The sequence below is a fragment of the Anolis sagrei genome, chromosome 1 (assembly GCF_037176765.1).
Source record: "Anolis sagrei isolate rAnoSag1 chromosome 1, rAnoSag1.mat, whole genome shotgun sequence".
Lineage (NCBI taxonomy): Eukaryota > Metazoa > Chordata > Lepidosauria > Squamata > Dactyloidae > Anolis > Anolis sagrei.
The window spans coordinates 320,730,383-320,802,471 of record NC_090021.1 but is presented as its reverse complement, the minus strand read 5'-3'; the positions used below and the strand labels follow the sequence as shown (position 1 = coordinate 320,802,471).

At 40.0% G+C, this 72,089-nt stretch overlaps 1 long non-coding RNA gene across 1 annotated transcript; it reads left to right on the top strand.

Moving 5' to 3' along the window:
• The first annotated feature begins 22,759 nt into the window (after window positions 1-22,759).
• Window positions 22,760-51,837, top strand: LOC137095963 (uncharacterized). Its single transcript, XR_010909108.1, has 5 exons — window positions 22,760-22,802; window positions 36,891-36,975; window positions 43,502-43,590; window positions 45,378-45,473; window positions 51,251-51,837. It is a non-coding gene; the product is annotated as an uncharacterized lncRNA (long non-coding RNA).
• The last annotated feature ends 20,252 nt before the right edge of the window (window positions 51,838-72,089 follow it).

Genomic DNA, 72,089 nt, shown 5'->3' with positions numbered 1-72,089 from the left:
TTATTTACACATATAAATGCAGAAGGTCACCGGTAGGGCCTTAACTAATAAATACATTTTAATAAAATTGTGTCAATATATTTTAGGGATCAAGTGCAAGAGTTTTTAAGCTGCCTTGCAGCATTGGGATTTAGCTTTTATGTGGTGTGAAATGCATTGCAATTTGAGAATGGCTATGCAAAAAAATTGTGTGTGTTTGGCTTTGATTGCTTGGTTAAAACTGCATCTGAAAGAACCCTTTTGCTACAGTGACGACATAGTTCCAAATTGCTTTTCTCTGGGTCCTTTTTTTGCTCTAGCCTTTGAAACACACATTTAACATGGGACTTCCCACTGGGACAGCTTCAACCACTACAAGATTTGCCATTGCGTGTAGAGGGGAAAAAAGGCTTTGAGCTCAGGGGCCATATATGCATTCCTTCACCACCATTGTCTTAACACTGGGAAAAGTGAAAGAGATAACATACAGCATTTAGAACATTCTGGCCAAAACATATATTGTTGTACACCTCTTTACACAACTTTAGGGAAAGAGAAATATATAGAAACACCAAAAGCTAACAATGTAAGTATGAATACCAAAGTGGTAGGTGTTCCCATAGAGGATAAGTGATGTGTGCATACATTAAAGAAAATTTGGGATGTCCTTTCCAATGTACCAGTTTTTCTATGTCATACATTGGACAGCAAACGGCTTAATAATGGCACTATTGTCACGAAACCCCTTTGACTCTCCTTCAGGAGAGTTAAAGTGAGGTATAAATTAACATAATAATAATAATAATAATAATAATAATAATAATACAATGCTAGAATAATATTCTGGCATTGTATATTTCTGCCGCTTCTTTGAGTGTTCATTTGTATTTTGATTCTGTAGCCCACTTATCAATGGATGTCCAGAATCAGCAGCATCCACTGCATCCTGGGTGTCGACTGAGCCAGTATAGACTTCGTTTTGGTTTGTTTCTCCATAATGCTAATGGGTTAGGTGCTCTTAGTTCCACTCCTCAGCTGAGACCTCTCTGACTTGGTTGAACCTGCTGGTAGTTACACTACCGCCAGACAGCTCAGCATCCTCTGAGCAGTTAAGCCCCCACCACAACAAGGTGGCACCCATTGGGGGAACTTATGTCACAAGTACCACCTACATTTTCCACTACCTGCAAAGGTAGTGGAAAATGAACACGCAAAAATACTGTGGGACTTTCGAATCCAGACTGACAAAGTTTTGGAACACAATACACCAGACATCACGATTGTGGAAAAGTTTGGATTATTGATGTCGCCATACCAAGTGACAGCCGCATTGGGGAAAAACAACAGAAAAAACTTAGCCATTATCAAGACCTCAAAATCGAACTGCAAAGGCTCTGGCATAAGCCATGCCAAAAGATTTCAGCTGGCATTTGGAAACAATAAACATTGACAAAATCACGATCTGTCAACTGCAAAAGGCCACCTTACTTGGATCTGTGCGCATCATTGAAAAATACATCTCACAGTCCTAGACGCTTGGGAAGTGTTCGACTTGTGATTTTGTGATACGAAATCCAGCATATAGATCTCATTTGCTATGACATACTGTGTTTTTGTGTCAACACAATAATAATAATAATAATAATAATAATAATAATAATAATAATAGGCATTCTGCTGTTGTGAAAACACCATAACTCCTTCATGACAGTTTGAAGCCAGAGAGAGGCACCTAGGAGGAGAGGAAATGACACCTGAAAGAATCTTATGGGAAAATGGTTGATAAGGACAGCTTGGGATTTTTGGGAAGAAAGGAGGATGAGAACTTGAACTAACCTGTGGTGAACTTGGGGGGGGGGGGGGAGCAAGGATTCAAGGGGAAAGAAAACCCAGTGTTTTCATGTGCGAGCTTCATTAGTGACCTTTGCTGAGCTATAGTAACTTAGGCAATAAAGATTTATTTCCAAGCTTTCTTATGAGTGAGTCTAGAATTGCTGGTGGCGTTTTACAGTATATTACACCATTGGGGATTAAACTGTTTCATTCATTTATTTTCAAAGGATTAGCTCACCTTCTTTTGGGGTTTCCTACTACTTCAGTCAGTTTTTGTGTGTGTCAGGAGTGACTTGAGAAACTGCAAGTCAGTTCTGGTGTGAGAGAATTGACCGTTTGCAAGGATGTTGCCCCAGATGTTTTGATGTTTCATCATCCTTGTGGGAGGCTTCTCTCATTTTCCCGCAATGGGGAGCTGGAGCTCATACAGGCAGCTCATCCGCGCTCTCCCCTGGATTCGAACTTGCAACCTGCCAGTCTTCAGTCCTGCTGGTGAAAGGGTTTAACCCTTTTCCTCAACCTCTTATATGTATATATTGCATCTTTTTCTTCACTGTTACAGATATTTAAATTCTCCTACATTATCATGTCTTTCAGTACACCATTACCTTTAATGTTGGTGGCAGCACCACAATGTTATTTTAAATGACCTATTTTTTCACAGGAGGAGGTCTTTTTTATTGGCATCTTCACTATATTCTGCTGTTTTGATTCTTTGTCCCGTTATCTTCCTTCTCACCTTCCCATGTCTTTTTTCCATCAGCACTAGGAAACAATTGGAGTTCAGGTAGCTCTAACTCAATGATGGGAACCTAAGTGCATATATTTTTAGAAATAAGTACCTGTGATGTTGAGAATAATAAGTTGTAAACATTAAAGGCAACACTGTCAGTAGGGTCTTCTCCAAGAAGGGTAGGATCCATCAATGGTCTGTCATGGTTAACACAATTGAATTAGTATTTGCTCAGCTTTATTCAATGTCATTGCTTAGCTCCTTATCCATCAATATTACATTCAAATGACCTCTTCCTTTGTTCTTTGGCCAAGTCAACAGAATAATAATTTTCTGAATTTTCATCCTGGAACATGCCAACCATAGCATTTTTTTTCTGAAGAAATATTATAATCTCACTTCCACAGATACATATCTGTAGTAACAATTCCAATTAAATGTCATAAATGAATAATTACTTCCCAAAGTAAAGATTTGAATTTAATAGGATACGTATTGTTAAGTATTAATTAATTAATTGTTAATTAAAGATTATTAAAATAATATGGTAGGAAGGATGAAATTTAATATCCATGTAGCAGATGTGTAGATAAAACTAAGTGATACATATTTTGTGTCTACTTGTCAAACCTCAATAAACACTGGTATTAATTTAATGAACTGCCCCACTTAAACTTACACACTGAAGAAGCTAAGGTTTAAAGCTTTATTCATTTTCAGGCATTCAGAAGGCCTGATTGTGTATCTGAAATAAAGCTGTGCATTTAGCACTAGTGTGCAATGAAGCACGTGTATACTCCTAGCCGAAAAAGTGCAAGGAGAGGGTCAACTGAGCCTCCTGGGAAAGGGAATTCCACAGTCTGGGAGCATTATCAATATCACAATCTAATCAAAAAATAATGGCAGTAGTGTTGGGATATTGGCATGCTATCTTATTAGCAATTTTTGCGAAATGAAGATTAACTGCTTCCTTTAGCTTGTCTAAATGTTCTATCCCTTCTTTACTGGGCCTCCATACGTCAGAAGCCCCTTCTAGAACAACTGTGTGGTACTTTCAGCTTTGCAAGTATTGACTTTAGGCTGGAGGAAATTACGACAAATTGTTCTCAGGGTTTTTCTCTATTGTAGGTGATCCCACTTCTTCATCCCACCTGCAAGGATTGTGCAAAATTGATAAAGCAAAAGTTAAGATGACCTGCCATAATCGAATGGGAGATCTGGAGAAAAAAAAATTCATTGGAACTGAAAAGGATTTTGTATTTACTGTAGAGTCTTGCTTATCCAACCTTCACTCATCCAATGTTCTGTATTATCCAACGCAGTCTGCCTCCCACCCAGACTGACAATGTTGTTACTGTAAGTTCATTTTATGCAATTCTATCTTTATTTATAGTCAATTTTGTAGTAGTCAATGTTTTTGTGGTCAATGTTTTCAATACATTGCAATGTTTTGATGCTAAATTCATAAATACAGTAATTACAACATAATTTTACAGGGTATTGAACTGCTTTTTCTATTGACTTGTTGTAAAACATGATGTTTTGGTGCTTAATTTGTAAAATCATAACGCAATTTGACGTTTAACAGGCTTCTCCTTAATTCCTCCTTATTATCCAACATTTTTGCTAATCCAACATTCTGCCAGCCCGTTTATATTGGATAAGCGAGATTCTACTGTATATATTTTGTGACTAGGATGTTGTATCTATATATTTGTAGATGGCTCATTTATCCAACATTTCAGTGAGTTTGTAATTTATTTAATGTTTTATTTACAAATATGCAAGTAGAGGCAAACAGTAACTAGGAAATTCTTCACCTGTTGTGTACCACTTTGTGAAAGAAGAAAGCTAGGAAGTGAGCTGGAAAAATTACATTTATGATAGGATCAAAAGTGTAGCTATGGCGGCAGGGAGTGGAGTGAAATGAGAACATAGCCAGCTCAAATAAAGTCAGTCTATCCAATGAAATTTTCCTTCAGTCCCTAATTTTTTAGCATTGCAGTAATTTGAATGTAGTTTAGGCACCCAAAGAAGCAGAGCAAATTTACCAAGGGAATGTTTAAAAGCAATGCTGCCTCATGTACAGAGGAAGAATTGTTGGAGGCCACAGACAATGCAGTTGCTGTTGCCCATTTTTGGTCAAAAGATATTTAGCCACTTGTGCTCCTTCTATTTTGATCAGTTTTATACTAATTTATGCAATGCTTTTGATACGAAATAATTGAAAACGAAGGGAATACAAATGCAACAAATATAAAGGTTTGTTGTGTGAATGTCTCACTTTCAGTAATGTTAGAAATTTGGGAAATTAAGAAAAAATAATTTTGGGAACAGAATCCATATTGGTTGGAAATGCTGCAATTTTCGCTCCTCACTGTAGCTACATCTATAAACAGAACCCTATATGAGTTGTTAGGAAACAATTACTTTCTTAGGAAAGCCAGAACGATCTCAGATCTAGATGGACCAATATAGATAGGAATAATACTGAGATTAATCTTTGAAAGAATTGTGTTGTGTATGTCTGCTCCTGCAAAAATAATGTACAGTATCCCATACAAAGTTTTTAGTTGTCAGAAGCGTGGGTACTTACACCGTATGGAAAGAATGCCAATGTCATCTTTTGTAACAGACACACTTGCCTTTGTGGGCAGAGAGAACTTTATAAGTCAATTTTTATGGTCTAAACATGGGGCTGGCCAAAACATTCTTCTGTCTGAGCTGATGGATAAGTTAACACTTCCTCCCCATACAAAATACAGAGGCCAACTGGACTAACAGCTGAATCTTACACATTTGGTCTGGCAAAGCACTGTGGAAGACTTATTGGAAGAGTTATTATGAAACCCTTTGTCTCATGCATTGTACATGAACAGGTTTGCTTTATGTATTCATTTCAGGGCAATGTAAAAAAAGTTGGATGATTCTAACATTTCATGTTTAGTTTTTTGTCTTGGCTTCTGCCTTAGTTGAATTTGTTTCAAAGCAGTAGTTGTTTTTGCTCAAGGGGAGAGAGCTGGTTTGATGCTTAAGCCAGGGAATTTCCTAGTTTTCAATGTCTTCTAATTGAATGATAAATAATATTTCATGAGCTGAATATCTATGTGAATTGTCCAGAACTCCTTGATAAATTTCTTCCAAAGGCATTGCTAGTAATGCTTTAGAAAAGAGTTCCATGGTATGGCACTAAAAAGACTGCTAGATAATTCAATTTTTTAAAGAATATATGAACATTTGGTAGATTGAAAGTTTAGAGTTCTGGTGAATAATGCTGGCAGTGGGGGCATTTTTTCACTCCTTGGAAGATTGCATCAAGCATGGGCAACCTAGATATGATCTGAGGTCATATCCAGTTTTGATTTCAATGGATTTTCTGCCACTTTTGGTGTTGTGGGAGTGACACAAAGCAAACATGAACATTTTAAATGGGGCGGGGGAGTTGAGTGTAGGGCTTTGGGGAGTTGGGGAGGTAGCATGAAGTTGTAAAAAGGATTGGGGCTCCACTTTTCTCATCCTGCTAATTTTTAAGGTATAAAGACCATGGTTGTGTACATGCTTTGCAAAAATTAAAAAAAAATCTAGATTTTCTGTTGGCTCCAAGTAAGAAAGACTGGGAAAGACATCTCTCAGAAACCCCAGAAAAAACTCTTGACAGTCATTGTGAGTTTTGTCACATCTGGACAATCCAAAGCACTGAGATCTGAGATCCAAATCTTGCAATCAAGTTTTGCCAGACCTCAGAGCCTGGCCCTGGATCTCCAGAAGGAGGCAAGGGGGCAAATCCTTCAGTTTTGATGGACTCAGCTTCAGGTGAGAGGAAGATGCATTTCTTCAGCACAGCTTGTACAGAAGCAGCTTGCCAACATTTCAAAAGTTTGATTGATTTGCTGTCACAATTTGCAAAGATCATCCAGAGGGTCTGTGTATTTATTTCCTTCTTCCATCCCAATTGTTGTGCTTGTTTGGAATCTTTTTTCTCCATAGGCCCCTCTTCACCGCATTTCCTGATTGGTGCTAATGGTTCACAGTTTAGGGAATGCTATAATTGTATTGTCAAAGGCTTTCGTGGCCGGAATCACTGGGTTGTTGTAGATTTTTTTCAGTTTTTTAGGGGTTTTTTTTTGGGCTATATGGCCGTGTTCTGGAGCCAGTCTCTCCTGACATTTCACCTGCATCTATGACAAGCATCCTCAGAGGTAGTGACCTCACTACCTCTGAGGATGCTTGCCATAGATGCAGGCGAAACATCAGGAGAGAATGCCTTTTGTCAGGACCAAGACCAAGACCAAGACCAAAGTCTTGAGTAGCTGGATTTGGCAGCAGCATTTGAGGCTTGGCAGATTGGGCACATTCTATTCTGTTATATCCCCCATGTTCTTTAACATCTATATGAAACCACTGGGAGAGATCATCCGGAGTCGTCATCATCATTATCCTGGCCCCTATTTGTCAGGCCACCATGGGGGAACTTTATGGGTGTTTTATCTCTAGAGTACAGGTTTCTCCCCCGCTTGTGGTTTCAGATTTTTAACTCATTCTTCTTATTGGTATCAGACAAGTGAGAAAGGAGCCCTTGGTGGTTGTTCTCTGCTATTTATGTCACCTGGTGATCAAGACATACAGTTTTTATTTAATTTATACCCTGCCTTTCTCCCAGGATGAAATCTAAGGTGGTTTACAGAAATTTAAAACATGATTCAAATTACAATCTTGTTTTACAAAAGTTAAAAAGAGCTAAATAATAGCATTAACAATTGTGATTAAAATATTTAAAATATAGTTAATAATAATAATAATAATAATAATAATAATAATACACTTTATCTTCTGCTTTATCTCCCCGGAGGAACTGAGACTGGATTACAGTACACACATAAATCAAACATTCAATGCCTTTTAACACAAACAATGAGATACCTTACACGGATAAGGTAAAGGCCTTCCCCCCTTTTCCCATCTCCGGCGTCTGGAGACGATGCTCAACTTCCTGCCATGAGGAGATGCTCTTGTTCCATTTATCATGCTGAAGAAGCTTTGCTGTCTGTAGATATCTCTGATCTTTTTGCTGGCATATGGGGCATGCCTTTATCGTCCTACCGAAGAGGTACCTATTGATCTACTCACATTGCATGCTTTCGAACTGCTAGGTTGATAGAAGCTAGGACTGACAATTGGGAGCTCACCCCAACTCATGGCTTCACACTGTTGACCATCTGGTCAGCAACCTTTTCTGCAGCTAGCAGCTTTAACCACTGTCCTACCATGCCATTTAACACATAATTACTAATACTGTACAAGGTAAAAAAATTAATTGCAGCACACTGCTTCACATACACAGTACTGCTATTACATTTAAAATTAAAGGCATGCCTGAATTTTTTTAAAAACGTTTTTATCTGCTAGCAAAGGAGAGCATGAAGATGGCTGGCATGAAGATAGCCTGAGAGCAGACATATAGAAAACCTACAAGTGGGACCTAGAAAAAGCCCTTCCCTGTAGAGCTGAAATTTCGACCTGGCTTGTAGTTTTTCATGTGATATTTCAGATAATTTGGACCTAAGTTATGTTCTCTCCCTTACTCTCATGCTATTTTGGCCATGGCGAGAAGGGATAAATATTGTCATTGCCATGGGAACAATCTCTTCTTCCTGTTAAGCTTCTTTTCTTTCTTGATCCACTTGAGGATTGCTAGGGCTCTTTCAATGCATTGGCCTTTCACTTCCACCTGAGCATGTCTATGGCTACCATAGCTCACAAAAGCCAAGAGGGCTTTCTATAGAAAGATGAACCATGTATACTCTTAACTTCACTTAAAATTATATTCCTGAGTATATTGAGGTGTGTGAATTGTGCACTTTTCACTGGAAGCTAAGGAAACTTCATATCCCTTGCTTTTGGAAATCATTGCACAATTTCATCACCGGTTGTTTGGACTAGAAGAGTGTGGAGAAAGGATGTATCAACTGTTCTTTTTCATTTAATGGGTGTAGAAAATTGAATGAATATGACCACCACACAGAGAATGTAAAGCCCTTAGATCAGATTGTATGTAAACTTTGTGTGCTTAATGTATTTTGATTTTTAGAATGCAGCAGTAATATGTTTTCTTTTATTCTAGACAAATTATTTTAACTTTTTTGTTTATTTGTTTGCTTGTACATTTGTAGGTTTTTCTAAATAAAAATTAATGGGGGGGGGGGCGAGGAATGGAAATAATTGCATAATTGTGTTCTTTAGCTGATTGAATGGGGGAAATGAAATCTGAGAACCTGAAAATGAAAAACCCACCCTCCATCCCCCAGAAAGGAGTATCTTATCTTAATTTGTAGACTTTCACTGTTTTTCTAGGCACAGCAGCATTCAATTGGCTTTTGCCATGTTAAAATGTCACAGGAGAGACACCAATCAAAATATTTGAGAGCATTCAACAGGACATTGCAAATGGTCAAATATGACATGTTTACTGAATGTATAGGAAAGAAGATTTTACATGTTTATTACCTCAAAACATTCCTGTTGAGTGGATGAATTAGATTTAGGCTCACTGATTAGATTTAGGCTCACTGCGCCCCCTAACCTCCGCAAGGGTGGAGGACCCATTAAGATGGTCCGCCCCAGGAGGCTAATGGATCCGAATGGATTCCTGACGGCTCTTGGGGAGTTTCCCGCCACCGCAGTAGGTGATCATGTCGAGGCCTTGGTCGCTCTCTGGAATGGGGAGATGACCAGGGCTATTGACAAGATCGCTCCGGAACGTCCCCTCTCAAGTAACCGAGCTAAACCAGCCCCTTGGTTTACTGAGGAGCTGGCAGCGATGAAGCGAAGGAAGAGGGTTCTAGAGAGCGTGTGGCGCTCGGACCCAAGCGAGTCAAACCGAACACGGTTTGTGTCCTTTTTAAGGGCATATGCCGCGGCAATAAAAGCCGCAAAGAAAACTTTCTTTGCGGCCACTATTGCGTCTGCAAAAAACCGTCCGGCGGGGTTGTTCCGGGTTGTCAGAGGTCTTCTAACTCCCCCTATCTCAGGTGGGAGCCCTGACAATTCGGCAGCGCGCTGTGAAGCATTTGCTCGGTTCTTTACAGACAAAGTCGCTTTGATCCGCTCTGGGCTGGACGCCACATTAGATGCAGTCTCCGTGGATGTGACACAAGCACCTGCTTGTCCGATTTTGTTGGATTCTTTTCAGTTTGTGAAACCCGAGGATGTGGACAAGATACTTGGAGGAATGAGACCCACCACGTCCATCCTAGACCCCTGCCCATCCTGGCTTCTGAAGGAGGCCAGAGGGGGATTGGCCGAGTGGGTAACGGTGGTGGTTAATGCCTCCCTTCGGGAAGGCAAGATTCCAGCGAGCCTAAAACAGGCTGTTATAAAGCCGCTGTTGAAGAAACCATCACTTGACCCCACTAAATTGGACAACTTTCGGCCTGTTTCCAATCTTCCCTTCTTGGGCAAAGTCATGGAAAGCGTGGTGGCCTCACAACTCCAGGTATTCTTGAGAGACACGGATTATCTGGATCCGGCACAGTCTGGTTTCAGACCGGGACATGGTACCGAGACGGTCTTGGTCGCCTTAGTGGATGATCTGCGCCGGGAGCTAGACAGGGGGAGTGTGTCCCTGTTGGTGCTCCTGGACCTCTCAGCGGCCTTCGATACCGTCGACCACGGTATTCTTCTGGGGCGCCTTGCAGAGATGGGTCTTGGGGGCACTGCTCTGCGGTGGCTCCGGTCATTTCTGGAGGGTCGTACTCAGAAGGTGTTGCTGGGGGACTCCTGTTCAACGCCACAGCCGTTGACCTGTGGCGTTCCTCAGGGTTCCATCTTGTCCCCCTTGCTGTTTAACATCTACATGAAGCCGCTGGGTGAGATCATCCGGAGTTTCGGGGTGCGGTGTCACCTGTACGCAGATGACGTCCAACTCTGTCACTCCTTCCCACCTGCTACTAAGGAGGCCGTCGAAGTCCTGAACCGGTGCCTGGCCGCTATAATGGTCTGGATGAGGGCGAACAAACTGAAACTAAATCCAGACAAGACAGAGGTACTCCTGGTCAGTCGCAAGGCCGAACAGGGTATAGGGTTACAGCCTGTGCTGGACGGGGTCGCACTCCCCTTGAAGGCGCAGGTTCGCAGCTTGGGTGTGACCCTGGACTCACCGCTGAGCCTGGAGCCTCAGGTTTCAACGGTGACCAGGGGAGCATTTGCACAGCTTAGGCTCGTGCGCCAGCTGCGCCCGTATCTTGGGAAGTCTGACTTGGCCACGGTGGTACACGCTTTGGTCACATCCCGCCTCGACTACTGCAACGCTCTCTACGTGGGGCTGCCCTTGAAGACGGCCCGGAAGCTTCAGCTAGTCCAACGCGCGGCAGCCATGTTGTTAACGGGAGCAGGACGCAGAGAGCATACAACGCCCCTGCTGTCCCAGCTCCACTGGCTGCCGATTTGCTACCGGGCCCAATTTAAGGTGCTGGTGTTATCCTACAAAGCCCTAAACGGTTCCGGCCCAAAATACCTTGCAGACCGCATCTCGGCCTACGAGCCCACGAGGGCCTTGAGATCATCCGGGGAGGCCCTTCTCTCGGTCCCGCCTGCCTCACAGGCACGTCTGGCGGGGACGAGGGAGCGGGCCTTCTCGGTGGTGGCCCCCCCGGCTGTGGAACACCCTCCCTGCTGAAGTTAGACAGGCGCCCTCCTTGATGGCCTTTCGTAGGGGCCTGAAAACATGGCTCTTCGAGCAGGCCTTCAACTGAGTGTATCTTGGAATGACACTGGAATGAACTAGGACTACGAATTTCGGCTATGACCCCAGGACTTGACGAAGCGGATTTTTAGTATAAGTATATGTTGTGTTGTATGTGTCTGGTTTGTATTGTCGTGATTCACTGTACACTGTCTTTCTTTGTTGCTGTTCACCGCCCCGAGTCGCCCTCGGGCTGAGAGGGGCGGTCAATAAATGCAATAAATAAATAAATAAATAAATAAATAATAAATGAAGTGTGTGTATGTGGATATACATGTTTACTCCAGTGTTTACTGAATGTCTCATATACATGCAATTTGCCTTTGTATTGTGCATTCTTGTATCTCCAAATCAGACTCACATAGCAATAATGAAATCACATGAAATAAACAGATTTACATTATTGCTATGTGAGTCTGATTTGGAGATACAAGAATGCACAATACAAAGGCAAATTGCATGTATAGGAGGTTACATTTAATTACCTGAAATAACCTTGTATGTTGAGGGAAAAATATAGTTTTCATTAACGCCATATCAATTATTGCTGCTAAAAGCTATAATTGACCATTGTGTGTCTCTGCTCATGAGTCAGTGGTGACTAAATGTTTACTTCAGTGTTTCTAATTGCTTGTACATAATACTTACTTACCCCTTATATCTCCAATGTCCAGTTTCGATTTTATGTGAGTAGCCACAGATTTATTTTTCAGGTGGTAGAAGTCAGAGAAAGAGTCCCTTGGAATGGAGAAAAGGAGTGCTATGATATTGAATATCCACTTCTAGGAAATGCTATGAAGACTCCATCTTTTATTTTGATGAAGCAGACTGGCAGGCAGTGGAGCTGCCGCAACATGGGGGTGGTTTTCTCCATGTATGTCACTCCAGTTAGTAATCTGGCTGCTGATCTCTGAATCAATTGAAACTTCCAAACTATCTTCAAAGGCAGCCCCACATAAAGAGAGTTGCAGTAGTCCAGATGGGATACAACTAAAGAGTGGACTACTGTGGCCAGATCTGGAGTCTCAAAGTACGGGCACAGCTGGTGCACAAGTTTTAATTGTGCAGAAGCGCTCCTAGCCATTGCTGACACCTGGGCTTCCAGGGGCAGTGATGAGTCCAGGGTCATGACCAAGCTGCAAACCTTGGTGCAAACAGGGGGTCTGTAACTCCATCTAGCATAGTCTGTAACCCTATACTTTGATTTGCCTTCCGGCTGACCAGAAGTACCTCTATCTTGCCTGGATTTAATTTCAATTTGTTAGCCCTCATCCAGTCCATTACTGATGACAGGCACTGGTTTAGGACCAGGATGGCATCCTTGGCTTTGGGTGGAAAGGAGTAATAGAGTTGAGTGTAATCTGTGTAAATTTGACACCGAACTCCAAAACTCTGCATGATCTCTCTCAGCAGTTTCATGTAAATGTTGAGCAGCACAGGGGACAGAATTGAACCCTGAGGGAATCCACAGTCCACCAGCCAGGGAGTCTAAAAGGTGTCCTCCAACACTACTAACTGGGTCTGACCCTCCAGGAAGGACCAGAGAAACTGCAAAACAGTGCCCCCTAGTTTGTTGGAGAGACGGCTGAGAAGGCTACTATGGCATCAAATGGATGTTACAAACATCTGACTTACAAATGACTCATAGTTAAGAAAGGAGCAGAGACAACAGGAAGTGAAGGAAATCTACCCCTCGGAAGGGGATTTCAGTCTCGAAAGAGTTATCATGGGGGAAAGTTTTCCACAACAATTCATTTTTTTTTTCAAAATCTAATCATAACATGGACAGAAAGTGAGGCAAGATCCTCTGAACAGGGGAACAGACAAGAAAACAAACACTACTGGGGTGTTAACCCTTATGCTAAACAAAGCTCTCTCTCTCTCTCTCTCTCTCTCTCTGTGGCTGGAGTTACACTTTTAAAATGTGCCTGTTCTGACTTACATACAAATTTGACTTGAGAGAAAAACCTACAGAACATATCTCTTGCATAACTTAGGACTACTCTTACACAGCTCATCTGAAAAGGTAAACAAGCATCTCCCTTGGAGAGGAGACCGCAGCATTATGAAAGCAACACTCACCTTCCTTTTCTTGCTTTGCTCTGCTTCCCTCCAGTGCTGATTCTCATCGTTCAGACTGCCTCTTATCAGCGCACCTTGCCAGATGTGTAGGGGAAAGAATGCCTGGATCGGATCAATCCGCAATCAGCAGATTTTTATAGGCACCATTCCAGCTTGGAACTGATTCATGGGGTGCCTGCATAGGCACTTTGCAGTGAACTGTTTTTTTAAAATGTATATCCTGACTTGGATTAAATGGCTGTGTAGAAGCAGCCTAAGATGCGCACAAGAACCCTTATTCAAGAGTTCCCTCTGGATTTTCTTTCCACTAGATTTTTTTAAAAATGTCTTTTCTATAAAACAATAGAAATCTTTGGCACAGCAATTCATGAAAGTGTTTTGACAAATGCCAACTTGGACTACTGGTCCAGGTAGCTCAAGTATCCACACTGATTAACAGATGCTGTCAACGTTTTCATAAAGGAGCTTCCAATCTTTTGTGTCTAAAGCATGTGCTCTATGATGAAGTTGTAGTGTTTGATGCTTATTAATTTTCAGTTAGAATCTGGGAACACTCTCCAGGGAAGACTATTGCATTTGAAGCTATCTTAGAAAAGTCATTTCAGTGGTATGAGCATTCATTCTTTCAACAATTTTTAGAACTTGAGACATCTAGTGACAGTTAATCATCTATCTCATCGGCCATCCATCTAGTCTTCCCTTTCCCTCGCCCTTCACCTGATAGATTTCAATGTCGTGCTCTTTGGCCTTGCTGAAAACTCATGGAAAGCAGATGGGCTCTCATTGGCTATACGTCTAAAGACGATCAAGAGTGAAAGTTATTCCTCTCAAAACTTGGCTGTGTCTGACTGGCGCACATCTAATTAGTTCCAGATTCGCTTTATATAGGCTGTAAAAGAGAAAACAATTTGAGATTTTTTAGAGAAAATACCCACTGCTTCCCAAGCCATCTCCTCTTTGGAGACCTGCCATTGCAAACATGGAGGACATGTAGATCTAAGGATCCATAATTTATGGAGGAAAGCCGAAATCCCAAGCAGATCAAAAGTCTGGTGGGGCAGCTGTTGTCAAGAGCTCAAACATTTAACTGATTGCACTTGTGAGAGATCTGTAGGACAGATCTGAAGGGAGAGTTTGGCCTTTTGTGATGCTGGTTTTCATCCCACAATTTTCGAGTGAGCTCTTTGTGCCTTGTTTACTGTGGAGTATGATTAGATTTTAATTTAACAAGAAAGGAATGTATCTTTCATGTGGCATGTCTCATGGGGCCAGAGCTCGAGCATGGAGAAAGCAGGGGGCTGGGGAGGGAGGGAGGGATGGCTTTGGAGCTTTAAAAGACATAGTGGAGAGTCCTAGTATATTGCTCATCTTGGAATGACTGTTTGTAAATAGGCCTGGCCAGTCTCGGGCAACATGATTTCAATAATTTCCCCTGTATAAATAAACCATGCCTTCTGAGCTGTTCTCGTTACAGGAATTCTCTCTGGCTTTAGATTTGACCACAGTCTCCCAGAGGTCTGCAACCAATCTAGATGGAGAATGAAAAAAAGACACAGCCTCTCTCTGTGTCTTTCGATAACCCATTTGGAAGTCATCAGGAGTGAAATCAATTATAAAATCATGAGCAGTGCAGAGAGAAAGAATAGAGAGATGTTTTGGCTAAAGAATTGGCTAGTTAGTTCAAATCAATATATAAAATTTAGCTCTCCTCTCTGTGTGGTTTGCAGTCCTTGATGACCTTTGGAGTTGCCTGGTCACTATGCAACAAAGACCATAGAAATTACAGTTAGAAGAATCTAAACTTATCAACTTTATACCTTCTGAGCTTTCTGATCCATAAGTCAAAGTACCAAACACAAATTTATCTTATCTTCTTAAGTATTTTACCTTAAGTATTTTGGTACTCCTTGGCTCCTGATGTTGTCATATCTTGTCAGCCATTGTTCATTCAAGTTCCTACCTTTTGTTGTACTTTCTTCTTTATGGCACTTGCTTAAGTAGGTGGTTTCTATATTATTTCTGTTACTGAAAACACACACACACACACACACACACACACACTATAAAACACTAGAAGTTTCTTCACAGGCTCTTCTTGCCTCGTTATTCTGTTTCTTCTGAACATTTTCCATCATCTCTCTCTCTTTTGGTATCACTGTTTTCTCAGTTTCCTGTTTTTCACTTTAGTCCTCGGTTTACTCCCACTTTGACTGTTCTTTAGAGGCGTGCATTTTGGGTAAACACTGTTCTATTTTTGTTCTCAGGTTTTTGGGTGTCCCTGTTCCATTTTTGGGGGGGGGGGGAGATGCCTGAATTGGGGAGAGCAAAATGCTGTTTTTCAGTCCGGCAGCCTGAAGATCCATTTTCTCTCCAGGAAGATCCAGCCCATTGGTGGAAATGGGGGCATTTCCCAGACTCCCCTTTCTGTCATTTTAGGGCTATCAGGACAAAAATGGCCACACTTGGAGAACACATGTACCACCAAGTTTCAGAACCTTTGGGTCATCCACTGATTTTAAGGGAATCATTTAAATTTCTAGAGATAAAATCTCCTTTTAAAAAAAAAACCCCAAAAGGTATCTTGTGGGAGGCTCTCCCTCTCCCTCTGGCTTTTGCTCCCTGAAAGCCTGGCCTTCTTGACCCAGCAACACCCACAACATGGCCACACACACACACACGCACACATATACAGCCTGTGCAATCAATGAAAAAAAAGTTTCAATACTCATTAGGAAATTGGAGAAGGGGCTGTATCCTTTTTGACGGTATTTCCGAAATTATGGACCATAATTTTTTTGTCACTATTATGAAGTAACACATTTTGTTACTTTTTTTGTTAAGTAATTGAGCAAGTAGAGAAAATTTAGGGGCTCATTTCTCCCACATTTTAGAGCTATCATGATGGAACTTGCTATAATTGTACCACACATTTCCCCCTGTTAGCCCACCAAGTTTCGGAATGTTACACTCGCCCACTAATTTTGGGGGAAATTTTGAATCTTTTACAAACAATATATATATATATATATATATATATATATATATATATATATTAAAAAGACAAGAGCTACCATGTTTCCCGAAAAAAGACATACCCATAAAATAAGCCATAGCATTTGCACAATATAAGCCATATCCCCAAAATAAGACATAGAGATAGGCATGGCTATGCAGCATACTGGCGCGGAGCAGTAAAGAAGACGGGTAGCTTTTAAATTTGAATTTGTAATTCCCAGCCAAGGTTTCGAGGTGTGTGGTTTCGTAGAAGCCTCCTCCTTTGGATACCCTCCCCCCCCTTTTTTCTTTAAGGTCCCTACTTGCCTCCTTTGGAAGCTCTAATTTTTTTTTTTAAGTTTTGACTATATGTCAAAACTTTAGGGGCTCATTCTCCCACATTTTTAGAGCTATCATGATGGAACTTGCTATAATTGTACCACACATTTTCCCCTGTTAGCTCACCAAGTTTTGGAATGTTACACTCGCTTGCAGCGAGGCCCCCTGGGGTGCCTTGGGGTGTGTGGATCTCTTCTTCCCGGGGGTCCTCCAACCTCTCTCTCCAGCCTCACTCACCTTTTCCCAGGTCCAGCCAGGGCCCAGCAAGGCCTTCTCCTCTGTTTCCTTAGGCCCAACCGGAGTGCTTAGCGAGCACATGCATTAGGCCACCTCCTCCTTCTCTTTTCACCTCTGGCTTCCTTAGGCACAACTAGGGCCCACTAGAGAGCTAAGTGCATGAGCGCGCTGCCACCACTGCTTCCAGCTATCATAGCTTCCTTTTGCTCAGCGAGGCCAGTCTCTCTCCCCCAGCACCAACCAGCAACAGTTCTGGATGTTATGATGTAGGGGTGGAGAAAGTGGTGCTTAAGGACTACATGGCGCTCCAAGCCTCATTTTACATCCCAAGGCAATTCCCAAAGCTTCCAATCCTATTTATTTCATTATTTTGTTATTTTTTCAGACCGTCTTTTAAATTTGGAATGGAGTTGCAGGGAGGAGAAGTAAACTCTCCCAAGCCTTGGAGTGTTACAGTAGCTGTTCCTGAACATCATCTACTTCTCACTCAGATCAAGGTGATAAGAGCCTAACTTCTATTCCCTGGGAAATCATACCCCCTCTTCTCATCTTTCTATATATTTGAGATTTCCAAACACTGTCCTTTCCTTAAAGATTCCTCACCTGATAAAGCATTTAACCTGTTCAGGTTCACTTTCAACAGGGGAAATATTGTAGAAAATACTATTTTCATTGCCAAGTGTCTCCACTTGAAAGGATTAGGTAGAAAATGATAGGAAAGTGGTCCACATGAACCACAGAGAGTGGCTGCCAGTCAGGACAGACTGAACAATACTAAACTAGATGAGAAAATAGTCAGAGGTCGTTCAGAGCAGGCTATCCAAAATTTCAGAGGAAAGATTTTACCACATCAAGCATGCAAATTGCAATTGCAATGGGACAAAAGAATTTGGTTGAGCTCTTTCACATGGCGTTGCTTTTCTTTTACATTTCTCATGGGTACAGAAACCTTGAAAAATGTTTCTTATACATTCAGATAATCCATTAATGACCTCCTTTTCTGAAATAAAGGCTTTGCAATGGTCTCCTCCTGCCTCTAGGACAGGCATGGGCAAACTTTGGCCATCCACAATTCCTAACAGCTGGTAAGCTGGGTGGGATTTCTGGGAGGAAGTCCAAAACACCTGTAGGGTCAAAGTTTGCACAACCTGCTCTAGGAGATAAACAGAAGAGGACAACTCCATGTGACATGTCCCACTGATCCTGCTGCAATTGTAATTTTCTTCCCTGGTATGATAAACACATAAAGTGTTGATATACAATTCATGGGAGTTTGTTTTGTAGTTCCTGTCAGAGAAAAGTTGGAAAGCATTTCTTGGAAAGTGTCCAATGATCTAAACAGATAATAATAATAATAATAATAGTAAAGGTGGTCCCAGTGGTAATCGGCACACTGGGTGCCGTGCCAAAAGATCTAAGCCGGCATTTGGAAACAATAAACATTGACAAAATCATGATCTGTCAACTGATCTGCGCATATCATTCGAAAATACATCACACAGTCCTAGACGCTTGAGAAGTGTTCGACTTGTGATTTTGTGATATGAAATCCAGCATAAATATCTCATTTGCTGTGACATACTGTGTTTTTGTATCAGTAAAATAATAATAATAATAATAATAATAATAATAATAATAATAATGTGATCTTGTGTGCAGTGGGCTCATCTTTTTGTGTTTCAAATAATGATAATAATTTATTTGTATTCCAGCCTATCTCCCCTAGGGGACTCAAATAAAATAAAATAGAATAAAAATGAACCTTATCATGTCCATACATTAGGTCTTCAGTCCTTCTCTTTTCCTGTCATAATGTAAATCAGACAGTAATTGAAGGATAAACAAAAGGAAGGACTTTTGAAATGGAGTGTGTAGCTAACTCACAGCTTTCACCTAATAGCACAGAGGACAATGGGCACTTGTGTAATCCATCACAACCGTTCTTAAGTTCTTAATCAGATAATGGTGATGGCTATAGGAATGTTACATCACTCCCATGGAGACCATTTTCATTTTACCCTATCTACAATTGTTCATATAATGTACATCTATTTTATACTGTAGCCACATTTTTATATTGAAATGATATGAACAGCCGAGGAGAGACTAATAAATTATTGATAGCTGGAAATCACCATATTAGAGGTGCATATAATACAAATTATTGATAGTGGTATCATTCAAATATGCTATGGATGGCTGTATGCAACTTACCGTTTTGATTAACTTTATAGCCACCTCTAAAACCGATTCATTAAAACCACTTTTTAATAATTCAGTATTCCTGGGATGAAACCCTCCACATCAGGCAGTTTAGAAGATCTGCTCTCCAAGAATCTAGAAAGATGACAAGGTTTCATAGACTACTAGAAGGTTCTGAGCCAAAAGGCATATCTGATATGGCCATTGCAGAAATCTGTAGTTTAGTGCCATAATAGTCAAGAGCTGGAGAGCAGTTCAATAAATATGGCATATACAGAAATGTAAAATATATCATGCTTTTATAGTGAATTAAAATTGATAAATGGACAAAAAGGTGGACAGATAGATAGACCTACAGACACTACTATCTTGAAGGGTGCAATTACACTTACTATGGACCAGATATAGCTACACTTCAGACATTAAATGGTTTCACTTCTGTGAGTGGCAATGTTTAGGGACTTCCAAAAGCAAATTTTCAGCACCCTCACTCCTTGTGCTAGATGGCAACTATTAAACAGTGGAATTAAAATAGCAAACAAATGCAGAACCAAATACACATAACATATGCAATGTGTATCATACATCCTGCAACTGTAGTCTGGCAATTTTGAAGTGAATATGGAGATTTCATATTGGACAAATGTCCAGCTAATTCCTTAGAAGAATTTACACATAAAACACCAACAGGAACCCGACCTTAAACCTGCAAGAAGTCAGGCTGTTCCTTCCTTCTCAAATCTGAATGCAGTCAGCTCTCCACATTTGCTGGTTTACCCTTTTCCAGATGTGATTATTTGTGCATCTGATGGATACATTATCTCTAGGAATCTCTAGGTCCTCTATGTTCAACTTCTGCTGGATGTCAACTGCAAAATTGTGCTCAAGGACCCGTAGATTCCCAAAGAGAACACTTCTTTAGGCATTCGCAGGTCTTCCAGTGTAATTCTATAATCATTCTATGACCATTCTGATTCTACAGTGGAAGTTGACTACAAAGTCATGCTGGAGAACGTAAAGAGTTATAGAGAGGTGTTCTCTTAGTGGATTTTTTTGTTGGATTTTTCCCACATATGCAGGGAAAATGTGCCTATTCCCCTAGTTCTAGTAAAGATGGAGGACCAATTGTATTTTTTATTAATTTAAATAGGGTTAATCCTGTATAAACCTCAATACATGGGTAATACCAAGTGAATTATGCCACTTCATTGGGCTATTGTTAAAAACAGCTTCGCCACATATGATTCAAGCCATGTTCCTCCAGTAAATATAACAAATGCAACATTTATCTCCAAAATCACCTCTTCTCCAGTATAAACTTCAAAGAATTTAATCTGCCTTCTTATATCACAAGAGCTGCTTTTATATGAGGAAGGGGGGGGGGTCATTGGCAAATGGTGGGTTAATGAATTATAACTAAAAGGTTGTCATTGGGAAACTTTTGTTTTAAATTATCTAAATTAAAGCAATGGCTCCTTCTATTTTTATGCATGTATAAAATCGTTGCACTTTCCATTTAACAATATAGCTTTCATTCTCATTATCAGAATCATAAAAAAGATTGAAGTGATGAATTCTTTTTAAAATGCAAAGTGTTTCAGGCCAGAAGTTCTGAGAAATGGGATTTCCTTTTTTTTGCACCCTTTCTTCTTATATGCAGGTATTAAAATATATACATTTCCATTTCCATTTTCTCCTTTACCCACACCAAAAGCTATATCTTCTGTTTATAAGTTAAAGAGGGGAGTTGTCCAAAATTGCATTTTGACAAAACAGTGATAAAAAAGTAAAATGGTAGAAATGAAAAGTTCTAGATGTATAAAGCTAAACGGAGAAGTAATTCACATTAATTCAAAGCAGAGTTTCTTTATTGGATTATAGGCTGATTATGTTTACAAATACACCGCCAGAAGGTTTTTTAATTTTGGGGCAATTTCATTGTTCATAGATAGATCTATCTCTCTATAGATACATATCTACAAAATTATGTGGTTATGTGTTTTAAATGAGATACAGCTCCTTCCTGCTTAATGTAATATATATGCTCCCATTTTTATGGCACAGTGCAAAAGCTGGGCAATTTTATAACTATTTTTATTCAAAATATCATCATAAGTGAAAGATGTAAACAACATTATGTTTATAGACTGAGTATGAGTTTCCATTCACGGCAACTTAGTGACTTCGCCTCGAAGAGAAGCAACTTCCACCAGGAAAACACGATCTGTTTTATTATTGCCACCATTTCAAGACTTTGACTGTGTTCTTTAAAACATGCAGTTTCTTGTGAAGGTTTAAATGCATGTTGTAAAAATTACCTCAATCCCCACTTCTTCTCTATGGCTTGCTAAAAATAATTTCATCAGCTGGGAGGAAATGACTCGACACAATTTTGTAAGTTTAATAGCTGTATTATCAGTTCAAGATTTATGACAAATTCTTATCTGTGTTTAATCAAAAATTAGGTGCCCTTGAATTTAATTGGGATTACTCCCAAAGATGGCTATCTAACATGCCAACTTAAAGGAAGAGTACAGTCAACCAAACAGAGAGTTTGGGAAAGTTGCTTTTTGGTTCCCAGAACAGTTCCCAGAATCCAGTTAGAATTCGAGAATTGCAGCATTTGGAGAAAACCTCTCAAGGGCGACCCATTCTGCCATGCAGGTATACATAACAGAAAGCAATAAAAATATCTTGGTGTCTTGTCTTTTAGACCACATCAATTCTAGTTTCTAACATATTATTATCCTGATTTTCTGTGGGCAAGCAGATGAAGACTAGTATATGGCATATATTCTGTATCTCAGAAACTGGAGCTGATAAGGGGAAATTAGTGCCATTTTTGGAATTAGGAGGTAATATATGCCTACAAACAGGGCTAACATTTGAGACACCAATATGTATGTTGGCCAGTGAGCACTCGTGAAAAATGGCCATCTGTCATTTATTTTAAAATCCTCCAGGGAAGGAGACTCCACCACACTCCGAGGCAGCAGATTCCATTGCCAAACAACTCTATCATCAGAGTGGTCTTCCTAATATTCAGATGGAATCTCTGTTCCTGCAGTTTGAATCCATTGCTCCATGTCTTAATCTCTGGAGCAACAGAAAAGTTTTCTCCTCCTCAATACAACATACTTTCAAATACTTAAACATGGTTGTCACATTACTTCTTCAACTTCTCTTCTCCAGGCTAAACAACTCCCTAAGCTGCTTCTCTGAGAGATTCTAAGAATTGTAGTCAAACAAAGCAACAATTCAAAACTCTGACTAGTCATGGGGAACATTTTTTTTCTACACAGGAGCCAATTTGCAATATCCAACTATTCTTCATGGTCAGTAGTCTCTAGTCTGTATGATAAGCAGACATATAAGTGCACAGACTTGTCTCCCCCAATGCGAAGAATTACTCAGACTTTTCCTTTCACTTTCTGTATTTGCAGAATGTATTTGCAGAGGGCACACATTTTATCTGAATCTATGTTTTCTTTTGCTCTCTTCCTCTAGTGTCTCCTCTGTTTTGTTTTATCTGAGCAGTAGCTCTATATGGGCAGCAATAGCAGTACAGCCTTATTGCCTTAACACCTGCTTAATGCATGTTTTCCATATGCTTCCAGGGACTAAGATGCTGGACCGTCTGCCCATATGGCCTCCCACATCACAGTAAGTCATATTCCTAATTGGCAAGTTCTTTTTTTAATGGTAGCATTGTGGTTTGAGGGTGATTTTTAATACTCCGAAGAGTCATAATTTTAGTGGAGGTTGCACCTCCAAGGATGGTGGTTGCAATGATTCAGTTCCTGTGGTTCATCTATCATCTGGTGGTCATCCTCCTGGTGATATGTGTGTATGTACCTCCAAGTCATTTGTCAGCTTGATGGTGACCTCATGAATTTAATTAGGTTTTCTTAGGCAAGGAATAGTCATAGAATTATAGAATCATAGAACTGGAAGAGACCAAACTGGCCATCCAGTCCAAGACCATTCTGTCATGCAGGACTAAACATTCAAAGCACTCTTGACAGATGGCATCCAGCCTCCAAAAAACCTCCAGAGATGAAGATTCTATCACACTCCGAGGAAGTGATTCCGTTGTTAAAGAGCTCTTACCATCAGGAAGTTTTTCCTAATATTTAGATGGAATCATGTCTCCTGTAGTTTGAAACTATTGCTATGTGTTTTAGTATTTGGAGCAGCCGAAAACAAGTTTTCTCCCTTCTTTGTTATTTCTTTTATCATCATATTTATCTAGGCTGGATCTCTAACAAAACACTGTCTACCTTTGAAGTCATATTTCATGACTGATAAACCTATTAGAGCTTCTCAGAGTTTATGGACCTAAATCCAGTTGGCTGTTTCCAATTATATTGGCCTCATTAAGTGGGACTACTTAAGTGTCGATTTAGCATCCAGCAACTGATTAAACTGATCTGCCTTGAAGGAGGTCCTTCTCAGTGGCTGCAATCAGCCTCTGGAAATCTCTTTCTCAATAGGAGTGATTTCCTGCTGATAGGTTAGGACAGGAGAATCTTGGGAAAGGAGAAGAAGCCTGGTAGCAGTGTGCACACTTTCAAAAGGTGACGGTCCAGCTCCAATTTTGGTTTGCTTGCCTCATGTGATAAATATAAAGATATACTACTACTAACATCACAAGATCCCTTCCAGACATGTTTATTCATAACATGTATTTATTAGAGTATGTGCTTTATGTAATGTGCCCATGGTGTAATAATAAAATCAGGATGCGGGTGGGGATACCACTGTTAGCCTGTTGTAGAAAAAACAAGAAAAGCTTTTTGGCACCCTAAAGATGAGCTGGCATAACCTCTTGATGACCAATCAAGTGAGGTGGAGTTCTTGGAAGCTGATGCCAAACAATGCTTGTTAGTTTGTAAGGTGAAGTAAGCAGGAGTCCACTTAATCTTCTGGTAAATAAATCTTGTTAGGCTTTAAGGTGCCATGAGACTTGAGATGCTGCTGTTTGCACAGTGCCTTGGCAGTAATCTACCTTATGTTTAAGCTCATGTTTAATTGCTTATTGACAAAATATATACAAAATATACTTCAAACTGCAATCAAAATTGGACAACGGACCATTTCTAGTGAGTTAGGTTTCACTTTGGAAACAAGGCCAGTTAATTCAGCACCCCAAAATGTGGAGATGAATCCTAAAAAGATGAATTAAGAAACATCTCTCAGTTACCATTTGGGAAAATATTCACTCTTGTCATGACTCCAGACTCCAATCAGCCCCCTGTAAAGGAATCAGACAAATGCCACCAGCAGAATTCTATATTTGTCTGCTTATTTGATTCTTCTGCTTTTGCTTTGCATTATCTAAGAACTTCGCTCACACTGAAAAAAAAAACCTTCATTTTATTTATTTTCAAATTTATTAGTTGCTATTCTAGAGAAATACTCTGCCCAGGGCAAGTTACAATAAAATCAATAATATACAACAAACACGGTATAAGAAAACAGCACACGCTAATAGATAGAGAAGATACAATAAGCAGTACAATAAGAGTATAATATCAAACGGGCGAAACAAGTATTATTTTCTGCTGTTGCCTCTAAACTATCTGTAAGGAAAGATTCAGCTGGGCTTCTCCTGAGACTAAATTCTGTGAAGGCAGCTCAAGCTTGCACCCTCATTAATTATCACACACACATAGAACTCAATAATGCAAGTATTTTGCACTGATTTGAACACAGAGTAGTGGAGAGCCCATACACAGAGATGGCCTCATATATTCTAAGATAGTGGTAGAAACTATAGTGGGTCTGGGGGCAATTTTTTTGCCCTAAACACTTCAGGGGCTGCATAGATAGCAAGAAATCCCTAAAAGACACAAAATCAAACAGCCCTCGAAGTTGTTGGAACTCTCTTTCTGCTTTGGAAAAATAAATGTGGTCTGCATATGATCCAACATTTCATAGATGAAAACCAGGACACCAGGACACATTTCATAGATGAAAACCAGGACACCTGTGGCCAAAGAATACCAGCAGACTGTGGACAGGATGACAAATGCTATTAAATGAGGAAGAACATGTACGCTAAGAGAGATTGCAGCAGGTTGACAAAAGCTATTAGGACCTCATCACAAAAGTTTCACCACACATCATGGTGAATCCATGAGCTCACAGAGCGGGGCATGGATAACCTGTTGCACCCCCACCCCCGCATTGTGTGGCTTACTTTAACTGCTATTTCACACTGCCGCTTGCTTGCCCCTTCTTTGACGGAGCCCAGCCAGAAGTTCATGTGTTTTGTCTAATGGGATCTATCCTGAAAGGGAAGAATAAGTGGCGTACAAAGGGCCAAGTAGCCCTTCTGATGAGGACATTTGTGAGGAAGAACATACAAGCCAGGAGAGATTACAGCAGTTTGGTTTTGCCCGGGTCTACTGGCAAAGGCAAGCTTTGATCCCTTCCTCTCAGCTGCTCAGTTGTGGAGTAAACCACTTTAGCACTTTTAAACTCAGTTTGCAGCAATTGAAATAAACTGAGGAGAAAGACGGAAAGTAATAGTAAGAGAAAGATTCTAGGACATTCTAAAAGCAGCTAAAAAGTGGAACAACAGAAAATTAATTAAGACCTTTTCTAGGTATGTGTCTCATGTTAAACAGTGCAGTCTCCCGAGGAATGTGCAATGGCAGTGTAGAAAGTTGTGGTCATTTCCCAAAGGGTCTCAAAAGACCCAAGTCAAGAGAAAGACCACATTTTGAAGCAGAATTCAAATCTTCCCCTGGCTTTTAGTAATGTGGGCCAAAGATTCCCTTGCCTCACATTATCATGGGCCAATCCCATGTGATGTGTGGCCTCTGTAGGGCTGATTTTAATCTACGCCAACCTAAGATAGGGCTGGGAAGGAATAAGAAGACCTTGTAAAAGGAAGTTTCTTTGTCAGCATTTTTTGAAGTGAGGTATGCCTTTATTCTACAGTCTGCCATAATCTTTTCATCCATTCTTATCTTTATGCCATGCAGTGATTTATTGCTTTATTTATTTGCAGTATTTATATTCTGCCCTCCTCACTCCGCAGGGGACTCAGAGTGGATTGCCATGCACATATACATGGCAAACATTCAATGTCAATTAGACATACAACATATATAGACAGACACAGAGGCAACCTAACATTCAAACTTTTCAAGCTTCATGAGGGTATGCTCGATTCCGGCCACAGGGGGAACTGCTGCTTCACTGTCCACTTGTAACACCGAGTCTTTTGATGGCGTACCTCATTCTCCTGCATGCTGCTGGAAGGTTTTATGGTGTTGTAAATTAGTTAAATTAGCCTCCCTTCATAAAGTGGTACCTAAATTTCCTACTTGACAGATGCAAATGTCTTTAGGGGTGCATAAATCAACAAAAAGCTAAACTATTAATGGCTGGGAGCTCACTCTGACCTGGGTTGGCTTAGAACTGATGACCTCTTGGTCAGTAGTGATTTAATGTAGCTGGCTACTAACTAGCTGCGCCACAGCCCGGTCCTGATTCATGGTCCAAATTAAAGGGTACAGGTTGCCATGTTAATAGATCCAGATTTAGTTAAGGAATAAAGTAGGCACATAAAGATGTACCTTCTCCATATCAGCTTGTCAATGCTTTTGAAATCTTCTGCTGTGGTTCTTTTGCAAGTGCCTTCCCTACCAAAAATGTGTTATGTGACAACACAGAATGCCCCCTTTTTTTGCTGGTGCCCAAATGACCTTCTCTAAAGAGGTGTGTCTAACATTAATTCCTCCTAGATTAAAGTACTAAGTAAAGACAATTGTTTTTTCCAGTGCATTTTAATATGCGAAATGTTGTACCTTAGCTTGCTGTTTGTTTTTATTTGCATCTATATTGTATTGGCATAGGTTCATTATTGAAGCTTTTTGCCAAATCAACTGATCTATAATTTTTAGCCTTCCCCCTCTTGTCTTCTAACCTGTTGTGCCTGAGTCAAATAGTAGAAAAGGAAGGATGGAAAGCAAATGGCTGTGCTTTTCAAAGAGAGTGTGTACTTTTCTTGGTCTTTGGGGGTTATAAGTAAATAAGTGAAAAAGGATTCTTGCTTATAAAATATTTAAGGAACTTCAGAGTAAAAGCAATAGTATTATTACCTGTAATTGCAAACAGGATCATACTGAGATTGGATTAAATTCAGAATGATTTTGGAAATGCACAATAGGATAGTATGGATATATAGATATATGCGTGCATAAACTCTGTGCTCGTGTATAAAACTTCAATTACCACTGAAATGAAAGATACGGGAAACAGATATGGACTCATCTGACTTGAATGCTTCTCTTTAAAGTTATGTAACTGATTTTGGTAAAGATACTATGATATTTCCTATCACACTATATTTAAGTATTAATGGATTTTTTCCCATGAAATCTCTATCTCTCCTCTGCAAGGTAACCTTTGTCCATAACACTTGTTTGATATTGTGGGCCTTTCCATGGCAACCAATTGTGATGTCATGCATGGAGAGATTATGAGGTCAAAAGAACACGCAAAGCAGAGCTAAAAACAAGAAATGGGAAATATTCAGCAAAAGTACAAATATTTAAAGTTAGGTATTCACAATGAATAGAAAACAGGTCCAGATCAATGATGGAAGTTAGAAAACCCATTTGTGGTGTTCATTTTTGTTCCTACTACAGGCCTGTGTATGTATGTATGTGTGTGACATGCCAAAAGTCAATCAGTAAGTTTTCATGGCCAAGCATGGATTCGAACTGTGTTCTCCACAGTCATAAGCCAACGGTCAAATGCCTATGTTACATTGATTTTACATTGGAATAAATGCCTCTGCCCATGCCTATGATCTTTCTCAGAGGTTGTGCAAATGTGGCACCACATTCAGGATCTTGCATGCCCAGTTACACTGAGGCAAATCATTGCATATGTTATTGCACTGTCTAAGAATTCTATAAGTGGATCTTTAGTAATGAATGGGTAGTTGGATTGCACAACAGGAAACTGTATGACTACATTGTCTCTTTTGCTATTGGTTGTTCAACTATGTAATCAAGTAATTCTAGTAGATCTACTCTGTAGCCCAGTACAGGATCTTGACTGTAATGCAGTGGACAGAGAACTGTAAACAGAGAGGTCTATGATAAATGGAATGCAAAATGTGTAGGCTGTGACAATCCATATCATTAATGATGACTTCGAAGTTTCATGTTTTGTTCTCTTTTTTTTGGCTTAGGACATAGGATCCTAGTGAGAAGAAAGTAATGCTTAGTACTACTATTGTTTCATTTTCTCCATGGTTTGGTATGGTTAATTATATGCCTTTGAGTCATTTTTGAATTATGGCATCCTTAAGGTGAACCTACCATGTGGTTTTATTAACAAGGTTTGTTCAGAGAAGACTTGCTTTTACTTTTCTCTGAGGTGAAGAGAGTCCCAAGGTCATCCAATGGATTTTCATGGCCAATCAAAGATTTGAATGCTACCCTCTCGGGATCCTGGAAATTTACCATACGAGGCAGGCAAACTGGCCTTGCAGATGGCCTCTACCATATAATGCTGTGTGAATCCTGCTGTTGATGTGGTTCGAAGTCCAATGATTTTCCTGTCCATAGTTGTTAATAGGCTTGTGCAATCTGGGTAAACTTTGTTCCATTTCAAGACCTGACTTTTGGTAGGGACCCCAAATAATTTTTTTGGGAGCCTCACATATTTGAGAGGGCAGAGATCTGTTTTCGCTCTGGGGTGCCAAAAGATCCATTTTCTGTGCTGTCAAAGGCTTTCGTGGCCGGAATCATTGGGTTGCTGTGAGTTTTCTGGGCTGTATGGAGAGGCGCTGCAGATAGGCACACATGCTTTAAAGAGGCTTCAAGTCTAGAGGAGAGGTGCTCAGCTGCAGGCAGGCATGCGCTTTAAGGAAGCTTCTTGTTCTTAAAGCTGTTTTTTTACTGTGTACAGGAGAGACACTTGGCACGTGTGCTTTAAGGAGGTTTCTCAACTGTTTCTACTATAGAGGAGAGGTGCTCCGTTGCAAGCAGGCATGCACACTTTAAGGAGGCTTCTACTCTAGAGGCGAGGTGCTGCAGGCACACACTTTCTCTCCCGAGTCTTTACCATGCCAGCAGCCACACACTCTTTCCAAGACATTTTAAGGAGGCTTCCCACTTCCAGGTAAGGAAGAGAGATGAAATTCTGGGGCTATCCTGGGCTTCCTTAAAAAAAACCTCTTTTTTCCTGGCATGCTTCAAACTCCCTTCTGCTTTGTGTTTAATGCTTCCTTACAGCTGTTTCTACTTTCTACTCTAGAGGAGAGGTAACTGGTAGTAGTTTTCAGGGAATGAAGGGTTTATTTTTGTTTGCTAGGGGATTAATAAAAAAGATTAAACTGTGATGCTGAAAAGCAGAGGAGGAGCCAAGATTGGTTCCCACTTGCTTTAGTTGCAGGTGCGTTTTTGTACCAGGAGGACCTTTACCTTTATGGGCTCCCAATGTACTGAAGTTACCAAAGGAAATGAAGGAAACAGAAGAAATTAATTCCAGACACAAGTCTTGCTAAAAAACGGCAATAGCTCTCTATCCCATTATGCTTCCACTTCCTACTGGTATGTGATGGGCCCCTTCTGCTTCCTCTCCTCCTTTTTCTCCCCCTTATTAGTCCCTAGTTGTCTATTTCCTTTTTTAAAATGTAATTTTATTTTATATAATTCTTTTTTTCTTTTTATTCAAAATTGTGCAACTATGTGATGATGATGATGATGGTGATGATGAAGAAGAAGGTGAATCTTTCAGTAATTCAGGAAGTTTGTGTTATTATGGTTGTGGAAGTTTGATTTTGGGACCATTGATTGGCAAACTGGTGCAATTGGGCTGCTGAAGAGAGAAGTGATATCAAAGGTGTGCAATGCAATATTATCCATTAACTTCTCTAAAGCAGCTGGAATAGAATAGCAGGTTGGTGTAATAAAGTCCTTAATACAACATTCAAATACCACACTGGCTCTCCCTCCGTACTTTTATTTAATCATACCATCTTTCTGTTAGAGCTTTTAAAATATGAATTGTTTAGACAAATACCTAAATGACATTATAATGTTATTATTGATCCTGACCACTTATCTAATGCTACATGATATGTTCATTTAAATGTTTGATATGGTACTATTGGGTTCCTGTGCCAAATGATGGTTAATGCTCTTGGGCCTTTTTTCTCATAAAGTTTGTAAATTGCATTGAGAACAATATATTATGAAAAATGTAACATATACAAACAAATCTCTGAATGATTATTTATTCCCCAATGTTGCTTTTCAGTGGAAGGTAGGCTGGGTGGGGAAGAAAGTCTACCTGGCTGGATGAATCCAAATGAGCTACCTGTAAATTGTCAGGCTTGAAAAGAGCTAAAGGGACATTTCACTGACACTTAATGAGTTCATTCAATACTAAAAGGAGAAGAAAAGAGGGAGAATGACAGTCTATAAAATGAATGTTTCCAGAGGTTCTATGTGTTCTGTAAGTATGAGAAGCTGAAAATGAAGCTCTTTTCAACACCATTCTAATAGGATGAAAATGGAAGTTAATCAGGCTGCAAGCCATAAAGTTAGGTGAGAAGAACTGGGGTTTGCTTCTGATATGCACCATTGTACTGCCCAGAAGCCATGAAGCTGGGCTTCATTGTGGCAATCTACTGCTGGCAATAATAATAACACTAACATCTTTTAAAATGCATCATTGAAATATTCACCAAGGTTGAAGAAAGCTTCTGGGGTATTCACCTCGCAGGAATATTTTCTTAGCAGACCCCTAAAGACTTGAAATATTGAGGGAGAAAGGAAAGGAGAGAGTGCCTTTGGGATGAACAGGACTTCAAAGAGAAAAAAGAATGCAATGTGAATCTTCAAAGGACAACCCCCCTCTTCCCAACAAGTCAAATTGCTGTTTCAAAGACAAACCTATATAATGTGGCCTTCTCTGTCCAAATGCTAATGTTCTACTTATGGGGCAGCTTCTCATGTGGTACTTGTTGTTATGTGCTTTCAAGCTGACTCTGACTTACGGCAGTCCTCTCATAGAGTTTTCTTCTATGATTTATTCAGTTTTCTTCTATAGATTTATTCAGAAGAGGCTTGCTATTGCTTTCCATTTGCAACCTCATCATACGTGTACATTTCAGCCTCATAGGATAACTTCTGCCCCAGTTGAGCCATGGAGCCCCATGCTGCCCATCAGATGACATAGGTTCAGTTCCGGCGGGGCTCTGCGGCTCAATTAGGGTGCAAGTATCCTACGATGCTGCACAGACAACATGGTGGTCTCCCAGGAAGCATCTACACTGCAGAATTAATGTAGGTTAACTATCATGGCTCAATGTTATGGAATCTTAGAATATGTAGTTAGTTTGGTAAGGCACCAACACTCTTTGGCAGAGAAAACGAAAGACCTTGTAAAACTTGAAATCCAAGAATTCTATGGCATTGAGACATAGCAGGTAAAGTGGTGTGAAACTGCATTAATTCCACAGTGTAGATGCATCCTGGAACCAAAGTATCTTGAAAGATGGTCACCCTGACTATGACAAATTCTCAAAGAAGGAGACTTTAGTCCAACAAGTACTACATAATGGCACTACAATTGTCTTAACAAGGATAATTATCCACAAAGAACCCGCTGCCCATGGAAGTGTTCTTCAGGCATCTATCGATAAATATATCTTCTTTAAGCAAGCAAAACATAGTAATTTTGTTCTTTCTTTTAATGGTACTGCTTCTTTCCATACATTAAATCAGATATAACTGCCAATAAGCCCTTATTACTAATTCCATTGCCTATCCCATACAAAAATTTGGGTTGAGATGTCCAGCACTGATAAAAGGATCTTCTTGGGCAACTCCCATGTAAATGTCCCAATCAAGCTAGAAAATATAGTTATCTGATAGGAGGGAGTGGTGCTGATGGGCCCCTTTTTGAATAAATGTAGTAATTTCAGGCTGTTTCCCTGAAGGTAACTGGCAGATGATTCTTACATTTAATGTGCCAGGAATGTAATTTTGCTAGAAGTGGAACAGAGGAGTTTATTTTCCCTGTTACACAACTCTTTGGTGGAAAAGCATTGTCAATGCAGAGTACATTATTAACACTTGTATCTACACAGCAATAGGCATGTGTCTGCATCCTATATGTACTTGTTACACTAACTACACATTTATATTCCTTTATGTTTGGATCCTTCCATATAACTGTCTGGTTATTGCAAAGCTTTGGATTTTCCCAAGTTCAGTTATCTAGTTATTGCAGTGTTTTGATGTTCTCAGCCTTACTTTGATAAAAGAAATTTGAAAAAGCTTGAACATGACCTATCTATTTATCTGCACAGAGGATTGGATCATATCATGCTTAATGTGGAAATGCTTGATGTTAAATGTTTCCATGTGCAAGCCTGCATAGTAGCATTGTCCCCAGCTGTGACTGAAAAGAGAGAATGAAAATTGGCAGAAATTGGCTGGGCATGTGCATGATAGTATGAATGATGTGGCTTACACATAATTTACCTCTTATATATGGTGGTGGAGCCATACCCACATATATGACCCTCTTGAGCCATGAGTGAAAGTGTGATGGAAATGGGATTTCCCAGGCAGCAGAGAACAATATTTCAACTTCACCGGCACAAGTTCTTACTTGTGCTGTTTCAGCTAAATCTGATCCAGAGATACAAGGGAGGACAAACATGAAGGGACAGGAAAGGGCCTCATAAAGATGTGGTGAAGATGGATTAATTGGGAGCAGACAGCCCAGAATACGTGAGCTGTGAAAAGTCCTAAAAAGGCTTTCCAAAATAAACATACTTTGCATATAAATGTCTACTAAGTAAAAGGGCTAGCAAGAAAGGTTAAGATAGGGAGGATATTCCAGACATGGGAAATGGCAGTCAAAAGTGGGAGTCTGGCAAAGAAGGAAAGAGGGATTATGCAGACTATTGTAGAGAGTTGGTTCAGCCAGGACTCACACTTGGAGCCTTCTAGTCTGAGTGTCTGGGTCATGGGTGGCACTCCTGTCAAGCTGAATCAGAACAGAATGGAGGGGGAAAGATGAAATTTAGGAAGATGGGCACCTGGTTTACATTGAATGCATTGATCCAGGAAACTCAGGGCAGTTATTCCTAGGACGTTATCTCATGGAGCCCCCCCCCCCCCCCGGCTATTTTTCCAGCAAGCATGCTGCTTCCTCCATCACACAGGGGAAGCATCACCCAACAGGACAGAAGTGTGCTGGCTCCAATGGAGTCAGCACATCAAAGGAGCCTTCCCGTGTTGACAAGGAAGCGTCCTAGGATGCTTCCAAACTGGTTGGGGTGGGGTCCTTGGCCAGAAGTTGAGGGACATTGTGTGATAGGCTGCATATCCATCCATTCCTCTACTGACTGGCAAGCATCCTAGGATGCTCAAATTAGTGAGGGTAATGAAGTCCTAAGTGGCAACATCCTTCCAAGGTCTCAGGCAAGATTTTTTTGGCTCTTCCCAGAGTTGCTGGACACTGGACTTGGAATCTTCAAAATACAAAGCAAAATATTACATCTCTCCTTGCAGTACTGTCCTCCTAGTCTACAATATGATTTCATTCCTGTCTAGGCAAACCTGATCACTAGTTTCTTCTGAGCAATTAATAGAGATTTGCCTGGAGAACAAGATAATGGTAATCATGGAAACATATAATCTAAAAGTTAAGACCATAAAAGCCAACCAGCCCAACCCCTGGATGGCCCTTATGCAATCAAAGCACTCCTGACAGATGACCATCCAGCCTCTGTTTAAAAACCTCCAGAGAAGGAGACTCCAGCACACTCTGAGACAGCATATTCCACTGCCCAACAGCTTTTACTATCAGAAAGTTTATCCTAATGTTTAAATGGAATTTTTTCTCTCATTGTTTGAATTCATTGTTCTCTGTGTTAGTCTTTGAAACAATGGAAAACAAGCTTCTTCTTTTCTCACTATCACATTCCTTCAAATATTTAAACATGGGTATCATGTCACCTTTTAACATTTTCTTCTCCAGTCTAAACATACTCAGTTCCTTGAGCCACTGTCATAGGGCTTGGCTTCCAAACCTTTTAACATTTTGATCGGCCTTCTCTCCACACATTCCAGTTTGTCAGTATCCTTCTTGAATTATGGTGTCCAGAAATGGACTGAGCAATGCACATGGGGTCTGACCAAAGCAGAACAGAGTGGTATTATTACTTCTTCTGATCTAGTCATAAAACTCATATTGGTGCAGCCTAGAATTGCATTGGCTTTTTAGCTGTCATATCATACTATTGACTCATGTTCAGATTATGGCCTACTAAGACTTCTAGGTCTCACATGTACTGTTTTCAAATCAAGTGCCACCCATTCTATATCTCTGAATTTCATTGTTTTACCTTGTTCATTTGGAAGCCTAGTTGCCCACCTGTATCTTTGACCAAACACCCTTCATATAGAAGCTCTGTGCTAGCTTAGAACCAGGCTTGCAATGGTCCCTCACTAGAGAAATGTTTGGAGATGCCAAACTCCAAAACTCTGGCTTGCAATTGATTCTAACCTGAGACTGACCTACTTGTGATGCTCCTCTGTGCTCCATCCGACTCCAGTCCTGACCTTTCTTTTGCCTGCAGTCACTACACACATCTTTGGCCCTCTGCAGCACCAAGCTAATAAGAGAAGAACAAGGAGAGATGAGAGAGAAATTATTCTTGTGTGTCTGAGAGGAGGAAATGGTGCAAAGATATAAATATAGTTGACATTGAATGGGAGAAGGCAGAACAGTGATGTTGCAAACAGAAGAGCTGAGTTACAGTCATTCTTTCAGGGCTGAAAGATGACAATCCTTGTCTAACCCCTTTTTCTTTCCCCAATTAAGATAATTCAACTTGTCAACTTATTTCCCTATTCTACAAGAGATAAAGGAAGAGATATATAAATGAAGTTTCAGATTGAAAAGCTATTTTAACTGTTTTTTCTACAAGAAAGAGCGAGTACAGTCTGATTTTCATGGCAAGCTGTGAGAGATGCATTGAAGTTACTCCCCCCCCCCCCCCCAGGAAAAGCAAATACATATGAAACTGAAGTCAAAGATGGGGCAGATTTGGTTATAAAGCTGAAAGATAGCTGACGTACACAGTTTGTGTTACCATTTGATTATTCTCTGACACGTATGGACGTCTGATTATATGCAAACATGCATATACAGAATGTATGTGGATAATTGCAAGAACATTTTCTCTGGATGTCCTAGAAGCAGTTTACAGGAGGACATCATTGAAACAATTAATGTCTGGCATCCCGTTAGTGACATACACAGCCATAAATCCAATGTAAGGAAACCCACACTGTATGTCCTTTTTGTGTTATTGCAAAAGTTGGTATTTTCTTTTTTTGCTGTATCGAATCTTACTGGATACTGCTGCTGCGAGTGATGGGAACTTCTGTCCTTTTGATCAGGACACATCATAATGATATTTCCAGCCACCCTACACATGCAATCTTCAGTGTGAGGGGAAAAAAATTGCAGCAGGGACCCTGATTCTGATTTTTTGTGTGTGTGTGTCAGGAGCAACTTGAGAAACTGCAAGTCACATCTGGTGTGTGAAGAATTGGCCATCTTCAAGGACGTTGCCCAGGGGACACCTGGAAGTTTTGATGTTTTACCATCCTTGAGGGAGGCTTCTCTCATATCCCTACATGGGGAGCTGGAGCTGACAGAGGGAGCTAATCCACGCTCTCTCTGGATTCGAACCTCCGACCTGTTGGTCTTCAGTCCTGCCGACACAAGGTTTTAACCCATTACACCACCAAGGGCTCATGATTATGTCACCAGGTATTGCTTGTGGGAGGTGATGGAAACATCAGTCAGCTGCATCCCAACTGACAAAAGAACAAAACTCTGTTGCTCACAATGGTTGCTGTCTGGTAAATCTGGATTGGTATTGGAGAGGGTGGATTTCAGGTTGGAAGACACTACTCACCTTCATAGCTAAGATAGTTATGTAACTAAGTAGCTGATCTAGAATCTTGAATGCCTAAATGGGGTCATGTAACATTCTATTCTATGAATTAAGCTGAGCAAGGATGGGGGAAAATGCAGGCTGCTGTTGTGTACCTTCAAGTGGTTTCTGACCTATTGCAACCTTAAGGTGATCCTATTGCAGGTTTTTCTTAGCATGATTTATTCAGAAGAGGTTTGCTTTGCCTTCCTCTGAAGTTGAGAGAATATAATTTATCTAAGGTGGGATTAATGATGAGCAGAGACTCAAAATCTCATCTATGTATCCACAGTTCAATGTTCAAACCCTTATATGACGCTAATAGCCCCTAATTGGGCTCAAAGAAAACCAGATGCAATGTGAATTGTTATGGTTTCTTCTAAAAAGTTCTTAATGTTCAGGGGTAATTGATGTGGAATGATTGGGGAAATGAATCCATCCTGAGTTTAATTCTTGATTTTAAATGAACTATCCAAGGTGATTAACCATATCAACAAAATAGATTCAGCAGCTTGGACTGCTGCTTTTGAATTTAAGTTGGGAACATCAAACAGAATCATTGTCAGGGGTGTCACCACCCACCCCTCTTGAGGATGAACACTTCTAGATGAAACATAAAGCATACCTGCTTTGTGCCAGCCTATGTATTTGGGATGTTTTAGGAGGGGGTTGTAGAACAGGTTTGGAACTGTGAGAAAATGTCTATTGACTTCTCCTTATATTCATATTGGCGCTCATCCTCATTATTGCAGGAGGATTATCTCTGTTTCCCAGAATGCCAGGCCATGGGTCACATGAAAAAACCTGCCACAATTTGCATCAGGATTCACATAGCAGGTCAGTACAAATGAGAATAGTGTGCTGGAAAAGATGGATCTCTGCAAGATATTGCAAGCTAGGGCATTATTTGCATGCTCTGGTGCCAAGGATATGATAAATTGCTTATATAATTATCTAACTCATCAGCATGATCAGTTTTCTACTCTTGGTACATTCTGAAATGTAGTTGTAGCTTTGCATATATTTGCTGTTGTATCAGCATGAATCCACTGTGCTACAGTTCTGGTTTTAAATACATAACACCGAATGGATAGATGAAATGTTGACTATGAATTTATTTAGTCTGGGTTCACATTAATAAGGAACCCAGGATATGCTTGAAGACATTTTGTTGTTGGCCAATGTGCATATCACAAGACATAGTCAAAGCCTTGATAGAACAAATTATTATAATTACAATGGACCGTGTGAAGTTCCCGGGCTGATGAATACATGAAACATCAGGCCTCAGCAGCTTCTCTATATATTTCAGTGGAGTCAGCAAATTTACCTGTGAATTCCTTTGTGAATATCAAAGTGCACATAAGGTTCAGACTCAGACATGCTGTAAAAAAGGATACAGAACAATGATGTGCACCTTGACATTTTTATTTGCGTTGCTCTAGAAATATTGACCTAAGGAACTGAAGATCAGTGGTAGGATGCCTTGCATACTTGGAAAAGATGTCAGAGCCATTATCTGCGGTTTCTAAACTTCAGGATAGCTACTTAGAGCCTTCTTATTCTGCAAACTGAGGGAATTGAAACAGCAAGATCAAGGATTAGTACACAAATTTTAGGAACTTACAATGAATATGACTGAGTGCAGGAAGAAATGCAAATATATTTGGAGAAGAACATTGCAACTTCAATTAATGGATTGGTGATGTTCAAGATGGAATACAGTAATGCTCATCTACATGCCATATCCCTGGAAGGCAGAAGTGATCTTGACCTGCACTCAGATGCTGAACAATCTATGATGCCACCAGAAACAAACACCACTGTGGGAAGAGATTCTTCAGCAGAGGTATTGGAAGCAGCTGAGTCCACATAACTGCAAGCTTTGAAGCTAGCTCCATGTCCGGGTCTGCATACACACCTTTAAATGACAATCTGCACCACTAACCCATTATGCACGGAGTACAAAATTCAGTGTAATCTTTTGAAGCTAGTTGACTTCAGATCAGAAGCTACTATAAGGATTTTGACTTTGTGAGAAAGCTTGGAACCTTAGAAGAAGTTTCAGAATATAATCATAAAAAACCCACACCACTATACCAACCTGAACACACTTGATTTCATCTGATTTCAGAGGCCAAGGAGGTTTGTGACTAGTTAGTATTTGGATGAGAAGGTGCCAAATAATGCCAAGGACTGATCCTTGAGGCCCTGGACAACCTCTGCCAGTCGAAACAATCAATTATTGACTTACAAGGAAATTCCCTAGGCTTCCTCCCCAGTTCTTCAATTTGATCTTAAATCTTGATGGGACAAATTGCTCACTGTGAGTTGTCCTTAATAGTACAGTATCTGGCTTGCCTTGAACACTATGAGTTCTTCATTCAGATCAGAACATAAGAGGCTGCCTTTAGGTGTTTTGGACTTCAACTCCCACAATTCCTAACAGCAGGTAAGCTGACTGGGATTTCTTGGGATTGAAGTTCAAAACACCTGGAGGGCTGAAATTTGTCCATGCCTGCTTTAGAGGCAGTTTAGAAATTTTAGCTGGTGCAATATTAGTCTTTCTGTGTGTGGTTTGAAATTCATGATTTCAGAATTTCTAGATAACACCTCATACATTTACCTAGGCTGTTGTTCTTTTGGAAGCCAGTGGACTCCTTGGACATATCTACACTGTCTGCTTAATATGGATTGAAGACATCTTGAAAATGAATGGAAGAACACATCTTAGGGGTCTTATATTGGGACAAGCAAAATTTTGATATACCCTGAAATGGTACCTGTAGTGTGTATCACTGCATGTAGATAAGATCAGCCTCCTCGCTGATGGTATTTCGAAAAAAACTGAAGACATGGATGTTTGAACAGGCATTCGGCTAATCCGATGCGATGAAGTTTCTGATCATGGACTGGCAATCACAGACAACGAAATTGGATTATGATTTTAATTAAGAGATGCTTTGGTCTGTATTGGTGGCCCAATACTGTGTATTGTATATGTATTTGTGTTTTATATTTTTAATCTGAATATTGTTGTTTTTAAATGTTGTAAACCGCAATGAGTCGCCGATTTAGGCTGAGATATTAGCGGTATACAAGTGTACTAATAAATAAATAAATAAATAAATAAACCACATCAGATGGCAAATCTGATTAAGAGACGGGTGATATGGCAATCCTCACTAGCAAGTGGGTGGGGGCTTTGGAAAACAACCTGTATTCTCCATGGCCATGAAACTGAAGATACCAGAAATTAGTCAGAGGCAAATTCTCTGGTGCATATAAGCTGCACCCAGGTTTCAATTTGGTTGCTGCACCTGGCATGTAACCTGGTGCACATTTGATTTACTTTCTCCTCTGCTGCTTTAATCCTACATTACTTCATGAGTGTAGATGTACCTCCACTTGGCTTTGTTTTAACTTAGCAAATGGTTACCCTTTCAGAAACAGAAAACTGTAATTGCTTCAGGGTTCAAAGTAAGTACCCAGGTGATCATCCTTTTGCTGCTCTTGAAGAAAGTTATTACAGTACAGTGGTCCCTCACTACTTCATGGTTCACTTATTGCAGACTCACTGTTTCATGTTTTTTTAAAACGAATTTAAGTAGTGAGGGAAGACTGAGTAAAAGAGAAAGAGAGACACTTCGTCGCTGCCTGGGCCTCTTGCTGAAGCTTCATCTACCCTCTGGGGGTGAGGAGGGAAGAAGAGCCACCCCCTCACCCTCTTTACTTTCCTCTTTGTCCTCCTCACCTGGGCCTCTTGCTGCCACTTGGGACCAGCTATTGAGGAGGCAGCAGAGGCATTGCGGGGCCCAAGTGGTGGCAAGAGCTACCGGCAGCGATGAGGAGGAAGAAGAGGAAGATAAAGAGGGTGAAGAGGAAAGGGGAGGGGGCATGCCTACTTCGGGGAATGTAACTTATTGCAGGTGGTCCTGGAACGTAACACCTGCAATGAGGGACTACTGTAGTTCTTCTTGCCACCACTGTTGTCATCACCTGGTAAACTTCAGTGAGAAATGAAGTGATGGGAAATGGACTTAATTAATTAATTAAGGTTGGGAGAAGTTTGGGCTAGGTTGTGATAAATCCAGAAATTCAGGTAATAATCCAGTTTCCCCAGTTCTGAGCATTAACTACACCACTAATTGAAAGAGGCTCCTAATGCCTCCTGATCCAGATAGGAATGCACAACCAGATGCACATCTTCTGACTGGTTTGCTCTTGGAAATTGGTTTCCACATGTGGATTTCCATTAACAGATCACACTGGTGAAATGGATATATGTTTCACATGTACAACAGGATAAGAAGTTAAACTGGGTCTCCCATCATCTGTTGGAGTATGGTTGATTTTCAATACTTTGTAGTTAGAACTGCTTGGTAGAATACTGATGATCAGAAGCTGGGAGATACACAAGGATGGTAATTCTTCTTCTCAAGTGAGTGGCTTGGGAGTAAAATAAATACATCAACATGAAGAGCTACTTACTTTTCATTCTTAAATAAACATGTCACTGGAAATTTTTCCTTCAACTGCTTGAATATATTGTTCACAAGATGTTGGTATCATTGAAATTAATGACAGACGGCCCTAATAAAATATCACCAACTGCTTTTGTTACCAATAAATATTTAAATATCAATTTTCCATAGGAACCGGCAGCTTAGAAACAAATCATTTAAATATGCTAAGATAGCTTTCATGTGCTTGCCATTCTTTCTCTATTGCTCTTTCAATCAGTGGATAACTATTAAAGATAAAATGGTTGTAATCACTACTGAAATAGATCTCCCCCCACACACCCTGTAAGATCATTCTAATAAACTTGCCCTAATCCTCTGCTTTTCTCATTGTATTTCAATCTTCAGAGATGGAATAGGAAGAGATGACACGAAAGATTATAACTCATCAGTAAGAAAGTGCAGGGAGACTAAAGTTCCTTTTTTCAAAGAGGTTTATTAAACATACAAGCGGAGAGTTTCAAATCTGAAAAAACATCACAAATCCACCATTATTTCTTAGAATAATCTATGTGGGAGTGCATGCATTCAACATATTCTATTTCACTTTTTACAGAAAACAGAAGTTAATTAGGGGAAAATCTACTTGTATTTTTTTTCATTCTTCAAGGGGATAAAATAGGGCGGTACTGTATGCATACAAACGATGAGAAATAATTTATAGGACAAATTCCCCATAAGACCATTCAGAGAGAAGGGTGGAAAAAAAGTCTTGGCTCTTGACACTAAAGGCTTAACATCAAATGCGGCCAGAAATCCATTTTCACAGTTTTATTGCCCATTCTGGACGCTTCATTTCAAAGGGAAAGAATTTGAATTCAGACACATAAAATTCCCTTTGTTCTCTTGCCCTCCAGCCTTTGGTGCCAATGTGGACAGTTCTATGGGGAGAGGTGGAGATAAAAAAGTGCAGCTTAGATACCTGCCTGCAAATCATACCCCTTTGGCATTGCTAATTAAATCAGGTTTGCAATAAGCTTGACAATGCACTGCCAATTATAATCATTTACATTAGCAAACTGAGTATAGGGTCTTTGAACAACCACACACAATACTTTGAAATTGGTACAGTGCTCCTAAAATAAATTAGATGTACTTTGAACAATCTGAATGGATGCTTTGGCAAATCATGACCCATTTGAAGACATGTCTCGGTGAGTTTCAGGTTGGTCATGCCTTCAACCACTCTCAGTAAGCCATTAAAGTTCTGTAAATGTACAAAACAAACACATATAACACTTGGTATGAAGTTTGCTATAGATGATTTAATAGAAAGATGCATTGGATCTTGATAAAAATTGAACTGAATCAGATCTCTCCAAACTTCCCCCCAAAGCTAACAGAAATAAAGTTGGGCCCCATCCAAAGCTCTATTCATTCTTTATGCTCCAAAAGTAGGGGATAATTACCATATTTTAAGTTGTATTTCTATTAAATGTCCAAAGTTGTGGAGAAGAAGGAGGGAGTTGTGTGATAAACATGTTCACCTTCTTATCCTAGAGCAGAGTTTCTCAATCTGTGGGTATTTTCTGTTGGTCATGTGGGTTATGTGTGGGAAGTTTGGCCCAATTCTATCATTGATGGGGTTCAGAATGCTCTTTGATTGTAGGTGAACTATACATCCCAGCAACTACAACTCCCAAATGTCAAGGTCTATTTTCCCCAAACTCCACCGGTGTTCGCATTTGGGCATATTGAGTATTCATGCCAAGTTTGGTTCAGATCCATTATTGTTTGAGTCCACAGTGCTCTCTGGATGTAGGTGAACTACTACTCCAAAACTCAATTTCAATGTCCACCAAACCTTTCCAGAATTATCTGTTGCTCATGTGTGCCAAGATTAGTTCAATTTCATCGTTGGCCTTTTCTCTTTGATCATAGGTTAACTATAAATCCCAGCAACTACAACTTCCAAATGACAAAATCAATCCCCACAACCCTCACCAGTATTCAAATTTGGTCATATTGGATATGTGTGCCAAATTTGGTCCAGTGAATGAAAATACAACCTGCATATCAGATATTTACATAAAAATTCATAACATCATTTACCTGTAGTATCTTCTGTAGCTCCAGCATCTTTGGTACCTTCAGGATTATGAAACTGTAAGACCCCCTCCCCCCCCCCAGCACACCCTCCCTGGCATGAAAGCAAGTGGGACCCAATATTGGGCCCTCCTCTTCTTTTCGTGATCAGTCTTCTTGCTTTGGAAAGTGTGTGTATGGTGCTGTGCAGGCCCAGAAAGTGTGCATGCATACCTGTAAGTAAGAAACAGAACTTGCCTTGGAAAGAGTGCATGTGTGGCGTGCAGGCCCGGGAGAGAAAGCGCGCATGCCTGCCTGCAGTTGAGTGCCTCTCCTTTAGAGTAAAGAAACAGGTAAGAAGCCTCCTTAAAGCTGAGCACCTCTTTTCTAGAGTAGAAACAGCTTAAATGCCTAAAATGATGGGCTGATAGAAAATGAATTTTTCAGCATCCCAGAGCAAAAACAGATATCTGCCCTCCCAATTTCAGGAGGCTCCTAAAAATGGATCAGGGCCACCACTGAAAGCCAGAAGATGAAACGGGTCAAGGTTTACCCGGATTGCACAAGCCTATTGAGTAGGGTAGCTTAAAATCAAATTAGAATGTGAATGAATGAAATAAAATTAGATATGTTAATGCAGACTCATGGAAGTCTACTAAGAAGTGAGTCCTTCTGGGTTAAATGGATCTTACTAGAGATACATATCCCACCAAACATGTGAATAAGAGACAGCCTTTTGATTTTGTAGCTGTTTCTGTCTTTTCTCCTCACATCACATAACCTATTGACTCAGATATTTATATTTGTTTTGGTAGGCTACCCACGACTCTTGCCTCTGACACTGATTTATGTTGAATTTCTTTCCATTTTGAAAAACAAAAGGAAACGCGGCAAAGTTCTAGAGGTTAGTGCATGAGATGCCTTCACACATTCTGTAGTGATTTTCTGGGTTTTCTTTGCCACAGGTAAAACTGGAGGTTGTCATAAATTTGACACATTTCATATATCTGCAGCTGGGTGAAAACAATATGTAGAGTGTGCTATTACAGATTCAAACGTATATTTTCTGAGTACGTTCTGTGAATCTTTAAAAATGAATCCCAATCTTGACCAATTATGTATGCGATTTTGATCAAGAACAATATTTCCCTAGTAACAGCAAAAACAGCAGGAGTGAGACTTATGTGGATCTCCAGATGTTTTTGGAATATAGCTCCTAGTATTCCTCATAGTGTGTTGTGCTGGTTAGAGCTGCTGGGAACTGTAGTACACAAAATCTGGAAAGCTGCACGATTCCCATCCTTGGCTGACAAGAAAAGATTGCCAACTAAAAGCCTAGCGGTGGCCTCTCATAGAGGTGCCTCTCCATATCAAATGTTCGCATATTGAGTCGGCCAGAAGACATTTGTGACCTCATCAGATAGACTAAATTTTCCATCGTATTCCAGTTCCTCTTCCTTTTTGCCACAGAACTCATCGGTTCCCATCCCACTATTCACATCTACTTCCAGAAGAGGAACCAGCATATGCCACCACTGCAGCAATACAAGAGGCTTCCAGTGTTGCATTATGATCAAGAGGGGGAAGCTGGGTGGTGGACGCTTCCTCCCATGGGATGGAGTAAGGGGAGATCCTGGCAATGCAGGGCATAAGTTACTGAGTTCCACGAACCACGCTCTGATGGGTTCGCCATGATGTGTGGCAAATCCCTGTTGATGCGACAAGGTCCTAAGTTGCTAGTGGAATAACTTGTGGAATCTCTTCTGTGAGTAGTAAGGTGAAATTATCTTGCTGAGCTTCAGAAGCCGACTATAAACTGGTTCAAGTCTCAAGATCTTCAAAGGAAGACCTTTTCTTCAAACCATCACATATGTGAGGAAATGTGGGAAGGCCTTCTTGGCGGTAGCTTACAGATTGTGAAATTCCTTCTTCTAGGCAACCTGACTAGCTCTTTCATTGGCTAGCACAGATTACTTTATTTATAAGTTGGCCTCATGTATAAATCAACATGCATAAATCAAGGGCTGGTTTTAGGGCCAAAATGATGGATTTTGATATGATCCATAGAAAAGTCAAGGGTCACTCTCAGGAGAGGGGAGAGAACCAATTCCACCTCAAGGGGCCATCTGGCCTTGGCCTCCAGCACCATTTCCCCATCCAGTCATCCATCGGAATCAGAAACAGTGCTACAGCGGAGAGAGCAACGGGGCTCAGTGCTTTTTAGCTTCTTTCGGAACACCCTATGCTCTTGCCTTTTGCCACTCTACTCAGAGAAAAAGATGTTTCCTTTTTCAACAAGAGTTATGGTACAATATTCATATTAACATATGAAAAAATTGACCCAGATTTTTTTGGGTTGATTATTGGACTTATATATCTAGACCTATACATTACAGAAGGTAGCTAATCTTGTGGCTATTAATTACTTGCTGCAGAAGGGTCTTTTAACTCTCTCTCTTTGCCACTTTTATCCTCATTGTATTTTAAATGACTTTATCTAGTACAGTACAACCCTAACAGAGGCTAGATGGCCATCTGTCAGGGGTGCTTTGAATGCAATATTCCTGCTCTTGGCAGGGGGTTGGACTGGATGGCCCATGAGGTCTCTTCCAACTCTATGATTCTATGATTCTATGGAATCAGTATCTACAGTTATATGTATCCACATCTAACAAAATATTTCCTCTTTAGGCATTTTCTAAGTCCTTCACGACAACTCTGTGGTATTTTTGGGTCAGAAGTACTTCCGTTCAATAGAGTTTGCTATTTGCAGATCTGCATATTCAGGTATGCATTCCCTGTAGATACAGGGGTCACACTGTACTGTTGTCTAACAGAACAGTTTTTAAAGTTTGAAGCATTTATTTATTATTATGATTTATTTTATCTATATTTTGTTTTGAAATAACTTTCCTTAGGTCTCCTACTGGGAGAAAGGTAGGAAAATAAATAAGTAAATAAATAAGTTGGCCTTGCCTTGTTTGTTGCTCATATGTATAGACACATCAATTGTTCATTGAAACCAGATGCTGATAACAGAAGCTGTAACATTTAACAGAAGTAATAACATTTTATTCCCACTGACTGGCTGAAAGGTTTTGGCTTTTGGGAGAATAAAAACTCTGCTTTTGTTTGATCTGTCCATGCAACATTCTTTTCAGGCATGTAATTTTGTGATTAAGATATTAGAAAGCAATTTCTTTCACATATTCAAGGCACAATTATCTCTTACATGTTCTAATATTAGTTCAGCCCATAGGGAAGAAAACAGACAATACAAACTACTATTATGCTTACCTCTCCTTTACAAGCAGAAAAAAAATCTGGATGTGCTATGTTTGCCAGGTTTAAATTCCTTTGAAAGAATGTTAATGGAGGCTTAGTTCTATTTTGGATATTTATTAAGCACCAACACTCATCTCTGAACAGTGGAAGTAGAGGGAAGGATGTGATACCCATCATGCAGACAGAGATATTGGGAATGACTGTTCCCAAGTGCAGTGATAGAACGTAGAATATTTTTTTTTTACAAATAACTAGATTCTTGTAATTATTACTTTTACAGGTAAAAAGGTATACCTAGGCTAGATTTTTTTTGTTATTGCATAAAGGAACCATGTAACTTAATAGTCTAGTTACTATTATGTAATTTTAGAGTTTTTAAATACTGGTAGCTAGATTTTGTTCATTTTCATAGTTTCCGCCTTTCTGTTGAAATTGTCTACATGCTTATGGATTTCAATGGCTTCTCTGTGTAGTCTGACATGATGGTTGTTAGAGTGGTCCAGCATTTCTGTGTACTCAAATAAAATTACAACAGCAAAACAACAGAGACAAAACAATCAGGGACAGCTAATCACCTCTCAACAAAATATTCCCCCAGGCACTAACAAGCCACACCAAAAAACTGCCAGGCCATCAAATGCTAATCAAGGTGGCCAGTTGAAATATTCACACTTAGCTCCAACATACAAGAGTTATTTGTCCCACCCTGGTCATTCCATAGATATATAAACCCAATTTTCCTAGTTCCAACAGACCTCACTACCTCTGAGGATGCTTGCTATAGATGCAGGTGAATTGTCAGGAGAGAATGCCTCTAGAACATGGCCATACAACAACCCAGGTCCAATTTTGCCGGGGATTGGACCATGGGTGAATGATGTTTTCATCATGTTTGGGGGCCAGGAGAGGTTACTTATTGAAGTATACTTTACTTAATATACTTAGTTAAAAATTAGGTTATGTGGCAACAGAGATATGCTCCAAAGGTGGGAGAAACCAAGAAATTCAGGGAGAATAGTCAGTGGAACAATTCCAACAACTTCAAGTGATTGTCTCACTCTGCCATCATAGCACTATGATGCAAGTTTAATGGCCATGTATCTACCCTGTGGAATCCTGGGATTTGCAGTTTAGGATGGTGTACTTAGATTTTTCAGCCAAAAAAGCTCAACTTGTCACCAAGCTACAAATCCCAGGGATTCCACCCAATATACTTAACTAAGTATACTAAACTAAGTATACTGATTTAAGCATACTTAACTAAGTAGATGATATAGAATACTGGTCAATTATTTTAAGTAATTTTGACAAATGGGAAAACATACTGACTACAAAAAACCTAAAAAACTCACCATAATTAATGCATTTCAAAGGGAACTTTCCAAACACTAGCTCCAATTCATATCCAGATGTAAGTCCAACCATCACCACTCCTGTTTTTCAGAGAGAAAGGAAAGAAACCCATCCTTCAAATATTACATTTGGCTAATGAATAGGGGTGTGTGGCTCAGTATAAAAAGTGCAGGTTTTGGTTCTGTTTTTGGCTCCCCCCCCCCCCCAATTCCATTTACGGGGAAATTCCTGGAATCAGGAGGGGATGAACTGAGTGAGAGCAGTCAAAGGCTCAGCCAGAAAAAGATCATGATAGCTGGATCTTTTGACTAATGGGGATGATGGGGCTGAGTGGCACTCTATCTGAGGAGAAGGCCACGGCATGTGGGCAGCTTCACAGATCAGGCAAGAGTGGGCACCTGTGGATGGCAACTCCTTATCTTCTTTCTTCCCTGGCAACCTCCTCCACCAGGAGGGGGGTCAGGAAGGGATGGGGGAGGATGCCAGGGAAGAAAGAAGATAAGGAGCTGCCACCCACAGGTGCCCACTCTTGCCTGATCTGTGAGGCTGCCCAACTTAACCTTCTCACTTTCAACTTCAAACCCTGACTATATGAAATCCACACCCTGCACACATTCTGCCTGAGGCAAGCCTCTACCTTCTGATATATTCTGTTTCCCTGCAGCCAGTCTTAATAACTTCCTGAGCAGCGATTGGCTTTCTTGAAGCCAAGTCTGTGTAGGGCCTCCTTCATACACTGTCACTGTCCCCCCTAGAAGATCTTCTGGCAACGAGACTTCCCGCCCCATAGCGCCAGAAAGAAAGAGAAGCTATGGCTCTTTCTATTGTAAGAAAAGAAGGTAGTGCTGCCCACCCCAAGAAGAAAAAGGGTATAATTGTATTTCCCAATGCCAAAACACAAACTTGATTACACAGCCAGCTATTGCTGCCTCTGTTAGGATTTTCAGGTCAGGACTAAGCTAGTTCCTGTCATTTCAAGGCTAAAACCTGAGGATTGTCCTCAGCAGTTCTGACAGCAAGGATGAGGGGTTGTTAGGAGGGCCTATGTTGGATTTGGAGACCAACAGTTCTCCCAGCCTACCTTAGTCAGTAAAAAGAGAATAGTTTTCAATAGAAACTACCACTTCCCAGCAGGAGGAGCAAGCAGAGGCTAGTAAATCAGGGTGGGCCAAGAGTTAAGTGCTCCATCCCTTTTACAATTTAGATAGGAGCGTGCTGCTAATTGTAGGTCTGCACAATTAGCAGAGAAACGGGCTCTTCACAAGCAACACCTGAGAACATAAAATAAAAGGTTATGATGTTTACAGCCCTGTTGCTCTAGGCAACGTGTTGCTTCATGGTGAAATTCTGGTCGCTTTGGATTATTCGGTTGTGTTAACTCTGGACTGTGTCTTGACTTCTTTGTTTGGATTTTGCCTGTAATCTTGGACACTGTTATCTTCAACTTGATTAGCTTTGTTAACTCTGGAACCCTCTTGGAGAGACCATGGTATTTAGACTTGGAATTCAGACATTGTATTACTATCAATGGTTGGTGTGTGCTTAGGCCTCAAGGACTTAGCTCTGGGCTATTTATATATTATATTTGAGACTTTTTTTGAAGATTATGTTAATTGTGTAACTGGGACTTGGAAAAACACAACAAGAATTAGGGATGATGCCCTGTTCTGGGTTGGGACCTTGTGACATTACAGTGCTTTTATAAGGGATGGTGTGTGGTGATGTTATTAAGCACAATCACCAAATATCAACCCAGTTATTCTATGCATCCAATTGAAATTTTAAAAAAATACCAAGCCAAATAAATAAGCAACACACATACAGACACTTTTCAAGGCAGTACTCTTGCTCACAGATTCTTCCTCTTGCCATAAGAGTGGCTGAGCCCTGAGATCTGGGAACCATAGGCACAATGGGGCAACAAGGCTCCCATGGATGTATCCTCTTTCTACTGAAGTAGAGAGGATGAGAATAATTGACAATTGTCTGGATGAAGGGATGTTGCCAAAATTGAGTAATGCAGTGAAGTTGGTGCTCTTACTGATCCATACAACCTAATAGCCTGGCCCCCAAATCCCTTGTCCATTTTGAAGATAAAACAGAGGTGATTTTTTAAAACCTGTGTCTGTGCTGTTGCCAGAAATGAATGCAATGCAGGAGTTTTTGGTGAATTGCAACCACATCCAAAGACACTTTACACTTTCAGACTTCTTGAATGCAGACCTTCTAAAGAGATCAAGGAGCTGGAGTTATCAACTCTCGGCAGCTTCCATATTAGTCCAAAATGGAACTCATTATAATGGAGGAGTCTGAATGAAAACTTGTGAGGTCTGCATTCGATTTGAGATTAATGACTGCAGCCTTCTGGCTAGGCTGTAGACTGCAAATCTACAATCAAATAAGGTCTCATGTTCATTATCTGTTCTAACTAGTAGACCTAGTTAACCTTTGGCTTTTTGTTCTTAAACACAGTTCCTATAACATATCTCTTGCTAGAGTTGATTTTCCTATTTTTCACATATTCTTTTTCTTTTGGATTCTTTTTCTAAAAAATGCTATTTATTAATTTGCCCTTCCTTTCAAGTATTGGCATGCCTTGCAAATTCTCAAGACTGTTAGGAAAATCCATTTATTTTTTAAGAAGTTAATCGGGACTTCTTCATATTGTCAGCATTTCTGAATTTCTACCTTGGCCACATGATCCAGGGACATGAACAACCACTATTCATGCATAGGGCACAGCCTGCACACCACATATACACATGTAAAAAAAGCACCATTTTTAAATTGAGCTAGATCAGAACACTGCCTGGCATTTGTTCTATTGGTGTGATGGCTGTCATGTAGCTTCAATTTCAACTTATGGTGACCTTATCATATGATTTTCTTGACAGGCTTTTATTTAGATGAGGTTTGTTATTGTTTTCTGCTATGGTTGGAAGAATGCAACTTACTCTTTGTCGCCCAGTGGAATGTTGGGTGGAGCATGGATTCAAACCCTTGTGTTCTCTCAGCACTCATAATGGATAGAAGCCTCCACAGATGTTGTCTATCCTAGCAAACCTTTCGTATCATTATCCCAATACCCCATGCATATGGGATATATCGAGCATGGTGATCAGATTATGATATGAATAAACATAACAGTTTAAATAATGTACCAGTAAGGCCTTCTCATGGACCACCCTGAGAATTTCAGAAGGGGGGGGGGCTGAAGCCCCTCAAGCCCCCCTCCCCCCACCCCCTGGCTATGGGCCTGTTGAGTAGTGAGGAAGAAAAAGCTGTAAAGTTTGTATATTTTGTGTATATTATATACTGCTGCAATAAAGGAGAAAGAAATGCCTTCCTGCTTATTTGGGAAAGAACAAAAGTTTCTGCATGTTTTGTTGTTCGAGTAGAAGACCACTACAACTGTGTTTTTGGATACCTGGTTACTTAACTGGAGCTAATAGAGTCACTTCTGCATGAACAGGAGTTTTATGACTACATGGAACCTCTGGCATTCTCTGCCAAATAGATGGGGTGCTTCACCAAACTACAATTTCCAGGATTCCATAGCATTGAGCCATGCCAGCTAAAGCAGTGTGATACATTAATTCGATAGTATAGATGCATCCAAAGTGAAATAAAACTATTTTTCCGGGGTGGCAATAGAAGCTTGCCTGCTAGTGTAAATAGTCACAGCCCCCCTTGTTAACTAAGTGGGCAATATTTGGCTGTCTGATTGTTGAGCAGCTAATACTGAAGGATAATGTGGGGTTGCAATCCAATAACACACCTGTTCTATCTAACCAAAATTCTCAAAGATGACCAAATGTTTATCCTCCCCATTGCTCACAATACAGTCCTGCACTTCCCTTTTGGCTTTTATTTATTTTAAAAAACTGATAATGTTCCTACATTATAAGATTAACATTGTCACTCAGATTTTAGTATCTTTTCTTTCAATGTCACTGTGGAAAGGAGACCTAAAAATTGTGTTTCTAGCAGCAGCCATGCTTCAGCCAAAACATCTGGTTTCAGCATTCATAAAATCCATGTTTCATTGCTTGATGAGTCACCACTGGACATTGGAATTGCCTCAATGGGAAAACCAACAACAACAACAACAACATGTCTAAGTTAATGTCAGGCGATCTGAGAAACCCTTGTTCATGATCCCTGGAATGGAGAGACCGTTTTTCACAACAGTTCTTCCAACTTGCTACTGCTGTCCTTGAGAGCAATGAAAATAGACTGTTGATAGCTCAGCAATCCATAGACAGGGTAATGACTGTGCAGCCAAGTTCTGAAAATGTTCTTAAATCTACACATTTCACATACAATGTATCCATAACTTACTGTTCAAATGTTTATCATTTGACCTCACTGACATCAGCAATAGTGTCTACGAACAAAATCCTTGCCATGTGTTGAGCACATGGTCAAAACTATGCGCAGCCCTTGCCATCTTCCATTGTATGCTTCCAATTATGGCTTGAAAGAAAGAGGAGGGGAGAGGAAGGGTGGGAGAATATGAGAGCGTGTAAGAAACCCAAACTGTTGATCAGGGTACATATCAATTAAAATCTTTCCTCTCCTTCCATGATTCATCTGTCTCCTCTTCACCTTTCTCTTTCTTGTGCACCTCACTACTTATTGAGAAGTCCAAACCAATTTGATTTGTTATATAATGCTTGATGCTCATTTGCTTCATCAGTGAGCTAGGCATGTTCATGGAAAATTGAGATGAAGGAGCTGGTGAAGAGAGGAGAGGATTGAAAACAAACACTGGATAAGTCTATGTTTTGTTTGTTCTTTCAATCTGCTTTTAAAAAGTTTAGTTTATATTTGCAAATGTTGATACTTTCTTAGAAAAACCCAAACCAAATGATCTTTTCATCCAACTGCATGTTATCCCATTATAACGACAATCATATTGTAATGCTTATCTAGCTTATCAGGGCCATGAAGCTGGAATCATGGAAATGGAATCAGAAGCAATTTCCAGTGCTATTGGAGTAGGAATTGGTGAAAATGTTCCAACTCAGATTCCAGTTTCAAAATAACAAGTAATTTTAAATGCCTATTTTGTTGAATATTTTCTTTCCCAGGAATTTAGGAAAAATGTCTTGTTCAGACATTTCAATCAAATAAATATATTATTCGATGCTCTATGAATCAAAGTGATGGTGATAAATGCCTCTATACTACAGTAAATTTGTCATTTATTAATTAGTATACACTTGCCATATATGAAGGGGTCAGATTTGGAGTTTAACAGCAGGCGTCAGTGAAAGTTCAGCTTTAGTCACAGGGCTGTGGAGCTCCTCCACAACGCTGTGACTTATACCTCTTAAGTGGCAGATACTTTCCTCCCCTGCCCCTTGTTTCTCTGGATGTGACATGGGCCCTACCTGTTCTGTGCCACATGCTGCGATGTTGGCTAGGGTGACAGGGAGAGCTGGGAAGGAAGGTGGGTTTTCTTCTCTCCCACCTCCCTCATTGCCCTCATTGCCATCACAGCGTATGATAGAGATTAGGTAGGAGCCACATTGTAACTGGAGACACAGGAGTCAGGCAAATAGCTAGGATGAATGTCCAACAGTGCTGAACTGTGTTTGGTGCCACAGAGCAGTGGGGACTCCCTTCCACTTCTGCAGAACATGGGGGAGGGGGTTCATGTGGAGAATATATCTTGAACCATTCTGGCATTCAGCACTGGGTTTTGGGTCTGTGTAGATCTGCCTCATGATTCAAATTTCCACTCCATCATGAAAAACCAGTAAGCAGGTCACACTTTTTCAGCATCAAAGTTTGACAATAGTAAATGTCCTTTGATTGATTGATTGATTGATTGATTTCATATTCTTCTATCCTGCCCTTCTCCCCACAAGGGGGACTCAGGCTGGCTTCACATAGGCATCAACGATGCTTGCAATGTATACATCATAAAGATACAATTAAAACAGTAAAACAGTAAAAACATCTTTAAAACATCATACAAATCAGCCAATAATTCATTTAACAATAATATTAGAGTGCCAGTAAAACCAAAAATTAAGCTGGGAAATCCAATGTCGCAAACCCAAATTCCTTTCGTATTGTCACTTCAACTAATCAAATGCCTGGTCAAAGAGCCAGGTCTTCAGTTGTCTTCTAAAGGACAGGAGGGAGGTAGCCAACCTGATATCCTTAGGGAGGGAGTTCCACAGATGGGGGGCCACTGCCGAGAAGGCCCTGTCTCTTGTCCCCACCAATCGCGTTTGCAAGAGTGGTGGGATTGAGAGCAGGGCCTCTCCTGATTATCTTAAGCTTCATGATGATTCATAGTAGGAGATACATTAGGACAAATAAATGTTTTTTCCTTAAGTTCAGTATAGCAGGAATGATTTGAAGGCACACAACAACAAGATGCTCCCTTCAGTGGCAACTTCAAGTATATCCAGAAGACATTTGCTACCTGAATAAGTTGTATAAGTGACTTCAAACAGGTAGCCAGAGGAGCACAACCTTTTGTCAGCTATAGCTAACCTTCAATTATGGCCCTGGATGGCAGACTATATGTTATGGATGCATATGTAATATTGAAAAGTATCAAAAGGTTATTCACATCGTTCTTGGAATGGATGGAAGTTTTCCAGGTGAAGGAAATCATGGCCTGATTTGATCCTTCATCTTCTGAGCAGCACAAGATAAGCAAGAATTCTTGACACTTGCAGAACATTATTCATAATATTAATAGCAACACTCTTCAAGGACTGAGGAGATACAAGGGATTTGAGAAAGAGGGAACTAACATATTCACACACTGAAAGAAAACAAATTTAGTTCTCTACTTCTGAGAGATTTTTTGGTAATTATTATTTTGGTCCAATGCCTTCAGGAAGGGCTTTGAAGTATACTCTTTATACAGTAACTCCTTAATACACAGAATTTCTGACTTCTTTAGTCTTACACACTGACTTGTCAGTCTTATACATAATAGCAAAACTGGAAAGTAACTAGTTACAAATAACTAATGGTGTGTATTGAAACCTAACATATTTAATTACATTAAACTATGACTGTAGCTGAATGGGTGAAAGTTTCTTCTTTTTGCAGAACAACCCAGATATTACATTCAGTCTTTCCACCAGTTTATATAAAGGATGTATTTTTTTACACAATTGCATATTGGACCGAACTATTTTCTGCCTCCTGAGACAAAAGAAGGCACTTTCCCTTAAATTCTGTATATCAGTGATGAGCAGACTGGCACTTAATTCTTGCTTCAGTACCCACTGGCAACGAGAAAGCATTTTACTAAGGGTGCATTACTACTACTACTACTACTACTATTATTATTATTATATTTGTTTATACCCTGCTTTATCTCTCCTGGAGAAGACTCAAAATGGCTTGACAGAAAAACATTAGCATACCTTTTAAAATATACAAATATGCAAACATTAAAACAGAATTAAATCTAAACAGTATTAAAAACTCACAGTTAAAATCCGTTAAAACATATGGAAAGTAAAAAACCACAGCACCCTCTGACTAAATCTTAAAAACACCTACACTATAGAATTAATGCAATTGGACACCACTTTAATTGCCATGGCTCAATGCTATGAAATCCTGTAACTTGCATTTAGTGAGTCACCAGCATTCTTTGACAAAGAAGACTAAAATACATTGCAAAATTGCAACTCCTATGATTTCAAAGCATTGAACGATGAGAGTTAAAATGATGTCAAATTACCATATAGACTTATGTATAAGTTGACCTTGTGAATAAAATTGTGGTAGGTTTTAGGGTCAAAATAATGGTTTTAGATGTGACCTGTGGACGTTGAGCATCGTTCTTCAGAGAAGGGAAAGAACCAGTTCTATCTCAGGGACTGGTCACCTTTGGCTTCTGTTATTTCTCTGTCCAAATATTCAAATAGCCAGAAGCAAGGCCATGGTAGAGAAATTAGAATGGGTTGGTGCTTCACTGAAGTTTTTCCAGGATATACTAAGTTCTTGTCTTTTGCCTTTCTATTCAGTGAAGGGAATGGTCCATTATTAATAAGAGTTAAGGTACTGCACTAACACTGACCCATGGATAAGTCAACCCAACCTTTTTGGATTGAATTTTCAACTCAAATTTCTAGACTTATACATGAGCATATAAGGTACATGAATTCTATAATGTAGATGCACCCTAAGCCTTTGAGTAACAGGCAAGGTTGAATTTGGAGGGCATATAGATGTGTGATTGAGACAGGTTTATACAGTGGATTTTGATTTCGAGATGAATGAGTTTAATGTTTATGTGTGTGTGATTTATTTAGGTCCCGGCATTGAATGTTTGTCATTTTTATGTTGTGCTCCGGCCTGAGTCCCCTTCAGAATGAATATAAATGCTTTAAATAAATAAATAATAATTCTGGCCTGCTTTCCAGTAATGTATTTCTGCTTTTTCTCCCATGATATTGGTTATGTGAGTGAGCTGTACTGCTAGAACAATAGGATAGGGAACTTATCAAGGGAATGTCCAAGTGTGCTGCAAAGTAGCACACATGAGGTGTAAACATAAGGAATAGAGTGGAGGTATGGGTCAGTTGGCAGACTTTGACTGAAACAGCTCTTTTGAACCCAAAAGCTTTACCTTTGCCTATAGAGATACTTGAAAAGATATATAGATCAGATTGACAAATAGAATATTCATAAACCACAACATTGTTGGACAAAACCCTGAAATGAGCAAAACATTAAATCAAGTGTCAGTGCAGGTAAATGTACTAGACCTTCTTTTCTAGGAGGCCTTAATTTTATGGGAAATTTGCATTCCTCTCACGGTGCTTTTCAATAAGCAACTAACTCTGATCCATAATATAGTCAGCTCGAACAAGGAAGGTTTCAAAAGGTTTATCCGTCTAGCTAAACTGAGCCTCAGTCCTCTTTGTGCACAAAACACCCACGTAGGCTATTTGTCTTGGACTTGAGTGTTTGGCAGGAAGCCTGACTTAAGCCTTCAGAATGAGAGCTTAGTGAAAAATGCTGGCATTCACTGGGAGTTTAATGTCCACAACTGACCCCACCCACTGTACTTAGCTGCGAGGTTTTTGGCAAGTGCTTGCAAACCGCAAGACAAGTTTTATCATCTGGTAAACCTGCTGCTTGAAAAAATGAGAAAAAAAGGTTTCAGTAAAATATTTCAACAATTATAACACACTTTAATTAGGAGCACAGTACATAATTATGTCTCTTTTAGAATGTATAGGGTTTCAAACATCCATTTGGATTTAGTAATTTTGCATTAGGATTCTTTACTTATGAATTCACATCTACTCCAAACCCAAAGGATGGCCAATCTAGAAGTTGACAGGACTGAAGTTATTAATTGTGTTTCAATACTTTTTCAATTTTTCTGGATTTAGGATTCTGGGAACAAAACTAAAATATTACAGCAGATATGTACTCTATCAGAATATGATAGACAAAGGGATTTTTTGGAGGGAGGTGGGTGAGGGGAAGTTGTTAGGACTTCTTTTGTTGATTATAAGGGTTTACACAGTGCTAGAATAATAACTTAGTTGCAGTTTTACATCCATTTTTGGCAGAGAACAGCACAGATTACAAACTCTTCTTTAGTAGATGTTCTCTGTGTTGTTGTAGTTATGCACCTTCAAGTCATCTCTGATTTATGGCAACTTTCTCATAGGATTTTCTTGATAAGATTTTGTCAGAAGAGGTTTGCTGTTGCCATCCTCTAAGGACTTCCCTCCCCCATGGTGAAATGGCAGAGATGAGGGGTGATTCTTTTGACCCGTGCACCACTTCATTGAGACAACACTTCCCCCATCACATGGAGGAAGCATTGTTGAAACAGTGCAGATCCATGCTCGCACCACTGGAACCAGCGCTACATGAGCAGGCTCCTGTGTTTGGAGGGAAACTTCTTAGGAGGCTTCCACTCCATTAGTGGGCAGGACCTCTGGCGGAAGTCCAGCAACATTTTGTGATGTCCATCCATTGCTGGGCTGGCAGGGAAGTGTCCCAGGGTGCTAAAAAAGCCCTTGTAATGAAGTGATAATGCTGATAGAGTATTATTATTTGCCCAAGGTCACTTAGTAGTTTTCCATGGCTAAGTGAAGATAAGATCCTTGCTGTGCCAGAGTCCAAGACCAATGTTGAAACTACTACATAGTGGTGGCTCACTTACTCTGTACCTGTATTTTGTAGTTTTATTCTGCTCTCTTGCATGTATTATTTTTCTTAAATACCAAGTTATACAGTATGATCTCCAGTATCCCTGAGACCAGTACTCATGGTTTCATGGTCTGACAAAAGAAGTCCCCTCTAAATATTGTCAAGGTCCTCCAGTGCAAAGATTTGGCATTTGGGCCCAAAAGCCTTTCATTTTAATAGGGTTTCCTATTATTCCTGGTTCTGCATATCTATACAAAGTTTGGGAATATATACCTGATGGATTTGGAGAATGTATTGTACTGTGAGTCTGGGTCACTGCCTATATATGCATGCATGCGTGTCCTTCACTACTTATCAAGCATAAGCTACAGAAGAAGCCATGTCTGTTTATTTGTATTTAAATGAAAAATTGAAATTTGAAAGTTATGTGTTTTTATTTTAATAACTCAAAAGGTTATGACTTCAGTGTAAACCATACCATTAGGAAGAATTAGATGTTGAGAGGTAGCAGTGAAATGATCATAGAATCATAGAGTTGGAAGAGACATCATGGGCCATCCAGTCCAACCCCCTGCCAAGAAACTGGAAAATTGCATTCAAAGCATGCCCGACAGATGGCCATCCAGTCTCTGTTTAAAAGCTTCCAAAGAAGGAGCCTCCACCACACTCCGGGGCAGAGAGTTCCACTGCTGAATGGCTCCACAGTCAGGAAGTTCTTCCTAATGTTCAGATGGAATCTCCTTTTTTTGTAGTTTGAAGCCATTGTTCCGCATCCTAGTCTCCAGGGCAGCAGAAAACAGAAAACAAACTTGCTCCTTTCTCCCTATGACTTCCTCTCACGTCTTTATACATGGCTGACTATCATGTTTCCTCTCAGCCTTCTCTTCTTTTGGCTAAACATGCCCAGCTCTTTGAGCTGCTCCTCATAGGACTTGTTCTCCAGACCCTTGATTATTTTAGGCGCCCTCCTCTGGACACATTCCAGCTTGTCAATATCTCCCTTCAATTGTGGTGCCCAGAATTGGACACAATATTCCAGGTGTGAATATTGTAGTGAGTGTGAGATAGTTGTAGGATAGACTTCTGTTCAATAAGACTTTTTGCTCCTCTTAAACTAGCCTGGAGCTTTTAAATGCATTACAGGACATTGTCCTATTGCAGGTGTTGAAGAAAGTTACAATTGCCAGTCCAGGTGGCTTTTGCACATTGACTGGGGCACCATCTACACCAACTGTTTAGGCTGTTATGGGGATGGATCAGCCCACAGGCAGCCATAAAATACACGCAGACTGATCTGCATTTACTCGTGGAAAGTCACTTAATGTTAATACAACTCAGGGGAAAGCCCAAATCCTGCACAAGGATTCAGGGTTTCTCCTGAGTTATGGTAGTCCAGACATCTGGAGCTGGTTCCAGCAGTGAATTTTCTGACAGTCATCCTGCATTCCTTGGACTCAGGTGGCCTGGGGATAAAGGATGGCTGTTCTTCCTGCCCCTCCCTCCCCATGTCATGGATGGCTTATGATGAGGGATCAGTAGTCCTCCTTCTATGACATGTTCTGCAAAGAAGGATGGGAGTTGGGAAAGTAGGGATGTGCTGCTACCACCAAGGCTGGACTGAACCAGCATTTTATTCCCTTTTAATGGGCTGTGTAGGAATAGCCCTAAGAGAGGATTCTATATTACTTCAACTCTCCACTAATTGAATTAGTTGATGCAAGAGTTATGAAGATGCCAACATAACACTATGTAACAACATTTTTTTTCTTTTTCTGGTTTGGAAGTGTTATTTCTATTTAATTGTGTAGTGCTTTCTTTGAAAGTAGTTGCTATACTCCAGAAACTTCATTTTTGTTGCGGCCACAAACTATGTTGAATTGGTTGAGACTTTTTGAGATATTCACTGAAAAACTATAGCAAAATGTGCTGCAGGATTACAGGCCAATGGATACTCCACCTCAGACATCAGAAGAGCTGCAAGACCGAGAACAAGCCACGAGAGTAAAGAAAAAGATCCACCCAGAGGAAAAGTGTCCTTGCCATACATCAAGGGAGCCACTGACCACATAGGGAAGCTGATGTGGAACAGAACCTACAAACTATCTACAGACCCACCAAGAAAATCCAACAAATGCTACGTTTAGCAAAGGACAAGGGGGATCCTCTCACTTCTGCAGGAGTCTACCGTATACCATGCAGCTGTGAACAAGTCTACATAGGGACCATCAAGCGCAGCGCCCAAACACAAATCAAGGAACATGAAAGGCACTGCAAACTACTTCAACCAGAGAAGTCAGCCACAGCAGAGCACCTGATGAACCAACCTGGACACAGCATATTATTTGAGAACACAGAAATGCTGGACCACTCTCACAACCACCATTACATAGAAAAGCCATTGAAATCCATAAGCATGTGAAAAATTTTAACAGAAAAGAGGAAAACATGAAAATGAACAAAATCTGGCTACCAGTATTAAAAAACTCTAAAATTACAACAGCAAAACAACAGAGAGGAAACAATCAGGGACATCTAATCACCTCTCAACAAAAGATTCCCTCAGGCACTAACAAGCCACACCAAAAAACTGCCAGTTCATCAAATGCTAATCAAGGTGGCCAGTTGAAACATTCACACTTAGCTCCAACAGACCAGAGTTCTTTGTCCCACCCTGGTCATTCCACAGATATATAAGCCCAATTTTCCTAGTTCCAACAGACCTCACTACCTCTGAGGATGCTTGCCATAGATGAGGGTGAAACGTCAGGAGAGAATGCCTCTAGAACATGGCCATATAGCCCGAAAAAACCTACAACAACCTTGGGCTGCAGGATGTCCTGCAAGAACAAAGTTTTTGCAGTGTAATAAACTTTTTCCATGTTTTATGATAGACTCAATTAGGAAATGAGATTTATAACCCGGGAACAGAAATCATGCTACATAGTGCAATTCATGTTTCCTTCCTATAGGCTGATCCATCATCACCTAAAGGGTGTATTTATAACATGCAGTGCATTTATTTATTACACCCCTCAAAGATCCCCACTCCCAATCACTATTCTAATGGAAGCGTAGAAACAATTTAAGCTACGCTTCCATTTTTGGTCTTCTGGCTAAATTCCACCATTATCAACATCAGTGCCAACACTTTAATTTTTTTCATATTAAGGGTATTGGTCTAGTTCCAGATCTGAATGTGGAAAAGTGATTTTTAAATTAAATTGGCTTAAACTGGAACTCCAAGAATTGCCCAGACAACATTGTCACTACCAGTGGTACTTCCATCACACCTCATAATTGGTAAGCCCGACCAGGGGTCTTGTGAAATTGAGTTTTAAAACTTCAGGATGACAACAGATTCCCCAACACTGCTTTACTAACCTAGTCCTACAGCAATAGAACAAAATCAGGATGTATTTTTCTCCAAGAGCATATTTGAATATATTGGGGACTAATCTGAGTTAGTTTTGAATTCAATGGGACACGTATACAATCATTTAAATCCCACTTATATCAATTAAAATAAAGGTCAACTTATAAAATCTAGAGACTCAACATGGTAATGGTTTAAGCCTTGGACTAAGACTTTGGGAGTCCATGCTTCAAATCCTCATTCATTCATGGAAATAAGGGTCCTTCCAAGCAGGCCCTATGGGATAGCCTTGCCTTAAGGTTGCTGTAAGTCTTAGGGTTTCCATAAATCAGAAGTCCCAAAAAGGCACACAACAACTACAAAACAAAACTAGACACATTATACTTTTTGACTATAACAGGAATTGTTTTTATGTTATTATATCTGGATGGTCTGTTTAGACTAAGGCTGGAAAACATGCGAGCCTCCAAAACTCCCCATCCTTGGTTTAAACTCACTGGACCTGATGTCAGACTTTAACTAGGAACTTTTTTTTTTACTAATGTTACCAGACACACATAAGATTAATTCTTGTGTGATAGATCAATCAAGGGGGCCCAGTTGAGCTCAAGCCCTGTTCCACATTCGAGGTTGCTTTGGAAGCCTATGAAAGCATTCTTAGAAGCCTCTGCCAAATTTGATTTAACAGTCATTTTCATTTCAAAATAACAAATATTTGCTTTTAGGCTAAAAACGTCTCTGAAAAACGTCTACTCAAAATATCTACTTTTAATATCCAAGTTAAGAAGCCATGAAAAATGAAATATATACTGGAAAGTCAGCCGGCGTGGGTGGGGGGAGCCCTTCAGCTATTGTAACTTTGCCAGCTAAGTACTTTAAATTTTGATTCTAAGCCTCCTCCTGTAATTGCCGCCCATATGTTGAAGAATACCATTTAGGAGTGGATTTTGCTTGATTGCGAAGAGCACTTAAGAAGACACTTTTTACCTATTACCCATGCAGACTTGAGTTATTGCTTTCCTGGCTAGATTTGGTTGGCTTGGAGAATCAGCAGAAAGATGCCCATTGACTTAAGTAGGTCTTTGATGATTTCATTAAAAAAGATAGTTTTAATTAGTGCCCCATCCAGGAATACCACTTAAAAAACCCAGTTGAAGCCTTTTGTACTGTCAAAGGTGATCAAGAATGAACTGCACAGGTTGCTGATATACCTTAAGATCCGTATTGCATTTTAAATCTATTTTAATGTTTACATGGTTCTTTATAACTCAGTTGATTTGAAAGATGCAAAATAATTTATTTATTTTAGCCATTAGCATATTACCTATTAGGATAGTCAAGATGGTGAACAGTAGCATTACAAAACAAAACAAACTGACATAATAATCCTAAATAACTGTTATGATATCTCAATCTAAAAGGTGGTCAACAACTGATGATAATGATGATGACAATAACAACCTGTCTGCAGTTTGATAATCCCTACACAGTGTGCCTATGTGAACTACACCAATATTGCATTGCTTAATAAATTAGTGAAGTGCAATCCATATTCTCATGTCTACCTAAGCTATTATTCTTCTCCTCTAGTTTAAAGGATCACAGCAAAGAAGCCCTCCTGTCCTTTTTTTTATCCTATCCTGCTCAATCTTGTCGCACTACATCCCATTGCATCTTATAGGGTGCCCACATATATACCACTTAGAAAATGACAAATTAAGCATGAAATGTATAATGAGATATAAAATTGCCATTTACAAATTGATACATATAGGTCTACCAATAACTAGTGTCCAAATAGATCCATCATGGTATAATGGTTTGAGTGTTGCATTAGAAGTCCAGAAAATTATGGTTGCCCAAAAAACATCTACTCTCCCATAAAATATATTGCTTTCAACTCATGCTCTCAAGAGACAAAAATAGGCATTCTTAGTTAAAAGTAACATAGTTGATTTATTTACAAACTTCATATTTTCATATATAGATACATTTCTTATGGGTTAAGAGTTTAAACAGTAAGTTCTCTAAAGCATTCTGTTTCAGTCTCTTTTTTGTTGCATACAGACTAACACTCTCTTCAGACTAACACATTACTGAGCATTGATTCAATATAGACTGACTACACACTGATGGCAGAAGATACGACTTTGATGGCTGAAAGCAAGGAGGAGCTGAGGAGCCTTCTGACAAAGGTGAAAGAAGAAAGTGCAAAAGCTGGATTGCAGATATATATGATTCTGGCAACCAGACTGGTTGATAACTGGCAAATAGAGGGAGAAAACATGGAGGCAGTGACAGACTTTGTATTTCTAGGTGCAAAGATTACTGCAGATGCAGACTGCAGCCAGGAAATCAGAAGACGTTTACTTCTTGGGAGGAAAGCAATGACCAATCTCTATAAAACAGTGCAGATTGGAGACATCACACTGGCAACAAAGATCCTCGTAGTTAGAGTAATGGTATTCCCCATAGTAACCCATAGATGTGAGAGCTGGACCATAAGGAAGGCTGAGTAAAATAAGATAGATGCTTATGTTGGAGGAACATTCTGAAAGTCCCTTGGACCACGAGAAGATCCAACCAGTCCATATTCCAGGAAATAAAGCCCGGCCACTTACTGGAGGGAATGATATTCGAGGCAAAGATGAAGTACTTTCTCCACTTAATGAGAAGACAGGAAAGCCTGGAGAAGGGTAAGAAGGATGGATCATATCCTTGATGTAACTGGCTTGACTTTAAAGGACCTGGGGTGTCAACGTCCAACTGGAAGCTCTGGCGTGGGCTGGTCCATGAGGTCACGAAGAGTCAGAAGCAACTGAACAAATAAACAACAAAAACACTACTGACACTAATTTTACTTCTAAACAGTACTGCTTCTGATGCAAACAACTTCTAAAAATGGAGTCTCAGTCTGAATAGTCCCAGATCTGGTCACATGGTCTGTAGTCCTTCCCTCAACCTTAAACAACATAGAGTGAGGAGAAAACTGCATATCAAAATATACATACAATATAGTAAGCAATCTTACAATGGGGCCGGGTTTTAACACAGCAGGTTAATCACCAACTGAAAGCTGTCAACCGAAAGGTTGACAGTTCAAAGCCTGGGTCAAGGTGAGCTCCTGACTTTCAGTCCAGCTCCCTGCCCACCTAGCAGATTGAAAACATCAATATGGGTAGATAAATAGGAACTGCATTAAAGTGGGGAGGTATTTTAGGCATGGCGTTTCAATCAGAAAAAGGAAGGAATTTATGAACAAAAAGAAAAGAGAAGATGGGGAATGCTGACGGGATAGGGAAAAGGCAGAACTACTTAATGCCTTCTTTGCCTCGGTTTTCTCATAAAAAGAACAATGGCTTCAAACTAAAAGAAAGGAGATTCCATCTGAACATGGGGAAGGACTTCGTGACTGTGAGAGCCGTTAAGCAGTGCTACTCTCTGCCCCGGAGTGTGGTGGAGGCTCCTTCTTTGGAAGCTTTTAAACAGAGGCTGGATGGCCATCTGTCAGGGGTGATTTGAATGCAAAATTCCTGCTTCTTGGCAGAGGGTTGGGCTGGATGGCCCATGAGGTCTCTTCCAACTTTTTGATTCTATGATTCTATGATTCTATGTTTCATAAACCCCTTACACACACAACATTAAAGTATTTTTATACATAACAGATTTAATAATTTGTGCATGAAACAAAGTTTGGATATTGAACCATCAGAAAAACAAGGTATTATTATCTGTGCCATGCCTGTGGACAATTTTAGATATTGGAATGTTTTGGATTGTGGAATTACAGATGACAGACACTCAAATTATATAGATTTTCTATATTAAAAAAAATGCTGTGTTTTTCAGAGAAGGGATTTTTGTAGTTGCAGGGCACTTCGCAGGTTGGGCAATTCTAATACTTTACCAGGAGTGGTTCATTAAGGTTCCACTTTATTATTATTTTTTAATTGCCAATAATTTTTTGTCAAAAGTTCAGGAATTAGCTGGAAGTAAAAGCTATTGCTTAGAACTTGTTTTAAACTCTTCCAAAGATGATAACATTGATAAATAAAGGTTTTTTTGCATTGTTCATTTATATCTTCTATTTCTTTTAAGGATGTCTCAGGGTGACATACATAATTTTCTCCTTCATTTTATCCAATTAACATTTCCATGAGGTGGCAGGTGAGAGAGAGATGCGGTGGGCACTCAAACCTTGAGGCTGTATCTGGTCCATTTTGGATCTTCAGATGGGATGCCAGTTCACCATGACATCTTTCTTAAGTGGTGTGTTAGTTTTTGTACCCTTCCCTCTACCATTCTAAAATGTGGAAACATACCTCCCAAGGCTTAGTTTGAGCAGAAGGACATTAACACTACAAACTGCTAGCATTTCTAGTCCCATTGGGATTTGTAGCCCTGAGAGCTTGAACTGATTTCAGTCATCCAGGCTAAAAAAGATGCTCTATCCATGGTCTAAAAGAGAGAGCCCAAGGTCACCCCATTAATTTGTGGGGGCTGAATTTCAGTCTTTCTCGTTCCAGCCACACACTCTAACCTTGACACCCTCCTGGCTCCCTGACGCATGGAAACTGTTATATATGGAATCGAGGTTCCATACAAGCCTTGGAGTCACTTCTCATAGCTGTTCACAAGCAAATCATTTTAATTACAAATGTTCTACAATGTAGTCCCATTTTATTATAACTTTATTTCTTTCTCCCTGGCCAAATTTCCTACAGTGCTGAGAGACTAAAGTGATGAACCTAAGCAGACAGATAGATTTTAATGGAAGTGTTAAAAATCTAGGCAAAGGGGTAATTTAAAAGATTTACAGTAGCCATATATGTTAATTTTCAACTCTGCTGTATAATAATTTAGTAATTACTCTTTGACTAGATGATAAAATATGGAGCTTTGAATATTGCTCTTTGTTTTGTGTGGAGATTATGGAAATTGTGAAAATTAGGTGCATATATTTCATGCCCTTTACCCGGATGTGGAGCATATACATTTGTTTGTTTTAGATTTATTGTATCTTCATCTCACCCTCCCTTCAAAGAACCTGGACATAAGGGGAACATGCATACTTGCCCTTAGTCCTCATACTTTGTTCACGTAAGGACGTGGTGAGGTTGACTGGCTGAGCAATAGTGACCACATGATATGCAGGGAGGTTCTCTGTTGAGCAAAGAATTGATATTAGCTGTTCAGAGGTTCATTCCAACATTCCAAGCACCATAGCTTTAAATATGTAACCTCTTCTTTCTCAAGATTCAATTCATGCTTTCGGTTAGACTCTAAGGCCCCTTCCACACAGCTGAGTAAAATCCTACATTTTCTGCTTTGAATTGGAATACATGGCATTGTAGACTCAGATAACTCCATTCAAAGTAGATATTGTGGGGTTTTCTGCCTTGATATTCTGGATTATATGGCTGTGTGGAAGGGTCCTAAATGTGAAATAAAAGGATAGCTAAATTAGGTAATCCATTAAATCAGTTAACAATGATTGCACTGTTGTACCACCTAGAATACACCTGATACAGTCCCATTTCAGAAGCTAGGCAGGGTCAGATCTGACTAATGCTTGGATGGAATAGCCAACATAATGTAGAGGTTTTAGTGAACTAGGTTCCCATGAATATATATCTCTATCTGTCTGTCTGTCTGTCTATCTATCTATCTATCTATCTATCATCTATCTAATCTATATAAAGTTAAGGTACAGTACCCACACTGACCTGTGAATAAATCGACCTAGTTTTTTTTTTGGGGGGGGGGGGTGTTGTTTTTTTTGACTAAAATTCCTAGACTTATACACGAGTATATAGAGTAAGCATAAACATCAATGACAGATATGGGTATCAAGCAAAAACCAATGCAATTGTCCTATATACATTCAGCAGCTTCATATCAAAAGGCACCTGGAGAAGGTATGGACCCTAAGAACATAAAGCTGTGTCCCAGTCAAATACTTTGACTTTCCCTATACTACAGGCTTTTATTCTGGGTCATAAAGTCGTTTCCAATATTTTGTAACCTTAAGGCAAACTTATCATAAGATTTACTTTGCAAGGTTTGTTCAGAGGGGATTTATTTTAGCTTTGTGGATGTGAAAATATGATAGCTTGTTATTCTAAAAGTAGACATCCTACAACCTTTCATATGTAGAATTGTCTCTTTTTCTGGAATAGGATTTTAGGCCTGAATGCTACATTTCTCTTTGTTATTATTTCATTTAGCTATGTTATAATAATACAGTATAATGACAACATTCCTCAGTACAACAAATGTTGGGTTTTTTGTCTATGGTAGGTCCATAGCAGCTCCAGTTTTCATGGAAGAGATGAGGTGGGGGTAATCCAAACCTTTGCCAGAAAATTTTGCATTCAAATATATTCCATTCTACAATTTTGAAAGAACCCTAGAAACTCTCTGATCCAGAAGCTATCTATTAGTTTAGAGAAGATGCCAAAATGCAGTACAGCCAGAGCATGTGTGACCGAGAAGAGCAATTGAGTGGCTGTAATGAGTCTGACAAATGGAGAGGACCACCAAAAACCTGGGAGTCTCACAGCGGTGAAGTTTAATATGCAGGTCATCAAGGAGAGGAAAAAGAATTGGACAACTTGAAGGGCAAATCATGCCAGAATTGTGTGCAACCCATTGAGCACAAATGACAACTATACCCAAAGACAACACTCATGTGCACCAATCTACTGTATAATTCCCAGACACCGTAAAAGAAATGTAAACAACCTTGATGTGTGCGTTTGCATGCATTCAGGGAAAGTGGGGAGGGAGAAAAAGTGCTGGAGGACATTTTCACAAGCTATTATTTAATATATTCACAAGGTCGATTTGCAAGCAGCATTCAAATGTTTTTGGAAATAACATCAAGAGCATTGTTTTCTTTTACAGTACCAAGGTAACATCTCCTTATATTAGTCTAATGTGGATGCCACACAATGAAAAATGTCATTGTCATAGTATGAGACTGGGCTAAACAATATCGTAGAGGGGAAGAGTCAGACTTGCTTTTATGAGTGTCCTCTGCATGTATAATAGAAAAGTGGGTTTCCCAAAGAAATAATTCCAAATAATTGAGTCATTTAGGCATCAGCAAATGATCTTATATTGTTGAGACCATAGAAAAGGGAACGGATGGCACCAACATTGCTTTTGAATTACAGTTGTCCACCACACATTCTAGAATATGTGTTTTCCTTATGTTGACAAGATTGACCCACAGAAGTGTCATTTATACAATGGCTGAAATAGATAAAATTGCCAAACTCCATGAAATTGAATGATAGCACCAAGGATTCTACAGATTTTATCTAATTCTAAAATGAATGGTACATACAGATCATTATTACTACAGCCTAAATCTAATATTATAACTTTAATTCTGTTTTATTATTTACCTGTTTGAATGTTTTTAATTATGTTACTTTTAAGTTGTGAGCCACGTTGCATCTCAATCCTGAGAAAAAGGCAGGGGGTAATAATAATAATAATAATAATAATAATAATAATAATAATAATTCATTAGTCTTGGCTACAGCAGACTGACTAAATCAAAGGGAATTTGGTAAGTCAACATCTACTACTACTACTACTACAACAACAACAACAACAACAACAACAACACCATCACATACATGGCAAACATTCAATGCTGTTTTATATAGACAATACAGAGACAGACAGAACAGAAGGAGGTATGTGGTTTTTACTCAATGTCCAGCTTTTTTTTGGTGCCATGGAAGATTGGGCTCGAATCCAGCCACAGGGGGTGCTGTTGCTCCATCCTCTATGACAAAGTGCCACCAGGACTTCCTCCTTCCTTTTGGTCACCCAACATTTTCTGATCTTCTTTCTTTATGGCATTGCAAAACACTTCCCCTGCTTTTAGCAGTACCTAATTTCTCTAATTACAGTTAAAGGTGTTTTTGAACTGCTCAGGTCAACAGTAAGCTGGGCTGACAGTCGGTGGCTCACACCAACCTGGGGCTTTGAACTTGCAACCTTTCAGTTGATAGATATTATAATTGCTGGTGATTTACCAGCTGTACTAAACCCCCAGTTCCACAAAGCTACTATGATGGTGTATTCCCATTGAATTAACAATTAGATTTAGTCAAAGCTTTGATGAGACTTCATCTGGAACACTGTGTTCAGTTCTGGGCACTGCAATTCAAGAAGGATATTGACAAGCTGGAATGTGTCCAGAGGAGGGCAATCAAAACGATCAAATCTTTGGAAATTATGCCCTATAAGGAGAGTCTTAGGGATCAACGAGCCTTCCACACAGCTGAATAAAATCCCACATTATGCTATGAACTGGAATATACGGCAGTGTGGACTCAGATAACCCAGTTCAAAGCAGATATTGTGGGATTTTCTGCCTTGATATTCTGAGTTATATGGCTGTATGGAAGGGCCCCTAGACATGAGAAGGCTGAGAAGAGCCATTATAGCCATATTTGAAAGGATGTCATATCGAAGAGGGGGGAGACATATTTTCTGCTGCTCTAGAGGCTAGGACAAGGAGTAATGGATAAAAGTTGCAGGAAGAAATGCCATCTAAACATAAGGAAGAACTTATTGATGGTAAGAGATGTTCGATAGTGGAATATACTGCTTCGGGGTGTGGTGGAATTCTCCTTCTCTGGAGATTTTAAAGAAGAGGGTGGAAGGTAACGGTGAAACATCTCTCTTGCAATCCAACAATATTTGGGGGCAGTTTGGTTGTGACTGGGCAATTAAGATCTACTAGTTTTATAAATGAATCTGATCCAGATGCATATGAGAATGGCAAGAACTGATTTGTTGACAGTGAGAAAAGCTGCTTGATTTTTTTGTGTTTTCCTTTCAACTTCAGCTTTGGTGACTTAGAATCATAGAATCTTAGAGTTGGAAGAGACCTCATGGGCCATCCAGTCCAACCCCTTGCCAAGAAGCAGAAATATTGCATTCAAAGCACCCCTGGCAGATGGCCATCCAGCCTTTGTTTAAAAGCCTCCAAAGAAGGAGCCTCCACCACACTCCGGGGCAGAGAGTTCCACTGCTGAACAGCTTTCACAGTCAGGAAGTTCTTCCTAATGTTCAAATGGAATCGCCTTTCTTGTTGTTTGAAGCCATTGTTCCAAGTCCTAGTCTCCAGGGAAGCAGAAAAGAAGCTTGCTTCCTCATCCTTGTGACTTCCTCTCACATATTTATACATGACTATCATGTCCTCTCAGTCTTCATAATAAACCCCATGACTTTAAAATCTGCCACTCTATAAAACATCTCACTCCCCAATTAGATTTAGCTGTCTATTGATGAACTGAAATATTATTGTTAATTGTCATCAAGGCAACTTTGACTTATGACAATCCCATGAATGAGAGCCCTCTAGTTCTTGCACCTGGAATTTGGTCTTCTTTCTTTCCTATTCCCTCTACATTATACATACAATTTCCCCCTCTTACTTGTAGAAGTTATATTGTAGATCCCCCCCCCCCAATTTTCTAAAGATTCACAGACCTTGAGAGTCAAGCTTCACACAAAATGAGAATAGCCTCTACTCTAACACCTATTTTTTCTGTGCATAGGGGCCTATGCATAAGTCTGATTTTGCACACACTGTTTTGCATATATGAGGGTTACTTTTACATTATACCACTATAGCACTTAAATTATACTTTAACTGCAACTGCTGCAGCCAGTGGAATCAGGGGACATGCAGTTTAGGGAGCAGCATTTAGAATTCTCAGCCGGAGAGCTCCTCTAGTACCTCATCAAACTGCAAACCTCGGAATTCCATAGGATGCAACTATGGCAGCTAAAGTGGAATCATTATGCTATGATTGTGTAGTTTTAAAAAAGGCCCAGGAGGAGAAGATTAGCTTATGCTATTATTTCCTACAAAATGCATGGACACAACATAAAAGGGAGTGTTGTGTATGAATCAACCCAAACCTTGTACTGATGGTCTGAACTAACAGAGACATTATTCTGTAAAATTACTTTGCCTGTTTTCTGTAATTTGAGTGGAATCATAGAATCAGAGTTGGAAGAGACCTCATGGACCATCCAGTCCAACCCCCTACAAACCCCTATACGGCTCTGGCCCAGCGTACCTGTCCGAACGTATCTCCTTCTATGTCCCACCTTGGAGTTTAAGATCTTCTGGGGAGGCCCTTCTTTCGGCCCCACCTTTATCACAAGTGAGACTGGTGGGGACGAGGGACAGGGCCTTCTCGGTGGTGGCCCCTCGCCTGTGGAATGCACTCCCCGGGGAAATTAGGTCATTAACATCCCTCCTCTCTTTCAGAAGGAAGTTAAAAACCTGGATATGGGACAAGGCTTTGGGTAAGCTGGCAGATGGATAAAAGACAATGATGACCAGAGTAGGAAAGGACAATGACAATGCTGGATGGATTATGGATTTATGAATTGGCAAACGTTGACCACAAGGTGATTTTATTGCTGCCATTGTATTAATTTGATTGTTTTAACTAGTTATAACTGTTGTCGTTATATTGTATTTTGTATATTGTATTAAGTGAACTGTTGGGCATCGAATTGTGCCTTTTGTAAGCCGCCCTGAGTCCCCCCTAGGGGGTTGAGAAGGGTGGGGTAGAAGCACTCCAAATAAATAAATAAATAAAACAAAGCACTCCTGACAGATGGCAATCCAGCCTTTGTTCAAAAGCCTCCAAAGAAGGAGTCTCCACCACACTCTGGGGCAGAGAGTTCCACTGTTGGGAATAAGACTGGAAAGGAAAGAGTTACTGTGTATACTGATGTATAAGTCTAAAAATTTTAGCCAAAAAAAAACAAAAACAAAACCCCCAACTCCAAAAACCTAAGCCAATTTACCCATGGGTCAATGGAAGTACTGAACCTGAATATATTCTCTTAGTAGAGTACTGAAAAGTGACAGCTTAGTCTGTCTTGGAAGAACCTAAAAGAAGCACCAACCCCATCTACTTTCTCCAACCCTTACCCTAACCCCCTTTCTCCTATCTGGTGGGAAAAGGCAGTGGAGGCCAGAGGTAACCAGCCCCAATGCAGCACTGGTGTTTTCCCACCTCTGCAGAATGACCCTCAACTTATCCATGGGTCATATGAAAATCTTTAATTTTGGCCCCAAAATGTGCTCTCGACTTACACATGAGGTTGACTGATAGAGGAGTATAGAATCATAGAATCATAGAATCAAAGAGTTGGAAGAGACCTCATGGGCCATCCAG